The sequence below is a fragment of the Monodon monoceros genome, unplaced genomic scaffold (genome assembly GCF_005190385.1).
Source record: "Monodon monoceros isolate NGI ecotype Baffin Bay Population unplaced genomic scaffold, NGI_Narwhal_1 Super_Scaffold_5, whole genome shotgun sequence".
NCBI lineage: Eukaryota > Metazoa > Chordata > Mammalia > Artiodactyla > Monodontidae > Monodon > Monodon monoceros.
In genome coordinates, this window is record NW_021703782.1 from 42,052,776 (window position 1) to 42,124,864 (window position 72,089).

A 72,089-nucleotide genomic window follows, 5' to 3' on the forward strand; every position below is an offset into this window, starting at 1 on the left:
AACAGTGAGATTATCACATCACACCTGCCAGAGTGGATATCATCAAAAAAGTCTATTAATAACAAATATTGGCGAGGATGTGGAGAAAAGGACACCTGTGTATACTGTTGGTGGCAATGTAAATTGGTACAGCTACTATGGAAAACAGTATGGAGGTTCCTCAAAAAATTTAAAAAAGAACTATATGAGCCGGCATTTCCACTCCTGGGTATATAACCGGAAAAAAAAATAAAAACACTAATTCAAAAAGATACACGCACCTCAGTGTTCATAGCAGCACTATTTATAATGACCAAGGTATAGAAGCAACCCAAGTGTCCATTAACAGATGAATGGATAAAGGAGATATGGTATATACACACAATGGATTATCACTCAGCCATAAAGAAAAGTGAAATTCTGTCATTTGCAGCAATGTGTCTAGATCTAGAGAATATTATGCTTCATGAAATAAGTCGGATAGAAAAACACCAAATACTGTGTGATATCACTTGTATGTGTAATCTAAAAAATAAAACGAATGTATATGCAAAAGAGAAACAGACTTACAGATATAGAAAACAAACTAGTGGTTACCAGTGGGGAGAGGAAAGGGAGGAGGGGCAAGATAGAAATATGGAATTAAGTGATATAAACTACTGTGTGTAAAATAGATAAGCAACAAGGATATACTGTACAGCACAGGGAATTATAGCCATTATTTTGTAATAATTTTAATGGAGTGTAATATATAAAAATACTGGATCACTATGCTGTACATCTGAAACATATTATAAATCAACTATACTTCCATTTAAAAATTAACCATCAAAAAACTGAGGTTTTGGGAACCTTTTTATATAATATCTCTAAAAATTAACAATGTAAAACAAACAAGTAACAACATTCCAAGTAAAGCATCTCAGAAATCAGCTGTAGGGAAGTATGCAGACCCTGCTGATATGGGACAGTATAGGTTTGCATTACTGATTACAGCAATGAGCAAATACAGTTCTTTGAAAAACAGGTATTATTTAAGTTACAAAGAATTAGACAATATGGCAAAGCTAATTTAATATGTGCTTGTTTAAGAGACATTTTCCTTCCCTTCCCTAGCTGTCTTCTGTATATCACACCCATATGACAAATAGCCCTTGCCCTTCAGGTCCAAGAGGCTGGATTTTAGTCCTAAAAGTGTGGTACTGTGCAAGGCACTTAAACTCTCTGATCCTTCACTCCTCCTCATCAAAATAGGGTTAGTAACTTCTCATAAGGTTTGTGGATTAAACAATGTAAGGTATGCAAAGTTCCTGCCGTATAGCCGGGCATGTACGCTCAGTGCACAGTAAGTATCTTTCCTCCACCCTTCATTTTAAGAAAATAGAAAATATGCATATCTTGTTACATTATGACTTTAAATGTGCCCTCTTGGTCAATCCTCACAGCACTCCCTTCAATAGATAGATCTCAAACAAATTTCAGTATACCAACTCCAAAATGTTTTTCAGTAGTTCTCAAAACTGAGAAATAAACAGCCACCATTTAAAAGAGGGGTGGTGGGAAATAACATGGATTAACTAAAGCACAAGTGCTCACCTGAGCACTTAAGTTACAAAAACACAGTACCAAAAATAAAATGCTGCCTCTTCTGGCCGTCACTCACAACAATGCAATTGCAAAGACAATTGCAAATTTGGTCACATGTCAAGTGGAAAGTTAAAAAACTGGCCATCCAAGTAGGCCAGGTTAAGTTAGTCTTAATTTTTAAAGTCATTTTGAAAATTAAAACATAAAACTTTCCAGTCCTCAAAGCTCTTATGGATTCCCTGAAAAGATGTCATCATAGATACCAAAGTGTGAAAACAAAGTTTCATAGGAACAGCATTTTGTATTTTTCTAAAAAGCATATTCAAGTCTTCAGGGGCTAGAGCTGAAACTGAACTGTATCACATTTTACAATTAGCATCTTTATCCCTATTTAAAATGCATTTTAATGCAAGTAAAAATCACTGCTTTGAAGAAAGCAGGGTAAAGGGAATGATGAAAACACAGTTCACTTTATACTTTATTCCTATTTCTGAATTTATGTTTTGCTGTCTTTTTGCAATCATTGCTTGGGAATTTGGGTAATCCAGGGTCATAATCAAACCTATGCAACTAAGCCAGGGATATGACAGAACGTATCCCCATGTATAAGGAAAGAGGGAATGGTAGGAACTGCGGTGAACTAAAGAGGGGGCAACCTCCATCCAGTTCCCAGTTAGGATAACCACAGAAAACACATGAACCAGTGTTCCAAATCTTCTATTTTTTATTTTATGCGAAAACTAGAATTTCACATAAAACTTGATTTTCCAAAGATGCAGCAATTTCAATTAAAAAAACAAAGCACTATGCAAACTAAAGAAAACATATCTATCTGTGAGCCAAATTCACCTTCAGACCCAACTGTGACTACCAATATTTACGGACAATTGAGTTTGGGATGGAGAAGCATAATTGAAGTTGAAGGAGATTACGAACAGTTTAACTCACCCCTTTCTTTCCTACACCCCACCTCTCCTGAAAATATTTAGTTAAGTGTATTCTTTACAGAACTTTCTTCTATATTGGCAGGGGTTTGATTTATTATAATAATAAGATACACAATTCATGAAGATTATTTTAGTTGGTTGGCAGGTAGTACCCTTACCAATTTCCTTATTTCTGAATCGAGGAAACTAAAAATGTCAGAAGCTAAGCAGCTTTGTAAATGTTTTTTTTAAAAAAGATAATAGTTCGTTGGAAATAAGTCCCCCAAACTAGAGTTTTAGGCTTTTTTGATGGCATCACTGTGACAACTGATTTAACCAAACACCACTCCCATGGGCCCTCCACTGAGGGGTAACTGTGACTTGACTTTATAAGTTGCCAATTGTTACACAAATTATCCTCCACCCCCAACACATTGCCATCATGGACATGAACTTTATTGCTGACAAATTTGGAATTTATACCTTAAGTGCATTTATCTTAGCTTAAGTCTATATATTTATAGCCAGTTATCTGACTAGACATCTCTACTTAGATGTCCAAAGAATTTGCAAACTCATTAATCTAATACTGTTTTGTGGTTTCCATCCCCTTGATATCCTCCAAATCCACAATCATCTGATTTTTGCATTGTCATTGTTTTAGTCCAGGCTTTTTTCATTTTCACCTGCCCTATTGGGAGGACCTCTTGCTACATTTCAATCAGTTCCTACCCCCTCTTAAGTTTTATCTAAGAAGTCAGCTGAATTTTGTCAGTCCCCTATTTAAAATCCCACAATTACCAACTGACCTCAGATAATAAAATCCAAACCTGTGACCCCAGCCTACAGGATCATTCATGGTCTGGCCTCAGCTCACTGCTCCAGCCTCAATCACTCCCCAGTCTTCCCCATTAACCCTCTCTGCCTTGATCACTCTGAACACAAGTGTAGTTGGCCCGGGCATACCAGATTTCTGTGGGTCAGACTTACAGCGATGAGTCAACCTCATCTGAACTACACTGAGAGTGGAGTGAGGGTGATTTTTCAAACAAAAATAGGGGATGCTATTACCAGAAAAAGACAGTGATTTCTCTCCTACTTGAAATGTATTTGGACATACAGACTCCATCACTTAACAATACCGTGATGGTGAGGCTTATCTACGGAATTTATATACTAGGTATGTCTGTAGATCCAGGTGTAAAGTTTTAACATCGATGGTATCTGCTTTAGAAACTTTGCTCCCCAGATATGTCAGTTCTCTCTTGTCTCTTTGCCATTTGTAATGCGGCTCTCTCTTCCTATAATATACTTCTTTCTCTTTGATGGTCCCCCTTGTCTTCAAGATTTGGCTCAAGTGTCACCTTCTCAAAGGAAGCTTCCCTTCCTCTGATCTTAGATGTTCCTCATGTGAGCGTCCCTAGCGCTTTGTGCTTAACGATCAGGGCATTTACATGACGACAAGAACTAACCCTTATCATGGAATTCTGGCACAGGGCTTAAGGATTCAATAAACATTCAAAGAATGAAGGAACAATAAATGGTCAATTTATATTTAATAAAAGCTAGCTACCAATCCAGTTTATCCCATGTAATGCTATATCATTCACCTTCTAACAAAGAATGACTACTCCCTGCCCCACCTCCACACACACACACACACACACACACACACGTGTACACACACATGCTCCCTGGCATACCCCATCTCCTCACCTTATCAGGGTTAAGTAGAACCAAACTGCTGGGTGGGCCACAGAACCTACCTATCTCCACATGGGTTGGAAAATTGAAGTGTTTGCGATCCACAGTCCTAGCACAACAACATGAATGCACATGATCTCAACAATGATATCTGGTGGTTTATTTTGACCGAGGCTTATTTACTCTAAATTGGATAAGGGTTAACTTAATTACAGACATCTTACAGTTAAGTGGCTCAATGATCACTGCCTGGAATGATCCTTATGTCTTGGTGTCTATCAACACATACAAACCACCCGTCAGGTCACTAATTGGCACACTCCATAGAAGTCTCTAGAGAGAAGCTAAGAAACTAAGTACTCTCTAGCTTCAGTGTACTCTTGAAGCATGCTTCCCTGGAGATCAGTGCTGTCAAAGGGCACTTTGATCAGGGGAGACCATCAAGGCTCCTCCTCACTTTCTGTATGTCAGGATTTTAACAGATACACAATATTGTACTAAATCCAATGTCATCACTTTGATACTTATGAGGAAGCAAAATAAAATGGGCAATTAAAAATCTATGAAGGTCAATTGATTTTCTCTACTAGCAATTATGCCTTATAATTGTTTGCTGAAAGAGGGATTGGCATTTTACAAAGCTAATGATTGGCTGGGATTCTTTGCTTACTGAATCTCTGTGGGTTCAGAGTTTGGGTCTGGATAAAAACCAAGAGGTGAGCAGCATTTGAGAAGCCTCTCCAAAGCCTTTCATCTAGAAGCTGGTTGGTTAGCTCACGAGGTTTCTGACATTTCCCCCCTTCCAACCAGGCTGGAACCCCACTGCAATCAAAATTCACAATGTTCCAGAACCTAGACTTTGGTCCTCATTAAAAACCCAACAGACAAAAAAGTCCAGGAGGCCTGCTAGCCAAACCTTTTCACACGGCAGGGAAGGTGCGCATTCGGTTTTATTTTTAAGTTAGCAGACTAGGTCGGAACTCGTTTTGAAGTCTGATGAAAGACTAAGAGCCCACGTTTCATCTTCTGATTAATCCAAAATTAAACAATTCAGAGATTTTGATCGCTTAGGCTTTTTTTTAAAAAACAAATATGACAGATAATAAATAGCCTTCTCTAGTACACATAGAAGGACACAGTGTGTTTGCCGGCAGGCTCTTGATGGACCATTCTTCAGCTTATTCTAAGATCAGATAGTAAATCGCAATTTCCTTTTTAAACACTGTTACAGTTTTCACCTCTTATAGAAACCACAGTGTGTGTATTCTACTACTTAGACATTACTTACCTGCTGCTTATGTTCCCAGTAATAACCTATCTTGACGTTTTAAAAACATTTTTGAAGAAGCGGGCACCTGATTTACGTAAGCCTTGTAGTACATGAAACGGGAAAGGAATTAGGCATCTTTGGCAAGGTTCATTAGCTGCATTTGAGTTAAACATACATCTTTGGAGAATAATAAGGTATTCTGGATTTTCCAAGTTTTTTCCCCCTAAATCAAGACTTGAAAATTAAAAGATTTTTAAAATAATAAATGATCAATCCCAAAGGAAATAAATGGGAACCTCAACACACCAAGCAAGATCATGGCTGTTTCAGGGAGAGAGAGGACTAGCCCTCTACATAAAGTGCCTGTCACCACCTGACTTTAATAGCCCCCGCTTCTGTGACCACCGTAGTCCTCTTCACCTCTGGTCCCACTGACCATCCACCTCCAAGCACAGTAAGGAACTCCATCACTCAGGTCCGCACAGGAGTTTGTCTACATCCTCTTTCTAACTCATCACAATGCACTGTGATTATTTGCTTCCTTGAACGTCTTCCCCACAGTCTGTCATCTCCCCAAGGACTAGGACTTAATTGTCTTCATTCCCAGCATATAGCAGAGCACCCAGCACATTTATTTGCATATGCATTTGTTTATTTACACCTTGACTGTCTGCAAAAGAATATTTTGAGGTGCTTCATAGAACAGAGGTATTTATAATTCGAAGGAATAAAAGATAAATCCATAAATAAAAGAGCAGAGTAAAAATAAAAGGCGGTTAGTCAGTGCCTGGCACAGCTACAAGAGTCTTATCAGTCAGGGTCTCAGCAGAAATCTGATGGCACATTCAAATGGAATCCATTAAGGACAGTTTGGTGAAGGGAATGTTTGCAAAGGTGTTGAAAAGGTTTAAGAAATGGAAAAAGTGGGTAGTGGAGTGCCTCTGGGAAGACAATAGAATCAACTCCACCAGTTTTTACTACTCTAGACCTGAAGCGTAAGGACAGGAGTGGTTGGTTTACTAGAACCCAGAGAAAGAACTCTAAGGAAAGGCCACCTGATAGGAGCTGTGGACTTACCAAGGGAAGTAGCTAACCTGCAGTGTCCAAACCTTCAGAGTTCATGGAATAAGTACCTAGTCTCTCTCTCTTCCCAGCTTTAGGTCTCTTTCTTGGTACCTCGCATGGGCCAAATCTAATGGAAGCCCAAGGACAGAGAGTCTCCTGAATACAGTCCATACAGGTCAGGTCCTAGAGTCCAAAGCCGTGTGCAGGAAAGAGGGGTAAGGAGAAGACATCTAACACATAGTACGGGCTTGCTAATTCGGTTACAGACATACTAACAACCAGCCAGGATAAAATGAGAAACATAATTAGTTCCAAAAATCAGAACATTTACCACTAATAATATGTCAGTTGTTTATGAAAAAACCTGAGATAAAAAGCTCCATGGGAACCCCTAAGAGTGACTTTCACAGAGTTCCTTCTTGTAGCCTATGCCTGGAGGCACACCGTGGGCCCAGTATACAGAGCAGTTAAGAAGTAATTTCACAAGGTCACCATAATGGGTTATAAACCTACCCGTTTCATAGCTTGATGATCTAGGGGTAAATGTTAAATAACTTGGAGGAAACATCAAACTGATTATCTTTAATGTAATTCTCCAAGAATGCTGGTCACTTTGTTTTTAACAAAGATTTTGATAAAAATTGAACACACAATTAACATGCCCTGGCAAAACCAAGGGTTACATATGAAGGATAAATGTGCAGGCTTCAGTAATCAAATGAATGGAAGATAAGGCCAGTTCCTTTTGTGAAATGTAAGATGCCTAACCCAGATGTGCATCTGAATAGATGTCCAACACACACACACAGTCAAGCTGGCACAAGACTCTTTGAAAAGACTCCATAAACATTTGTTTTACAGAGCAGATATAGAAACATGCAGAGAATGGGGCATACTTCCAGTTTGTGCTTTCTTCATCTTTGCTACCAAGTAGACCCCATTTTCTTCTCCTCAGTATATATTCTGACAGAAACTAGTTATTTCATTCCTTGTTACAGTACAAAGAAATAATGTCCTTCCTGATATTCTAATCATCGTCAAAATCACTGAGTTTTAAATTGCTTTTACTAACTGCTAGACAGTCTACTAAGTACTTTACATGCATTAACTCTCACATAACTATTGCCATGTGCATTTTACAGGTGAGGAAACTGAGGCACAAAGAGCTTCAGTGCCTTCCATGCATGGTCTTTGTCTATCTCTTCAGCTTTATCTAGCATTTCTCTTTTCCTCAATGTCTCCACTTGGAAGACATGGACCTTTTACAGTTCATCACACCTGCTGGTTTCATACCTAGGATACTGGCACAAGCTATTTGTTCTACCTAGAACATGTTTTTCTCTCCCCCTCTTCTACTTAACCACTCAACCTTTAGATTTTATCTGAGCATCACTTCTTTAGAGATGTTTACTTCAATTCCCAGATGAGACAAAATGCCCCTATTTTAGAATCCTATGAAACTACATACCTATACTTTATAGCATTTGTCTGATTGCATTTTTCTATTTTCAGCATAATTGTTGGCTCAATATCTCCCTATTAGACTGAGAGCTACACGAGGGTGAGCAATGTCTTTTCTGTTTACTAGTGTATCAGTGGCACCTAGTACAGCACCTGGAACAATGTAGGTGTTTCTGGAGCCAGCAGTGTGCTAGGTGTTGTAGATAGAACATTAAAAAAGATGGACTTCATCTCTTTGCTCATGTAGTGTTTAGCGTAAGAGGAAAGGTAATCAATAAGTAAGTGCAATGCCATGTGTGGCAGGGGTTAAAACAGGAGAGGTTCCAGGGAGAACCAAGATGAGGAGGGTTAAGGAACGTTTCCCAGATACAAAAGCCCTAAATAATAGTGATCACTATGTAGGTGCTTTAGGTATAGTGATTCCCACTGATGTTAAGAGGGAGGTAAATAAGGAAACTGAGGAGCAAGGAAGGTGTATGACTTGCCAAGTTTGCTCAGCTAATTAGAAGGGGAGCTGAATTCAAATCTAGACAGTCTGGGTCGCACTTCGGCGTTCTTAACTCCACCCTGCACCAAGCCTTTGAGTTGCCTAGGCAAAGGAGAGGCCAGAGACAGGCGGGGCTCCAAACAAAGGGTAGAGCAAAAGCAATGGCTCTGAGCAAAAAAGGACTTTAAGCTTTTAAGGAACTGATCAGGTTGCATTTTTAGAAAGAAGAAGCAAGACCCCCCCCAAAACACTAGCTATAATGTGGAGACTAGAATGGAGCAAGGCAAGCCAAAAATAGGTTACCTTTTTCTCATATCCACTTAAAATCCTTTGGGACCTGTGTTCCTTGGAAGACTGTAAGTGAATACTGCTCTACATAAACCAGAGATGGGATTAAGCCTTGATTTCTATATGGGTCATCACTCCTTTTCAAGACCACAAACAGAAGACTACATTGAATTAAATATTTTACCAGATACATGCTTTGGTCACAAAAATGGCCCAAAAAGGGAATCTGACTTGGTTCAGAACAAACCCATTTCCAGAAGTTCACACAATCTCAGTGTTTTAGAAGTTGAAAGAAATTTGATCTTATCAAGTCTATGTGTAACAACAAGGAAAAAATAAAAGGACAGTTACTACTAACTACTTCCCCTAAAAAAAATTCAAAGAGGATATAGTTAAAAAAACAGTGAGCTGCTTTTTCATCCTCATATCTTTGAAGGACTGTGCAGGGGTGGAGGGTGGCAGTGCTAGATCAGGCATTTTTGCACACACTACCCACAGGGAAATCTAAATCTATAACCATCATCATAAAATAAAATGAGAAGCAAATCAGAAAGGAATGAATGAAGGGCAAGTGATAGCCAAGGGGTTTACAATAATCAATTATTAAAATGCCTTAAAAGAGCAAAGAAAATGCTTATCAGATCAGCAAAGCACCTTTTAATAAATAATATGATTTGGGTTTAATTAATGGCCTAATTACAGTTTTACCCAATAGGCTTAAATGCTCCAAAGGAACAGTTTGAGTCTCTTTGGTAGATCATCTGTGTTTTAAAAAATGTTCTAATTACGTATTTGCTTGAGTAAATAATGTGAATTTTACAAAACTGCCTAATGATATATTTATGTGACTGTATTTACCCAAATGGCCTCTCATTCTGTACTAATGGAGTTGGGATAACCATTCCTAGGAGACATGGGAAAGTAGGATGGCTCCAGCTTTCACCCAAACACCCCTGTTATTCTCACACTGTTCTCATTTTCTCTTGGCCCAGAACACATCACAGAAAGCATGTGACCCACTTGTTCATCATCAATTTAAATAGGAAAAAAAAATTCTTCCTCAGCCTTTTGTGTAAACACATTTTGCAGCAAGGGTACAGACTTGAAAAATGAGTATTAATGCTGTATAATGCTCCATTAAAAGTGGATAATGAGACTGTGACTAAGACAGGACATTCAAGGTTTAAGTAGCTGCATAATTTACTCTGTTCGTTATATAGTATCTTACAATGCATTACAAAAAAATCAGACTATGTGTTGGAATCAGATTGCTGTGACTTAAGGCCACGTATGGTCTGTACTAGGTAACAGAAGTCATAGAAAAACTGTTTGAATATCCCAGCTTTGTGGGGGCATGTATCCATTCAAGACTTTTAAGTTGTTTTCATGTTTTAGAGACATAAATCTAGAAAAAGTGGATGGCTATCTATTCATAAAATTGCATGAAGGAACTAAGTTTCATTTCATAGTTCTCATAAATCTAACTCTTAGCAGACATTCACTGCTTAAAATTAGATGATCCTATTTTGATTCACAAAATAGCATGTCTCTGGGAAGGAAACACAGTATTTACATTTCCAATCATGCTACAGACAAGGTGAGAGAGTTTCCAAAACACGTATAAAAAAGGATAAAGTAAATGGTTGAGAGAACAAGGGAATAAGGAAAACTAGATGAGAGAGAGAATAAAATGGAGCAAGAAGATTAGCATCCTATCCCATGCATTCAGTGCCTGTAGACATTGAGCTTCCAAGAGGCCAAAGCAAAGCAGGAAACAAGATGGTTTCACAAATCAATAGAGTCAATCAGCAAGATCTAAAATTGGTTCACGAGATGAAACTGACGAGGTGTACACAGTACTTTCAGCAACATCCCAATAGAAGATACAAGAGTGAGTTTCATACGATTGTCAACTACCATTGTAGGACTGAGTTCCATACTTTTAAAAAGGTAATATATAATAAATGTAACACTGGCTGTGCCGACACAGCAGTGTCCCTCTTGGGTGATTCAGAAGACATTCCAATAACAGTGAGGTCTCAAGGCCCTCCTTATAGGCACTAATTGTGTTTTACTATAATTGGGCAAAATTGCTACTTAATTGAGGGTTCAAGCTGATAGAGTGCCAGATTAACTAATTTTCACCTTAACAAATGTGTAATTATTTATTAAAATTTTGAATTCCTCTGCTGATGTCCTTTATGTTACTTCTTACCCTGGGCACTATCTCACAGAGCTCAGATAATCCCATTGCTCAGATCAGAAGACCTGTGATTCTGATTTGCGGAGTAAAGATGTCTATGGCGTGGACCCCCAAGCTCTATAATCCCAGCGGTTTTTTATTCTAGTTCAACAGCATCTGAGGCTGCTTGTCTGCAGGAGGACAGTGGCAGCACCATCTGTTTACTCTGGCCTCATTTGCCAGCATCAAGGAGGAAATTGAAGGCACTAAGCTGACTTTTTCAGAAACTTTGCAGTAATTGAAAAGAGAGGGTGATAAACGTGAGGGGGGCTGTTTGGCAGCTTAATTATAGTGGTCGCTCCATGGGCTGCAAAATAAAGCTAAGGCGCATTTTTTTTTTTTCTTCTTTTTGCGGTACGCGGGCCTCTCACTGTTGTGGCCTCTCCCGTTGCGGAGCACGGGCTCTGGACGCGCAGGCTCAGCGGCCATGGCTCATGGGCCCAGCCGCTCTGCGGCACGTGGGATCCTCCCGGACCGGGGCATGAACCCGTGTCCCCTGCATCGGCAGGCGGACTCTCAACCACTGCGCCACCAGGGAAGCCCTAAGGTGCATTTTTGAAATAGTACCAAGCTAAGCGCAAACCATAACTCCAAGAGCCTTGAAGAGGAGCCCATCCACTCAAGTAGTCATTTATAATTAGGATGTGAAACTCAGCCCTGTAGTCATTGATTACTGAAATTGCCTTAAGGAGATCTCCAAAACAACTTCCTCTCTTGATTCACCTCCTCCTCCCCTTTCTAAAAGTAGCAAATGGAATCCATGAGATTAGCCTCTTATGAGCAAATAGGCAGAGATGAAATGCAGCCAGGAGCTAATGCTTGGCAGGACCCAGAAGGGAGGTGCCAGGAGGACATGGGTGGATCATCGGAGAATTGACGGGAAAGATTCTCTGCTCCCAGAAGAGAGCAGGCTTCAATGGTTTCTCTCAAGTTTTCTTGCACATTAGCAGAACATATGCTCTGCTCATGTGGGCAGCTCCTGGGGGGAGCACATCAGCATCTAAGTGGAGAGTTTCGAAGATTCTGTTTAGAAAATGAGACGTAGTATGACTGCAGAAGCTACACATGTCCTCAGCTTCTACAGAATATATTTCTTTGTTTTTTTTTCATTCTATGGCCACCAGAAGAAAAAAATACAACTTTACTCTGAAACACAAAGGAGAAAAGAATCTATTTTTTTTAAGAGGATGGTGGGTAGCTGGAGGGAGGGAAAAAAGGAGAGAAGAGAATGTTCTTTTCCAGACCTGAAATCAATACGTTTTATCAAACCCAAATCAAATTGTATATGCCAGAGTCATTAGACCCAGAGTCTACTTGTTAGGAATAAATATTTTGCCATAGGATTAAATCCCATTATGTCACAGAGGCTGAGTTTCTTCAGCCAACCAGAAAAACTGTGACAGGTAAAACTTGATAGCATCTATACAGTGGGAGTTGCAGGAATCACAGAATCCCCAAATTTAAATGAGAAACCATGCAGTTTTCTGTGTCCCAGATCAGAACTATGCCTTTTTGGGCAGTCCTGGATTGTCAAACTCACATTTGGGATAAGTCATATTTGCCTCTGATGCCCACCCTGGCCCCTGCCCCTTCTTCTGCATGTCTCCCCACTGTGTCCGTGGTACTGTCACCACTCTGCTCATAGCTCACTCATTCTGAAACCCATCCTCTCAAACTGCTCTTCCTGGCATTATCCCATTCCCCCTCTTTCCTAGCTCCTTTTTCACCATCAAACCTTGCTATTTCATTTGCTATGTTCTCAGGAACTTGGTGACACATGAGTTTTATTAAATACGGAGATAAATCATGAATGTGTTACACCCTCCAGAAAGCAGATTTATAGTCAACAGCAGCCTTAATGACATAACTCACAGAAGAGCATATTGGAAGCATGGCAGTATGGAAAGAAAACTATCTGTAATGTCTTTCCGCCTACTCCAGCAAACAGCACTTTAGTAGTTAGGATGGCTTTGGCTGCAAGTAATAAAATCTGACTTGAGTGGTCAAAATGATAGGGATATTTTATTACCCCATATGAGGATCCTCAAGTACTGAGTAGGTGCTCGGCTACCCATCTCTTTGCGCTACCCAACTCAGCCTCTCCCCCAGCTCGTCTCAGCTAAATTTTCTTAGGTCGGCAAGATGCCCACCATAGAGGCATCCCACAATGACACAATCAAGTCCAGAAAAAAAAGCAGGTATCTCATCCTCCATATCTGTATTTATCAGAGAGAAAACATTTTACCGTTGCTCACCAGCAATATTCTCACATGTCATATGCTCCTTCCTAACTCAGTAATTGTCAAGGGCAACATGTAAATCATACCTGGCATAGACAACTCACACTACCATTTAGTCACTTGGGAGAGGGCAGGCCTCCCAAACAAAATCAAGATTCTTTACATACTGAACCCAATAAACTTAAATGTCAATTTGGTCTTGCATCCTTAATGTATTTTGCTTTAAATTCAGTAACCATATCCTTCCTTCTGCAGAAGGTTTCACCACACTCTGAGCTGTAGAAATTTCAGTGTAAGAAAAAGGAAGGGAAGGAAAAGAGGAAGCAGAAGACAAACAGTTTTGTAGAGTCTAAATTTTGCAGAGTCTAGAAGATTTTATTACGTGATTGCCAGTTTCCCATAACCATTGGCCTTCCCAATAACTCAAAACTCAGAAGCAAGTATGTATCTTAGACTACAAAAATCACATCAGGAGCAAGTGAGTACAGGTGTGGTCCACTATGTTGATGAGTCAGGAATTGGGAATGATATTTTACAGTGCTGACAAGTCAAAGCACCAATCACAATGAAGATGATGTTTTTCTGGAAGTTGAAAAAGCTATAAAAATATATCTTAAGACTTTCTTTCATTGATCTAGAGTGAAAAAAAACCCAGCCGTGTCCACTCCTCCAAATGTCAAATTGACTTTTAAGTGGATTCCAATGATTAAAAAGTGAACTGAAACCAGAAGGTTTTTTCCCTGAAAAGTAAGTTCTACGAGCACAACTGGCTAGACGCAGGCTCTCTGGCCTGCATCTCTTCATCTGCTCATGAACCTCACAGCACTCTGACCTCCATCACATGACATTCCACAAACAGGTTTATACTATGAAATATCAATATATTGCCTCAACTTATCTCAAAATAGGGACAAGACCTTCCTCATCTTTATAGCACTCCCTAGTGCTTGGAATAGTGCTAATTAATAGCCATCAATCTAAATCTATTCAAAAACAATTGCTTGGTTTGAAAAACTATAAAACAACTGACTTGTTTATAGTGTGCTCTATTTAACAATATAGGGAAGGGATGTGTTGAGAGAGTTTCTTTGAAACATGTTAAAACAGAAAGTTTAATCCTTAATGTTTAAACCTTTACTAATTGAAAAACCGAGACTGCCAGAATAAAGGTTGTGAAATAGTCATGTATTCATTGTACTGAAAAAATCAAGACACATTAGTGTATTAGCAATTCTGGATGAAAGGTTCACTTCTAGAAATCATGTTTCTTCTACAGATACATCTCAACAGACTAATATAAGTCGGGTGGGGTCTTCCCCAAGAACCAACGCTGGAGCTCTGGCTTGAAAGCTCTTCACAACAGACAAGAGACAAAAGAGTAAAGCAGACCTCCTGTGCTATTCTCATAGCATTGCTGTTTGTCCGGGTAATACCACATGATATAAAGTAACACCTGTGGCCAGGAGAACAACATTTTACTCAGTGGATTTCTGAACAATTACATCCTACTGGCTGGGTAAGTATTCATCCTTTCCTACTCATTTTGACCAGCAATTTTGTCGCCTAGAAAATTCAGGTGTAAGACTGACTTTTAAGGATATTGCTATGAGTAATCACCACCAAAACAGCTAAAACTTGACTTTAGCTTTTCTTGAGGAACTGCTTTACTTAACTGTTTGCCCTTCCTGTAAGCCATGTAAGCTTGTAAGCCTGTAAGCTTCCACCTGAATTAAATAATCTGTGAGGCAAAAATACCTTCCTTTGCTTCAGGCTGCCACAGCACCTGAAATTCTAACCATTAGTATCATTCAAAGTATTCAATTAAACAACCATTGAGAACTCACTACATGAGGGAAATACATTGATTAGTTGTGAGAAAGTTAAAAAAAAAAGTAGACACAAACTCTGTTTTATAGAGTATATAACCCACAGAGGCAAAGGATGAATAAGCAAATAATTATAATTCAGTATATATATATATATATATATATACACACACTGAATTATATATATATATTTATATATAATTATATATATATGTATATACATGTGTATATACATATATATATATATATATATATATATGCAAAAAATATGCTAGAGAGGATCAAAGCTAGAAGAGATATAATCCAGCTGGGAAAATCCGTTAGAAAAGCAATTGGGAAAATCTTTGTATACAAGAAAACATGTGCAAAGAATCTTAAAAGATAGATTTTTAACAGAACTAATAGTGATAGCATACAAGTAAAACAGGCATGTGAGCAAAGCAGAGCGACCTCTCCTTGGTTTATATGTTTCTTTCAAAATGGGCAATCCAAAATTGATAAAACCTAACCCAAGGACACTGCAGTGAACAGCCGACAGACAACGAGATTCAGAGGAAAGAAGATAATTGACAGGGAGGTTTCAATGGTCAAGGGAAGCCTTTGAAAGGTCCAGAACATGAGGTACAACGGGGAGATCCTGAAGTTTCTGGGGGCGGCAGGAGATCACTGGTCAATGACATGGCGATCCCAAAATGCGTTTTGCCTTCTTTACCATTTATTCTTGGGCAGTCTCTAACCTCAATGTGCATTAATCTGCTTTGACAAAGCAAAAAGAAAATAAATCCAATGATGCACTTTGCTTGAGAATGTGGAATCTATATTGAGGCCAACCTTAGGGAAACGGGAAATCAGAGTGAAGGTTACAGCTCTGACAGCGACCTGGGCTGGCTGTGCTTTCATTCCTTTCTAGGTCACACTGACATGAGGCCCAGTGACAGCTTTGAAATCTGCCAAAGAAGTCAGCACATGCCAGGATGGAATGGGATTCCACACCCCTTTGCTTTCAGTAGCAAAGAACTCTCATCAGAAATAGTCTAGTGCTTTAAACAAAGTGCCACTTAGCTTAATCATTCTTATAATTCTAAAAGGCCTTTTGATAGCCACAAATGGGTAAGGAAACAATAAAATGACAACAGATAAATGTACTAAGGATATAAATACTAAATTAAAAGGAAAATTACAAGTAGACAAGTTCTACTAATAATCAATAAAAAGCAAATTAGAACAACTGCATACCATTTTTCACTTATTAAATTAGCCATTTAAAAGTTATAATATTCTATCTGATAAAGAAAGCTCTTTGCCATAGAGAAGGAACATGAGATACTGACATAAGGCTTTGATTCAGTAATTCAGTCTTTGGAAATTTATTCCAAGAAAGTATATTCTATCTATATTCTATTTGTAGATCATATTCACATTATTTTTAATAATGCAGAACCATAAACAACTTTAATATAAACCAAGGAGAATGATCAAATCTTTTTAAAAGAGTGACATGAAAACTATGTGGAACATGGAAAATGCTTATGAAATATATCAAGATACAAAATCACAAGAGTATAGCATGCATACTGATAGTATCTAAAAGGAAATATAAAACAATGCTTGTTTTACTTGACTATAGGATTTACAGATAACTTTCTTTTGTCTTTTCCTACATTTTCTCTAGTACTGACATGTTGCTCTAGTAATTTTTAAAAGCTGTATATTTTTAAAACTCTTATTCATGAATTTCTAACCGCCATTGGATTAAGAAAATTATTTCATCACAGTATTTATAGTACCTGAAAGCATTCACTATATATTTGGTTGCATTCAATATATATTTGGTCCCATTCAGTTTTGCCAAATAAAGAAGAAGCTATTGCCTAAGAAATAGCCCTCGGGAGTGAGTCTTGTTTCTCAGCGCTAACTGGCAAGGATCCAGTAGGTACCCACCATGTCTATCCCTCTCTTCGAAACACACTTTCCAGTCCCAGACACTTTCCCTGCTTATTTTATTAACCTCACTGTGTTTCAACAAATAAAGTTTGTAAACCTTAGGCTTTGTAGAGCACGTATTCTTAACTAAATCAGGCACAGGTTTCTGTGTTGTTTCAACTCTGCAATGCTATAAACGTAATTGAGTCAATTCATTTCTGATCCATCACTTACAAAAAATATAAAAGATTATTTCATGTTAAGTGACACATGTAATGAGATAAAAAACTTGATTATAGTAATTCCTGACATCAGAATTCTTTGTTTTGTAAAAGGACTTCATTGTGATAGAAAATGAGACCTTGAATGTTAGAGATAGTTAAAGCACTCTCCAAAAGAAAATTAGAGGAGTTCGCAGTTTTGTTTTGAGCTTGCCAGTTACAAGGAAAGAGAAGGGAAAGGGAAAGGACAGGAGGAGAAAGGCGAAGCAGCAAGGTGGCAAAGAGCTCCAGTATTAAAGGAGGGGAGTGCTAGTGCGGTGAGGGCGGGAGGAAATCCCTGGTGATGGTGTGGCAACAAGGCATAGTTGTAAGACTTTAGCTGTGTGAGATATGACCACTCCCTGTCACCGATGGACATTCAGAAGTTGTGCCCTCTGCCCCTCTGCAGCAGCCTTCTGTTTGTGACTGCTGTGAGTGGCTCTCATTTAGTTGGACATAAAAGGTTTAGCAAAGAAAACATACATCATTCAGCAGTGGCAGAAAATTGAGGATAAGGTGACCATGAAAGCATAAGCTCCCAGGAAACCTGAAGAAATTCTGGGAAGGGCTTCAGACTTCCACAATTCTTGGAACAAGGTTTTAATTAATTTAGAATTCCACAAACTCCCAGCTGACTTCCCCAGTAGACAAGTTAATGGCAGAGAAAAACCTAGCATCCAGGGCTTTAGACCCTAGGTCAGTTTTTGTGACACAATTTCATGTTGTCTCTTAATTCCATTTTCTATCCATATCTGTTCTAAGAGGCCATAAAAACATAACTGTCATGGAACAAAAGACATGGATAGTACAGAGAAAAGAGAAGGAAATGCTCTTTTAACTGAAATATACTTTTTAGGTACTGAAGGATCCCTTCAAGCACCTGCTATAGAATGAAATGTTAAATAGAAATGGAAATGGCAAAGATAAAAGATAAATTAGCCTTTTCTATTGCTTCCTATTGCTTTTGTTCTTCCTCCTTTTCAGTATTTTTTCACTGCTGCTTGGAAGATGCTGAGTTTCCCAAGCCCCGAATCCATTATTAGAAGATAGGAATCTTATATAATCCACTACTTTCTGATCCCTAAGCAAAAAACCAGGACATACAAATAAGCATTCGGGAGAGTAAGAAGCTGGTACAGCAATTTGCACCATTCTTGTGTACATTTTCACCGGGGGTTCCACTCCAGCCCTGAGATTTTAAGATTCCCCAGGCTCTGCAATGGTCTGAACTGGGAAGGAGGAATTTGGGAGAAGAGAGGTCATCATCTCACCTATCTCTAACTCAGAGTTTTGTGTTGAGGAAAAGCTTTGACAAAAGACTAGATCTCCAGGAATGAACAAAATGAAAGGAGATTTTTATATGTGGTCCTTCTTCTGACATAACAGCCAGCTAAATCAGTGAACCCATATTGAGAAATGAAAAATAACACAGCATGCCAAAGGCAGTTACTCCTGATGGAGGGTATGACAGACAAATCTTCACTTTATTACTTTCCTGTTTTTTTTTTCTCCCACAGTGTCATCAATCTCTTCTTCCCCTGTAAGCCAGCTCATCTTCAAGAGCAGCACCAAGCATGACAACAGCTTTTTCTTCCCCTAGGGTTTGACACTGTTTGTTGCTGGGAAGAGTCTGTACCTTATTTTACCTGTCACAGAGGAGATTACCTTCAGCAGTCTCTTATGCCTTTTGGTAAAGTGTGGTCCTTGGACCAGCATCGTGGCCACCACCTGGGAACTTGTTAGAAATGTGGAAACTTGAGCCTCACGTTGAATCAGAAACATTTTAATAAGAACCCCAAATGATTTTGATGCATATTAAATTTTTAGATGTGCTTTAGGAAAAATTGGAAGGTTGTCACCTAATTCCTAAATTACCTGTGAATGAATAGTACTTTGAGTGGCATCATGAAGAAAGCATGGGCTTTGCAGTAGATGTTCCTAGGGTTGAAACCTGTGCTCACCACTTAGCAACTGTGTGTCATTGGGCAAATTACCTAACATCTCTGGTTCTCAGTTTCCTCATATGTTAAACAGTAAAAATAAATAAGTCCTACAAAGTTGTATTAAATGAAACAATGTATCTAAAATATATAATCTAAGACTGGCCATAGTAGATAGATATTTTAAATCATCAAAACAAAGTATGAGCTTCAACCAATATCTGAAGCTGACGAATGTTGTCTCATGAGCAGTTCTTAAGAGCTCACTTTCCTTTCGATAAAAGGACTGACTACTCAAAAATATTCCTCCTAGCAGACTTCCATTGATCTTGAGATTCATACCTTAGTGTTATGTATTCTTACTGTGTTTTGTTTGTTCTGTTTTGCTCTGCTTGCTTTGCTTTCTGTTTTAGTAAGGGGTTCTCCAGAACAAAATTATGGTAGCACTAGAACAGGGATGTCCCAAACTAATAAACCATTCAGTGGTGATATGTACTCAAGACCCTATAAAAGGGAAAAGTATGAGCTTAGTAGCCCTGAAACAGGGAAGAGATTAGCTCTTAATTCAGAAAACACGGACTAAGCACTGATTTGGCGGTTAGTATTATAAAAAATGGAAATAAAACAGTCTTTGCCCTCAAAAAACTTAGGCTGTAAGAAGGTAATTTAATAAATGCTATGGAAAAAGGAAACACATGGAATTTGGGGAGCTCATAGAAGGGGGCATGTAGACTACATTTTTAGGGTTAGGGATGGAGTATTCCGGGAAGACCTCGCAGGTGAAGTGTCATTTAATGTGCAAAGTTATAAACAAATTGTTTACAAGTCTATCAGCTCACTCAGGAATAAGAAAAGGCTGGCTGGCTTTAAATCCTAACTCGGATGTTGAACAAATTATTAACCTTACTACGTTTCTCTTCATATATCAGCATAATAGAAAAAACATTAGTGCATACATCATAGATTAGTTGTAAGAATGAAATAAAAATATATCTATACCTGGTGCTTAAGAAATACTTGCTGTTTTAGTTTTCTTTTTGCATAAATTGTTTCAGAATAGCTATCCTATCTCTTACCAGAATTTCTATGTGAAGCAAGTGGGTCAAGATTATGGTAGATTACTGTTAGAGTCCCTAAAGGGATAATATCTCATGTTAGTATATATGTATATATTTGTATATACACACATTAATATATACATACATACACACACATACATACATTTACATGTATATGGAAAATATTTAAATTACATTAAGAAGAGGAAGAAATGAGGAGGTAGGTAGTGAGAAAAAGCCTCTGAGCAAAGGAGACCTCAAAAATGTCTCAAGGTCAACTCATCCGATATCAAACTGTAAGTCCCCCCTGAAACTTGCTCTTCCATCATTTTCCACCTCAGTTTGTGACAACATTCTCCAGCCACTGTCAGGTCAGACACAGGAGTTGTCCTTGAGATCTCCTTCTCCCTTGTGCCCTTATCCCACCACTGAGTCCTGATGCCTTGATCTCCTAAAATATCTCAAAAACAACCACCCCCTCTTAAATTCCTCCTTCACAGTGAATGTGGACCTCAGGGTTGGACACAGCGTTGGTATCCAGTACACTTATCAAACCTGCTTTAGAAAATCAGAGAAAAAGCCCTGTGTCTCTTTTTCAGAAGGTATATATTTATGTAAACAACATGAATTGTGACAGAAAATAATGTCTGATGTATTTTAAAAACTTGTGGGGACTTCCCTGGCGGTCCAGTCATTGGAACTTGGCCTTCCAATGCAGGGGGTGTGGGTTTGATCCCTGGTTGGGGATCTGGGATCCCACATGCCTGCGGCTAAAAGGCCAGAACATGGAACAGAGGCAATGTTGTAGCAAATTCAATGAAGACTTTAAAAATGGTCCATCAAAATAAAAAATCTTAAAAAAATAAAGATGTGTGAAAAAGAGATTAGAAGGGAAGGGAGTCGAGGGACAGCATTTAGGTTAAGGCTTGTAGTGGGCTGAATGATGGGCCCGAAGATCATGTCCTAATCCCTGGAACCTATAAATGTTACCTTATTTGGAAAAAGAGGCTTTGAAGATGTGGATTAATGGTTTTGAGATGAGATTTTCCTGAAAGATCTGGATAGGCTCTAAATGCCATCACAAGTATCTACATAAGAAACAGGTAGGAGGAGATTCCACACATACACACATAGGCGAATGTCCCGTGAAGACAGGGGCAGAGATTGGAGTGATGTGGTCATAAACCACAGAACACTGAGGACTGCCGGCAGCCACCAGAGGCTGGAAGAGGCAAGTTACAGATTCCCTGCCAGAGCCTCCAGAGTGAGCTCAACCCTGATGACACCTTGACTTTGGAATTCTGGCCTCCAAAAGTTTGAGGGGCTAAATTTTATTTTTTGCTACCATTTTGTGGTAATTTCTTACAGAAGCCACAGGAAATTGATACAGGCACCACCTCATTTTATTGCTCTTTACTTTTTGTGCATGGCACTTTTTTTTTTTTTTTTTTTTACAAATTTCGTGGCAACCATGCCTTGAGCAAGTCTATCAGCCCCATTTTTCCAACAGCATTTGCCCACTTTGTGTCTGTCACATTGTTAGTTCTCGCAGTATTTCAAACTTCTCCATTATTATTTTGTTTTGGTCATCTGTGATCTTTGATTTATAACTATTATAATTGTTTCGGGGCATCACAAACCATGCCCACATAAGACAATAAACTTAGCTGATAAATGTTGTTTATGTTCTGACTGCTCCACCAACAGGCCATTCCCTGTTTCTCTCCCTCTCCTTGGGCCTCCCTATTCCCGGAGACACAACAATATTAAAATTAGGCCAATTAGTAACCCAGCACAGCATCTAAGTGTTTAAGAGAAAGGAAGAGTCACACATCTCTCACCTTAATTCAAAAGCTAGAAATGATGAAGCTTAGTGAGGAAGGCACATCAGAAGTTGAAATAGGCTGACAGCTAGGCCTCTTGTGCCCAACAGTAGGCAAGTTGTGAAAGCAAAGATCTTTAAGGAAATTAAATGTGCTACTCTATTGAACACATGAGCTATAAGAAAGTAAAACAGCCTTATTGCTGATATGGAGAAAGTTTTAGTGGTCTGGACAGAAGAACAAACCAGCCACAACATTCCCTTAAGCCAAAGAATAATCCAGCGCAAGACCCTAACTCTCTTCAATTCTATGAAGGCTGAGAGAGGTGAGGAAGCTGAAGAAGAAACATTTGAAGCCAGCAGAGGTTGGTTTATTAGGTTTAAGGAAAGAAGCCATCTCCAGAACAGGAAAGTGCAAGGAAGCAGCAAGTGCTGATGTAGAACCTGCAGCAAATGAACTGGAAGGTCTAGCTAAGATCATTAATGAAGGTGGCTACACTAAACACCAGGTTTTCAGTGTAGACAAAGCAGCCTTATAATGGAAGAAGATGCCATCTAGGACTTTCATAGCTAGAGAAGAGAAGTCAGTGCCTGGCTTCAAAGCTTCAAGGACAGGCTGACTCTCCTGTTAGGGGCTAATGCAACTGGTGACTTGAAGTTGAAGTCAGAGCTCACTTAGTATTCTCAGAATCCTAGGGCCTTTAAGAATTAAGCTAAATCTACTCTGCCTGTGCTCTACAAATGGAACAACAAAACCTGAATAATCACAATCCGTTTACAAAATGATTCACTGGTTATTTTAAGCCCACTGTCGACTGCTTAGAAAAAAAGATTCCATTCAAAGTATTTCTGCTCATTGACAAGTCCCTGGTCATCTAAGAGCTCTGATGGAGATGTACAATGTGATTAATGTTGTTTTCATGCCTGCTAACACAACATCCATTCTGTAGCCCATGCATCAAGGAGTAATTTCAACTCTCAAGTCTTATTTCTAAAATACATTTCTTAAGGCTATAGCTGCCATGGATAGTGATTCCTCTGGTGGATCTGGGCAAAGTCAACTGAAAAACTCCTGCAAAGGACTCACCATTCTAGATGCCATTAAGAACAATTGCGATTCATGGGAAGAGGTCTAAATATCAACATTGAAAGGCGTTTGGAAGAAGTTAATTCCAACCCTCATGGATGGCTTTGAGGGGTTCAAGACTTCATTGCAGTAAGTAACTACAGATGTGGTGGAAGTAGCAAGAGAATTAGAAGTAGAGCCTGAAGATGTGACTGAATTGCTGCCATCTCACAATAAAACTGTGATGGATCTGTTGCTTCTTAAGATGAACAAAGAAAGTGGTTTCTTGAGGTGGAATCTACTCCTAGAGAAGATGCTGTGAAGACATGGCAATGACAACAAAAGATTTAGAATATTACAGAAACTTAGTTGATAAAGCAGAGGCAGGGTTTGAGAGGACTGATTCCAATTTTGTAAAGTTCTACTGTGGGTAAAATGCTATCAAACAGCATTGCATGCTACAGAGAAATCATTTGTGAAAGGAAGAGTTTATCGAGGCAGGAAACTTCATTGTTGCCTTATTGTAAGAAATTGTCACAGTCACCCAACCTTCAGCCACCATCAATCAGCAGCCGTCAGCATGGAGGCAAGACCTTCTGCCAGCAAAAAGTTTATGACTCATTGAAGGCTTAGATGATGGCTAGCATTGTTTAGTAACAAAGTATTCTAATTAAGGTATGTACATTTTTTTTTAGACATAATGCTACTTCACATGTAATAGACTATAGTGTGAGCATAACTTTTATGTGTACTGGCAAACCAAAAAATTCACGTGACCTGCTTCATTGCAGATGTCTGGAACCGAACCTGCAATGCCTCTGAGGATGTATGCCTTTATAGTCCTGCAGAAGTAAAACTGGGGCCATCTGTGCACATTCAAAGAAACTGGGGGTGAGATGTGACTTCATTACAATATATAAAGTCCCTGGAAATTTGTATTTGGTCCCATGCAGTTCTGCCAAATAAAGGAGAAACGGTTGCATTAAAAAAAAGTAGCACTTAGGAATTTAGTCCCTTTTCCAGAGCTAGTTGAGAATCTCCAGTATTTATTCACCATGCTTCTTTAAATCTCAGCAACACACAACACACTTTCAAACCCCAGTCGCTTTCCTGTCTTAATTTTATCATAACCTGACTGCCCCACAAGCATGACTTGCGAATCTTTGGCTTTGCAGAGCACCTATTACAAACTGAGGAAAGTACATGAAGACAGAAAGGAATTCCTGTGTTAACTCTGCCACTGAACAATTCCATGAACTTAGGTAAGACTCCTAGTTTCTGGGTTAAGAAGGGAAGGGAAGGAGATTATTTCACTTAGGTGACACATGTAATGAGATTATAAAAAAAATTATGGTAATACCTGGCATCAGAATCCTTCTTTGTGAGGAAACTACCTTTGCTTGAGATAAAAAGTGAGACCCTAAAAGTATCAGACAGTTAATGTGCTCAACACAAGACCATGAGAAAAGTTTGGGTTTATTTTTGATCTGGTGAGTGAGAAGTAAGGAAAAGAAAGAGAGAAGAGTGGGAAAGGGGAGTAGGGGCTGGAGATGTGAGTGGTTGAAGGGAAAGCATCTTCTGGCCAATGACATGAGTCCCTTCCTTCCCGAGAGCAACGACATCCAGCCTCAAACTGCCCTAGTCCAGGTCATCTGCTCATGAAAACACAGCACCCCCAGGCTTACTCTTCTGACCCTCTCCCATGATACTAAAAATATGAAGTTAGGATCATTTCAAGGTTCACCTATGCAGCGGCCATTGGGATTTAGGGGCCAAACTTAAAAGGTAAGATAAAGCCAGGGCAGCTGGGCTCTGAGGCCATACTCCTCCTTTCACACTAGTGATGCCTGAAGTTCCTTCAGAAGGAGGAGCACATATTTTATATTAAACAATTCAAGTAGTGAAGGCTAGCAATGCAAGTGAATTTCAAACCATAATCCTCCAATAAATAAGTGCTGTTGTTTGATATGGAAGGAGACGCAAGGGGACATAACACACTCGGAAGAGAGGAAGGGGCTCGGCAGAGGAAGGTATCGCATGTCAAGAGAGGAGTTTCTGGGTGTGGAAGGCAGACCCCAGTGGCTTCACAGTGTTCCTCAACATGCCCCTACCAACAATTAGGCAAGGCGGAAAGCAGCCGCCAGACGCGAATTCGGAAAATACTTGCAGAATCTGACCACTTCTTACCACCTCTGCTACCACTGGCCCCCTGGAAGCCACCATCTCCTCTAGCCTGGACTCAGCTGTAGCCTCACACAGGCCTGAGGGCTTCTAGGCTTCCAGCCCTAGAACCCGTCCTCAACACTGCCACCAGAGGGATGTCCGCCTCTGTCACGTAATGTTATTCCTCTATTCAGATTCTTCCCAAGGCGGCTCGTCTCACAGCAAGCAAAGGTCAAGTCCTTATAGTGGCTTCTGAGGCCCTACCCACCCCACCCCCATTCTGACTCCATCTTCTCCTGCTTTTCCCCTCTATTCTCTCAGTAGCAGCTACAATGGCCTCCTTACTGTTTTTCAAACCTCCTGCCTTGGCCCTAGCCCCAGCTATCTTCTCCTCCCAGAACACTCTCCACCCCACCATGCCCCCTGGAGAGGTCCACTCTTTTACCTCCTTCAAGTTCCATGATAGACTCTCATCTAGCCCCCGAGGCTGCCCCTCAGCACCTAAATTAATGCTCTGCTGCCCTCTAACCCATCCCCCGCACTTCCAGTTCCCATCACCTGCTCTTCATTTCACGCGAGTGTCACTGCCCAGACTGTTCCATGATTTATTACCTTCGTTGACTGTCTCTCTCCACCCCAACCCCTGGGAATATGAAGCTCTATGAGGTCAGGGATCTTTGTTTTATTCACTGATGCATACAATGCCTGGTATTTCGTAGGTGCTCAAAAAGTATCTAATATTGAAGAGTGAATGAAGGTAAATCGGGAAACTTTTCCATAGTCAGCAAAGTTAACACAGAAGATAAGGCAATGTTTGAAGGCATCACCATGCATCCTTATGCTCTGAAACTAGCTTCAAGTAGAATTACTACTACTCATTCATGTATTTAATAAATATTTGATGAGGGCCTGCTTTATGCCAGGTGCTGTTCTCAGTTCTGAGGATACAACAGTTGGCAAAAAACAGCCTCAGGGAGGTTCAATTCTAGTGGGTAAGGCAGACAATTAAGATAAACAGGCAAAATACTTAGACTGTTAGATGGTGGTAAGTGCTAAGGAGATCAAGCAGGCGAGGAGGCTAAAATGATTCATATACTTTCTGAGAACCAAAGGAGATAGGAGACAATAATAGAAGTGTTTAGAGAAGTATTAGGCAATGTTGAAAATCCTACACCATTTAAAAAGTTGCATTTTTCCTATGGTCTGGTTTTACTCGAAGCAAGTTTTAGATGTGTCACACACGTACCTCTCACAAAGTCACCGTCTAAGTGGATCGGCTTCATGTTCACTGGGGACTCTCACTTCCACCCCACAGAGAGTGCCGTCCTTCCTATGGGCAGATGGTATGTACTCACCACGCAGGTTCAGTAAGCAGGACTGCGCGGCATTCGGCATTCAAGGATCCCCACCGTCTCCAGTAATCCCTCGATGGTGGCGAATACGAGAGGCACAGCCTAGTGGCCCCATGAGCCACCTTCCACCACTCCAGCCACTCCTGTGGCATCTCACGCTCACAGAGTGAAGTTCCACATCCATTTACCCCTGCAAGGGCATCATTTTGTTCCAGGACTCGTGCCTACTGATTGCAGTTTCCTTAGCCTCCCTTGAAAGAAATGATAAATGCTATAAGCAGAAAATCAATTGTGGGACCTCTGGCCTTATCATGTATCCCTTCCAGCCCACTCAATCCTCTTCCCAAGCTACTTGCTGACTAAGTCCTCATCCCCTCACTTTCAGAATTCACCAAGATTCCTGTTCAAAGACTCTCTTGGGTCAATGAAAGTGAACAGAAGTGACATGTATTAGTTCCCAGAGGAAATGTCTAAGAGCTGTGTTCACCTGTTCTCTTCCCCTACTGCAGTAAACGCTGGACATCGTGTCTTATGATGGAGGCACTGTAAGATTATGAAGCCTCCCCTCAGTCTAAGCCTCTAAGTAACTACAATAGCTTATCTGTGGACAGGAATCTATGAGCAAAAATGACCTTGTGTTTTAAGCCACCAAGATTTTAGGGTTGTTTGTTACCCAAGTGTGACAGTTTATCCTGAAAAAAGCCACCAGCAATCCTTTTGTGAGCACCTGGAAGTCTTTCCTTCCCGCTTAGGAAGGCTAGCACTAAGGAATTTGGTGTGTCTAAGGAGAGATTCTGACATTTTTAAAAGGTGAGGGAATTTATACTGATATATGAAAGAGTCGAAGTGCCTTGTATCTATTCTGGGGCTCTGATTACTAGAGAAGGTTACTGTGAGGGGCAATATAGAAATATGCCTCTGAAATCTCCTCTGATACATCCCAAGAGAATTTATTTCAAGTTTCTCTAGAAAGTGGGAGGCTAAGCTCAAAGTTTAATTTTAAAAATCCAGAAACCCTCTGAGTAATGGAGAAAATGAAAACAGAAGAATTTTTACTGGAGCACTCTTTGTTGCTTCAGCAGTTCTTAAAATGACCATGGAAGCAAGAACAATGACTGGGGGAACAGGAGGTCCCAAAGCAACAGGAAGAGTGATGGTGCCCACATGCGTGGCAGCGACATCTTATGAAGTGAGCTGCAGAAAGGCTGTCAGCTGTTAACACCTTCTATGGCTGGAGCAGAGATTAACCCCAGAGCCTATAGCAGACTTATAGTTGCTCCAACAAGAGCCAATGAGCTATGTCAGGATCCTGCTTAAGGGGAAGGAGGTGGGAGGGCCTTGCCAGAAATTTCACCATCAAGGTTCAGACTCAAAATAGGCTTTTATTGTCACAGTGACTGCTACCTAGATTCTTGACAGTCTTCCCCTAGACTGGACTGGGAAATTAAGAATTCATGTAAAAGAGGATAAATGTTTATAGAATCATCTGGAAGGATCTGGAATCTGTTGCAATAATCAGGCACAAAAGTTTAAATGAAACAAGGCATTCCCCACATCTTAATGAACCTAGGGATACACTGGGTCTTTAACTCATAGCCTTTAATAACAACTACTTGGAAGCCAAACTCAACTCCCCCCAAATAGGAGATGTCAACAGCAGTAAAATGGCATAAAACTGGAAGCCATGGGATGCCACACCAAAACACACATTATAGTTTCAAGGACATCTTTATTTTCACAGTATTTTCTTTGAAGTTTATATAATAGTACATGGAAATTATCATCCAAATACCAAGCATACACTACAGACAGCTCTAGACATCTCAACCCCCTCAGCCTGTAAGTTGCTTCGGGGTAGAAATGGGTGCAATGTCGAGAACAGTCATTCCAGGAATTGTCTGTGAGCTATGGCTCCCATCACAGCTCACAGGCAGCAGCCTGAATCTGCTTCAATTTAATCAGAAAAGATAGATGGAAGGGAGCCCACTTAGTTCATGGCTGCCAGCCCTCGCATCTCCCTCCCACAGACACGCACACAGGAAACCTGGCAGCTCCCTTCTCCCTTCGTGTCTCTCTCACTAGGCTAAGGAGGAGACAGATGCAGGAGGGAGGGGAAGCAAAGGCTGCCAGAGCGCTTGCCACATTCAAACTTGCCAGTACAGCCCACCCCCAGTGCCCAGTGTTCCTCCGGAGCTCTGGCTGGGCTCAAGACTGAGAAATGGGTCTGAGCACCCGAGCAAGGTGTCCCAAAGGACAGGCAGGCCCCAACAACAAGGGCTTTCTTTGAAGCAACAAATATAGGAGATGATTTTACCCTAATTAAATCCTCTTATCTCTGAAAGAGAGAATTGGGAGTTAGGCAACATTTTGCACTCAACACAGAAAATCTGCCCAAAAGAGTTCAGAGATAATCAATGAAGAGTTAGGCGAAGAGCGAGTGAGAGAAGCAAATGGGGAAAATAAATTTTAAACACTGATGAACTTTTCCAGTGTCCCCACTGGGAAGAATCCCATTGGGCGACTGTGACACATGCCCAGGCAGGCAATTTTAATTGGCAAGACAACAGACAAACCTGGGATCATGGTCTACTCCCCTTACTAATAAATGTCCCAAATGCTCCCAGCACAAACTGTCAAAACAAATCTAGCTTTACTGGGACTTCTGTTGATAGGTGTTAACACCACTCAACCACACAAATTATGAGGCTGCTATATCAACGTAACCTCCTCTCTCCCAACAATCAAAAATGGCAGGAAAAATCTAGAGCAGAATCCTCAACCTCAAGCACACACTCTAAACAGAGTGAAGAATACAGCCCCTCAAGTTAAGTGACATGAGGCAAGCTAGATGAGCAGTTCAAAGTTCTCACCTAGAGCTAGAGAACTGCCTTCTTTATTTATTTGTATGTTTCTTACATGGATGGACTATGCTTGATGTAATGGCTAATAAGCTGTATGTGCTTTGTGCACTTACAGTTTACAAAATGGCAGAAGAGACAATAGTTATACGACAAGGTGATATGTCCTCTGATAATCGGTTCCTAGGGAAGCCTAAAACCATAAAGCCATAGCGGAATTATTCAATAGAGACAAGAGTAGAAACAACCCAAACATCAATTGACAAATCAATAAACAAAGGATTCTATCCTTTGTTGATCCATTCTATCCTTTGTGGTCTATCCATGCAAAGGAATATTAGGCAGCCATAAAAAGGAGTGGAGCACTGATACATACTACAACATTGATGAACACTGAAAACATTATGCTAAAGAAGCCACATATTGTATTATTCAATTTATATATGATGTCCATAATAGGAAAATCCAGGGAGACCTAAAGAAAATTAGTGGCTACCAGGCGCTGGAGGATGGGCGGGACTGCTAATGGGTATAAGGTTTCTCTTTGGGATAAAAATGTTCTCAAATTAGATGATGAAGTGCTGCACAACCTTGAAAATATACTGAAAACCACTGACCTGTATATTTTAAAACGGTGAATTTTATGGTATGTAAATTCTATCTCCATTTAAAGAAATAGTTAAAGGAGAAAAATCTTAAAGCCTGTAGCCTTCTGTGAAGAAAGACCAGCCTGATCTGTACAGAATCAATGTTCCTTGTGAGGGTGTGTGTGAAGAGTAGGAGGAAAAGCTTTGGCTTCAAGATAAGGACCGTTATTTTGCTTCTCATGGCCACAGCTACCTAACCTGAAAATCAGGGATCCTAGAATGGTGTTCTCAAGTTTAGAAACAACATGTACAAATCATCTGTGGTAAAATTGATTTTCAACCAACAGCTGACTGAGAATATTACAAAATTTACGTAGAGAGATTCACAACTAAGATGAGATTTCTCTGCTCCTCGAGGCTACCAAAATAGTGTCCAGTCTAATTTATGAGTATCTGTGTGTCTTGGAAACTCCCTAACATTATACCATTGAGATTATCCTCCTATATTTTGGAGATTCTATGCTTTGGCAAATTAATTAACTGAAAAGCAAAACTACAAGAACACTCTAAAGATGCTTCATATTGGAAAGACACTGATCAACTTCAATCAAGACCCCAGATGTATTTCAACTGATTAATAGATAATAGATTTTGCTTAAAAATATAGAACATGTAATTAGGAAAAAGATGTGTATACTTTACCAGTTATAGTTTCCTAATTTTTATGTTATACATAAAAACCCAAGCTGAGATGGTAACTTTGAGACCTCTTTGTAGCAAATATACTCATCACAGGACAGAGTACAATTCTAGGTGCACAGTGGGAGCATGGTAAATACTTATCACCATGAAAATGCATTACATAACAGACTAGCTTCTGGCCAAGAAACTGAAATGCATGTTACATGGATTGTTCTTTCCTACTAAGGAAGAGTCATCCAAAGCCCTCTATCTTCTGGCTCTTGCCTCTCTCTTTGACATCATCTCTTCCACTTCACTACAAACTAGTCTACAACCACACTAAACACTCTTCCCACCACACAATCTGTAATCAAAGTAATATTTGGAGTGCTTTAAATATGCCAAGTCGTTTCCTGCTTCTATGCCTCTAATGATGCTTTTTCCTTGCCTGCATCTCCCCGCACCCCCATTTCTCTACCAGGTTAAATCTTACATGTCACCTAAGATTCAGCTCCAGTGTAATCTACTCCAGGAAGCCTCCTGATCTCACCAGCCCTGCCCCTCAGTGAGGCTGAGGGGCCCCTCATACATCCTTATCTAGTAACCCATCAGACTGTGTTACAGTTGTCAGCTTACTTATATGTCTCCCATCTTAGACTGTTCGTTCCTAGACTGTGGAGCCATGGCTTTCATACTCTTAATACAGTATCAGGCATTGAATAAATGTTAACTGAGCTCATGAATAAATGAATGGATGAATAAATAAATCCATAGTTTAGTCCTAATTGTATTCAGCACTTCATTGCAACAATTTTTATTACCAACTTCTGAAATTTCCTCAATTTTAAAAGTCAAATAATTACATTTGATGAGAAACACCATTAGCTTCATTTAAATAAAACTCAGCACTATTATATGTAATTTATAACAAAGTTAATCCAACTTATACATAATAATATGAATAATTGTGATAGTGTAATAAGTTCACTGGGCATGAAGTCAGACAGTTAGCACAAACAAATATAAGTAATGTTGCTTTTATTTAAGCCAAGTAAATAATTCTTCCAATGCACTGAGGGAAAAGAGAAAAGAAACTGGGCAAAGGAGGAGGCTACTCTGCCTGATTCCTTAATCAGGAGCTGAAGTTGTTTCTGAAACAGGAGCATCCAATATCCTGCACTTTCAGGAGCTAAGGGCCACAAAAATGTCATTCTTAGCCATTTGCTGGTTCACCCATTAACCCTAACACTTGCCCAAAGGAAGAATGAGAAGACATTGGTAATTGCTTTAAATGTCTCTCCCCAAACAATCAATCTCCCCAGTGGGCTTTCTTTTTGAAGCTCAAAGCCCGAGAGTGCCTGGGTAGCATTCAGTGGTTCAAGAGGGGACAGTGGAGTCATTCCAGCATCAGGAATTGGCTGCTTTGATCTATGCAGAAGGAAATTAACCTCTCAACTAGAGAATTAGAATTCTCTAGAAAGCAGTTAAGCCATGGAAATCCTGTACTGAAAGAAGGCCTTAAACATCTGACTGCCCACGTAAGAAACCCAGGAATAATGAGAGAAAACAAAGGACCATTTTGCTCTGTCCTGACTGTCCCACCTTCCCTCCCAGATAAAGACTGCAATCGTATATTGGTTTTAATTCCATGTGTCATTCGTTTACTACAATCTCAAAAGTTAGTTATTACTATGGAGAATCTGCAGTGCAGTATGTGCTCAAGTACCAGCTGCCTCCCAAGGAAGCAGTAAAAAGTCTTACTGGATCCCAGAGATTCATTTGTATCAAAAGAGGTTAAGAGAATGGAAGTTGGGGGGATATGTATAGTCAAAGCACAAGAATGGCTCACTCAGTTCTTGAAGGGCAAAAGAGAGAACCTTAAAAGTTGAGAGAGAAGGAGAGAAAGGAGGGAGAAAGCAAGAAAAAAAACTGAACATTTCCCCTCTGCATTAGGTTTCACAAACAAAGGTGTCAACCCACAACTGTGTAGTTAGAACTCATCACTGGGAAAAAAAACTAGTGTCACCTTCAGAAATACGTTGGTCGTTAGAAAGGAACCAAACCAATACATTTACTCTCTGTCCAGTAATACTTATATTTGAAATTAGGTATAGATCACTATCATTTTTCATACTTCAAGTTGATTTCAACTTCAACAAGATTTCTTGTTGAAATATGAGTTTAATAATTATGATTTGATGTGAATGAAATTCTTTTCAACACATTCACTGTAATTTTTTTGCATTCTTTTTATTAACATGAGACAGTCATTCTATTTAGCTTGTTTAAATTATTTTTAAATTGGCTTTATTGCAGACTTAGTATTTGGGGTATAATGTGGACTCCCACACATCTTAATTCATTCAGGATCCAATTAAATTATTTTGATATTCTAAAATTCTTAGCTCCCACTCACTCATTTCTTCTCATCCCAACAGCTAATCTCTTATTTATAACTACTTTGTCAGAGAGGAAGTCAGGTCAATTAAATAAGGCACTGGAAATGTAGTCAAATGAATCTGTTCTGTTCCCAACTGACATTCCACTTTCTGTGAACTTGGACTCTTCACCAATCCATCTGTGTGTTCGTGTCCTCATTTGATTAAAAAAAAGACTGTTTTCAGTGGTCTTATTATTCCCTTGAATCACTTGATACAAGTCTTATTAGACTGGAAACTCCTTGAGGGCCACAGTCATTCTTCAACACTGCATGCTTTATCCTCTCCATGTATACCACCTGATCCAATACTCTGTAGAGGGCAGAATAGAGTTGACTAATTTGTTTGGTTTCCTTGGTTTGCTTTTTAAGACAAGTAAGTGTAGAGCTCTCTAGAGAGAGCTACTGATACAAGTTAGTCTTGCACAGTGCTTCTGACATAAATTGTGCTCAGTTAGGCACAGATAACCATGACTGTTGTTTTACAAACAGCAACAACATGAGAAGTCGACTGAACTATAGTGAAGACTGACACACTGGTTAAGAGATGCTCCTGAAATATATGCTAGATTCTACATTCTCCTGTTGCAGCTTCACTCTTCACATTTGTATATTAAAGATTCCAAGAAAACTTACATTTAAAAAGTCATGTTAAACTTTGTTTTACCACTAATTTTCTAAATTTATTGGACCACAAAAGCTTTTTTTTTTTTTTTTTTTTTTTTTTTTACAAGGAATAAAAGGAACATCCTAAGGAACAAACTTTGGAAAACCTTATCATAATGCAGATAGTTGAAGACTGACTATACCATTGACAATTTGTGCCTTTTCTGATAGCCTGGGAAGAGTACTGCACATATGAAATGGGTTTTTTTCCCCTAAAAGAGTGAAATTTTATTTTATTTTGCAAAAGTAATAAAACTTTAAAAAATTGCAAATAAGGAAAAAAATTAAAAATCACACTTAAAAAAATCATACTTAGCATTTTGATCTATATCCTGTGAGTATATCTACATGTGTATGTGTGTATAAATTCCTTAATCTGACAAAGGATAGAGAATTTCCAACAGAAATCTACAGCAAATATCATATATAAGGGTAAATCAATGAAGCATTCTCTTTTAAAAACAGGCATAAAATACATTCCCTGCTATTATAGATACTATTGGAAACTGAACTGTTAGAAAAAGATACATAACAAAGTTTGGAAGAGGAAGAGACAAAACTATCATTGCTGATAGATGATGATTGTCTATTTATAAATATCAATAAACCAACTGGTGAATTATTTTAAAAATTAGATAATTAAGCAAAGAGGCAATATTAAGATCAATATATAAAAATCCAAGACCCTGATGATAATTGGAAAGTGTAGTAGAAAAAGGAACAGTAGAAACAAGAATTATGAAATATTTAGGAAAAATTAAGTAATATTCAAATAATCATGTAGAAAATGAAACTTTATGAAATAATATAAAATAAAACTTGATTACTAGAATATTTCATGTTTCTGGGTAGGAAGATTCAATACTGTAGAGCTGTCAAGTTTTCACAGATTAACCTTTAAATTCATGTAAATTATAGTCAATATTTCAATATGATTTTTCAGGTATAGTTGCATACATATTCTAAATTTAATATGAAAGATTAAATTTTTAAGAGTAGTCAAGAAATTTTTAATAAAGAATCAAAAGTGTAATATTTTCTTGCCAAACATCAAGACATAATATGTAACTACTGTAATTAGAATATTGCTATTTGGGTTTTAAGTTAAAAATAACTAAGTAAAGAGAACAAAACCCAACCTATGAATATGTGGGAAAATATATTAAATATATATTCAAAAACCTTTAGTATTATACAATTTAACATTTCAAACCAGTGGAGAATAAATATTCAATAAAATTATGGAAATAATTGGCTATCTATATAAGGGTAAAGTCAAGATTTTCAACTTACAGAATTCATAAAAGATAGTTTCAAATAGATTACAAACATAAATGTGGAGAACACTACAAAATAAATAGTAAAGAATATCTTAACCCCTTCAGATGTGATAAGCCTTCTTAAACACAAAGAAAATCATGAAGGTAAAAGCTAACAAAATTGACAATTTCAAAACTAAAATCTTCAAGAATGATGACATTACATATATAATAAAAATAAGTAAAAATAATTTACCAGAAGAAATCTCTGCATCTGTATAACAGGAAAAGGAAAAGTACTAATACTAATATATAAATAAACTCTAATAAAAATAAAACAAACTAATAGACTTACAGAGCAAAGAAAAAAACAGGTAATTCACAGAAGATGACATGCAAATAGCCAATACAGATTAAAAAAAATAGATGCAACACAAAAATTAACTTGTTAGGACAAAATTCAGCACCCATTTATGATAAAAAAAAAAAAACTCTCCAGAAAGTGGGCATAGAGGGAACCTACCTCAACATAATAAAGGCCATATATGACAAACCCACCACAAATATTCTCAATGGTGAAAAATGGAAAGCATTTCCTCCAGGATCAGGAACAAGACAAGGATGTCCACTCTCACCACTATTATTCAACAGAGTTTTGGAAGTCCTAGCCATGGCAATCAGAGAAGAAAAAGAAATAAAAGGAATCCAAATTGGAAAAGAAGTAAAACTGTCACTGTTTGCAGATGACATGATACTATACACAGAAAATCCTAAAGATGCCACCAGAAAACTACTAGAGCTCATCAATGAATTTGGGAAAGTTGCAGGATACAAAATTAATACTCAGAAATCTGTTGCACTCCTATACACTAACAATGAAAAATCAGAAAGAGAAAAATCCCATTTACCATTGCAACAACAACAAAAAATACCTAGGAATACACCTAACTCAGGAGGCAAAAGACCTGTACTCAGAAAACTATAAGACACTGATGAAATCAAAGATGAAACAAACAGATGGAGAGATATACAATATTCTTGGATCAGAAGAATCAATATTGCGAAAATGACTATACAACCCAAGGCAATCTACAGATTCAATGTAATACCTATCAAATACCAATGGCATTTTTCACGGAATTAGAACAAAAAATTTTACAATTTGTATGGAAACACAAAAGACCCCAAATAGCCAAAGCAATCTAGAGGAAGAAAAACAGAGCTGGAGGAATCAGGCTCCCTGACTTCAGACTATACTAGAAAGCTACAATAATTAAAGCAGTATAGTACTGGCACAAGAACAGAAATATAGATCAATGGTACAGGATAGTTAGGCCAAGAGTTAAACGCATGCATCTATGGTCACCTAATCTATGACAAAGGAGGCAAGAATATACAAGGGAGAAAAGACAGTCTCTTCAATAAGTGGTGCTTGAAAACTGGACAGCTACATGTAAACAAATGAAATTAGAACACTGCCTGACACCATACACAAAAATAAACTCCAAATGGATTAAAGACCTAAATTTAAGTCCAGACACTGTAAAACTCTCAGAGGAAAACATAGGCAGAACACTCTTTGACATAAATTGCAGCAAGCTCTTTTTTGATCCACCTCCTAGAATAATGAAAATAAAACAAAAATAAACAAATGGGACCTAATTAAATTTAAAAGCTTTTGCACAGCAAAGGAAACCATAAACAAAACAAAAAGACAACCTCAGAATGGGAAAAAATATTTGCTAACAAAGCACCCAACAGGGGATTAATCTCCAAAATATACAAACAGCTCATGCAGCTCAACATCAAAAACAAACAAACAAAAACCCAATAAAAATATGGGCAGAAGATCTAAATAGACATTTTCCCGAAGAAGACATACAGATGGCCAAAGAGCACATGAAAAGATGCTCAATATTGCTAATTATGAGAGAAATGCTAATCAAAACTACAGTGAGATATCACCTCACACCAGTCAGAATGGCCATCATCAAAAAATCTACACACGATAAATGCTGGAGAGGGTGTGGAGAAAAGGGAACTCTCCTGCACTGTCGGTGGGAATGTAAATTGGTACAGCCACTATGGAGAACAGTAATGGAGGTTCCTTAAAAAAATAAAAATAGAACTACCATATGACCCAGCAATCCCGCTCCTGGGCATATACCCAGAGAAAACCATAATTCAAAAAGATATGTGCACCCCAATGTTCATTGCAGCACTATTTACAATAGCCAAGACATGAAAGCAATCTAAATGTCCATCAACAGAGGAATGGATAAAGAAGATGTGGTACATATATACAATGGAAAATTACTCAGTCATTAAAAAAAAGAACAAAATAATGCCATTTGCAGCAACATGGTTGGACCTAGAGATTGTCATAGTGAGTGAAGTAAGTCAGACATAGAAAGACAAATATCATATGAGATTGCTTATATGTGGAATCTTAAAAATAAAAGTGTACAAATGAACTTATTTACCAAACAGAAGTAGAGTCATGGATGTAGAAAACAAACATGGCTACCAGGGGATAAGGTTGGGGGTGGGGGAGGAGGAATAAATTGGAAGATTGGGACTGACGTATACACACTACTATATATAAAATAGATAACTAATAAGAACCTGCTGTATAGCACAGGGAACTCTACTCAATACTCTGTAATGGCCTATATGGGAAATAAATCTAAAAATAAAAGAGTGGGGGGCTTCCCTGGTGGCGCAGCGGTTGAGAGTCTGCCTGCCGATGCAGGGGACACGGGTTCGTGCCCCACTCCGAAAGATCCCACATGCCGCGGAGTGGCCAGGCCTGTGAGCCATGGCCGCTGAGCCTGCACGTCCAGAGCCTATGATCCGCAACGGGAGAGGCCACAACAGTGAGAGGCCCGCATACCGCAAAAAAAAAACAAAACAAAAAAGCAAAAACAACAACAAAAACAACAAAAAAACAAAATAAATGAGTGGGTATATGTATATATATAACTGATTCACTTTGCTGTACACCTGAAATTAACACAACATTGTAAATCAACTGTACTCTAACCAAAAAACTTTAAAGTTTAAAAAAAATTAAGAAAATAGGAATTTGGCTTTGGATTCAAAATTTTCCAGTCCAAACTCTGCCAGGTGAAAAACAATAGCTAACTCAGTTTATACTCCCCAGTATATATGTTCAACTTTCACTGCAACTCAATTGTTCACCAGGAAAGGCCCAGCTGATGACTTGGGGTGTCTCTGTATTATAGTGAAGTTGCAGCTTTATAAAGTGAGAACTGTCATTTTAGATTCTTACCAGGGAAAGTAAAAATAAAATAATCTTTTTCAATTAAAAAAATTAGGGCTTCCCTGGTGGCACAGTGGTTGGGGGTCTGCCTGCCGATGCAGGGGATACGGGTTCGTGCCCCAGTCCGGGAAGATCCCACATGTCGCGGAGTGGCTAGGCCCGTGAGCCATGGCCGCTGAGCCTGCGTGTCCGGAGCCTGTGCTCCACAATGGGAGAGGCCACAACAGTGAGAGGCCCAAATAACACACACACACACACACACACACACAAAATTAACTTGTTAGATAAAACACAGTAATATGGATTCCAGTCAATGTTGAAAAGGAATACTATGTGTTTCTAATATAATTCCTGTGAAATGTTGCACAGGAATACTATGAAGAACTGTATACCAAAAAATTAAGTAACTTAGATGAAATGGAAAAATTTCTAGAAAGAAACAAACTGCAGAAACTGAGTAAGCTTTTGCACAGCAAAGGAAAACCATAAACAAAATGAAAAGACAACCTATGGACTGAGAGAAAATATTTGCCAATGACAATGGCTTAATTTCCAAAGTATACAAACAGCTCATACAGCTCAGTATCAAAAAAACAAAGAGCCCGATTGAAAAATGGGCAGAAGAGCTAAACAGACATTTCTGCAAAGAAGACATACAGGTGGCCTATAGGTAGGTACATGAAAGAGATGCTCAACATCACTAATTATTAGAGAAATGCAAATCAAAACTACAATGAGGTATCACCCCACACCAGTAAGAAAGGCCATCATCGAAAAGCCTACAAACAATAAATGCTGGAGAGGGTGTGGAGAAAAGGGAACTCCCCTACACTGTTGGTGGGGATGTAAATTGGTACAGCCACTATGGAGAACAGTATAGAGGTTCCTTAGAAAACTAAAACTAGAGTTGCCATATGCCAGCAGTCCCATTCTTGGGCATATATCTGGAAAAGACAAAAACTCTAATATGAAAAGATACATGCACCCCAATGTGCACAGCGGCGCTATTTACAACAGCCAAGAAATGGAAGCAACCTAAGTGCTCATCAACAGATGAATGGATAAAGAAGATGTGGTACATATATACAATGGATTATTACTCACCATAAAAAAGAATGAAATAATGCCATTTGCAGCAACATGGATGGACCTAGAGATTATCATACTAAGTGAAGTAAATCAGAGAAAGACAAATATCATATGGTATCACTTATATGTGGAATCTAAAATATGACACAAATGAACTTATTTACAAAACAGAAATAGATTCACTGATGTAGAAAACAAACTTATGGTTACCAAAGGGGAAAGGCAGGGAGAGGAATGAATTAGGAGTTTGATATTAACAGATACGCACTACTATATATAAAATAAACAGGGACCTACTGTGTAGCACAGGGACTATATTCAATATCTTGTAATAACCTACAATGGAAAAGAATCTGAAAAAGAATATATATATAACTGAATCACTTTGCTATACCCCTGAAACTAATACAACATTGTAAAACAACTATATTTCAATTTAAAAAAAAAGAGCCATTGTTCTGATGATATCATGATCCTCTGGACTAAATTATGTCCAAAGCTAGTGTACTTCTGGGCTTTTCTGTTAGGTGAGGTAATGCATTTTCTTGATTAAAAAAAAAAAAGAAATTAAAAAATTTGAGTATGCTTCTAACAAGTAAAGCCCAGGCCCAGATGGCTTCACTGGTGAATTCTATCAAATGTTGGAAGAATTAATGCCAATTCTTCACAAACATTTTCAAAATATAGAAAATGAGAGAATACATCTCCACCCATTCTATGAGGTCAGTATTACCCCATTTCAAATCAGACAAAGACATCACAAGATAAGAGATATTGGTCTATAGTTTAATTAGGAATTAGTTGCAAAAATCCTCAACAAAACACTAGCAAACTAAATCTAGCACTATATATATAAAGGATTATAAACCATGATCAAGTGGCACTAATCTCTAGAATGCAAGATAGCTTTAATGTCCAAAAAATCAATGTAATATAACATATCAAGATAATAAAGGACAGTGCCCATATAATCATCTCAATATATGACAAAAACTCAGAGTATAAGTAGAAGGGAATTTCCTCAATGTGATAAAGGGTATCTACAAAAAAAATCCAGAAACAACATACTTAATAATTAATGACTGCATGCTTTTCCCTTAAGAAAAGACAAGGATGTTTGGTCTCACCACTTTCCTTCAAATATTTTAGTTAAGAATATTAGGCAAGGAAATGAAAAGGAAAAAAAAAACCATTCAGATTGGAAAGGAAGTAGCAAAGTTATCATTTGCAGATAATATGATTTGGTATATAGAAATTCTAAGTCTCTATGTCACTAAAAATCTTTCAGAACTAATGCATTCAGCAAATTTTTTAAAAAGTCAATATACAAAAATCAGTTATATTTCTAGATATTTGCAATAAAAATCTGAAAATGAAATTGGGAAGACTATTCCATTTACAATAGGATCAAAAATAATAAAGTACTCAGGAATAAATTTAACAAAACAAGTGCAAAACTTATATTCTGAAAACTAAAAAAAAGTTGTTGAAAGAAATTAAACAACTCTGAAATTAAAGAGTTTAATTACAGAAATTAAATTATCTCTGTATAGAGATTAAAGACATCCCAGTTTCATGGAGCAGAAGACTTAATATTTTTAAGATGACTCATTCCTCAGATAATTTGATCTGTAGAGTTAACACAATCCCTATCCCAATCCCAGCTGACTCCTTTGCAGAAATTTGTAAATTGAACCTAAAATTCACATAGATGAATCATCCAAAACAATCTTGAAGAAAAAAAACAAAGCTGGGAATAAGAAAGGGAAGATGGCAGCACAGGAAGATCCTGAACTTGCCTCCTCCCACGGACACACCAAATCTACAGCTACGCATGGATCATTTCCCTCTGAAAAAGATCTGAAAACTAAATGAACTGCTCTCCACAAAGGATAAAAGGACCACATTGAAATGGGTAGGAGAGACATAGACTTGGGTGTCAATTTTTATGACTTTGGATTAGGTAATTGTTTCTTAGACATGCTACTAAATGCACATAGGTAAACTGCACTTAATCAAAATTAAAAACTTCGTGGGACAGAGAACACTATGAAGAAAGTGAAAAGACAACCTACTACCCACAGAATGGAAAAATATTTGCAAATCACGTATATGATAAGGGACTTGTAGCTGGAACATATAAAGAACTCTTAAAACTCAATAGTAAGGAGACAAAGTTTAAAATGAGCAAAGGTCAGAATAGGCATTTCTCAAAAAGATATACACATGACCAATAAGCAACTGAAAATATGGTTAACTTCATTAGTCACCATATTAATACAAATAAAAACCACAATGAGATACTACTTCTCATCCACTAGGATGACTATAATCAAAATGACAGATAATAACTGGTGTTTGTGAGGATCCAAAAAATTGTGGCCCTCATTGAAAAACAGTCTGGCAGTTCCTAAAAAGTTTAAATGCAGTTATTGTATGACCTAGGGGTTCCACTCTTAGGTACAAAGCCAAGAGAAATGGAGACATGTTCACATAAAAACTTGTACGTGAATGTTCATAATAACCAAAAGATGGAAACATCCCAAATGTCCACTAACAGATGAATGGATAAACAGAATGTGGTATATCCATGCAATGAAGTGTCATTCATCCATAAAACAGAATGAACTATTGATTTATGTCACAACATGGAAGAATCTGGAAAACATGCAAGTGAAAGAAGCCAGACATGAAAAGTCACATATCGTATGATTCCATTTACATGAAGTGTCCAGAACAGGCAAATCTACAGAAACGGAAAGTGAATTAATGATTGCCTAAGGTTTTCAGAGCTGGAAATAGGGAGTACTGGGATTTCTCCTTGAGATAAAATAGTCTAAAGATGATTGCAGTGATGGTTTCACAACTCTGAATATACCAAAACCCATTGGATTGTACACTTTAAAGGAGAAAATTGCATGGTATATAAATTGTAGCTCAATAAAGCTGTTTAAAAAAAGGATAAGACTGCACAATAAACCACATCTCCCACTACATGTATTTTCTTAGGTGCAACTAGTTATAAAGCAATTTTCTACTATACTTCCTTTATGATTTGTTGAACATATGTATTTTTTTGTTTATATAATCTGAGTTCTTTATACATTTGATTACAAAAAAATTAGAATAAATAACAAAATCTATTACTGGAAGATAATATTACTCTTCTGTTCCATAGAGATTATTCTGGGAAAAAATTGGTCAAGAACAATAGAAATAGGCTGAAATTAGGATATGTTACTGCTTCCAAGGACAAAGAAGTCACCATCTGTAACACACAACTCTATTTAGCAATAAAGAACTTGTTCCTAAGAGGAAAATACCTCTTGAGCTAAACCAAATAGGCCCCTCCACTAGGAGAGGGGATTTGGCCTCCCACTTGACTCGCGAGAAGTGGATTTCACAAGTCTACATGCAACCCAGAATTGAGCCACATTATCTACTCACAATAAAATTGTGGGCCTTAAGTACCGCATTTTATTCCTTCATCTTGCCTGCCAGAGCTTCTATTGATGAACCATATAATAGAGGAAACTGTGGATGACCTATGGTTGCTTCCTTGTCAAAAGAAAAGAAAAGAAAGAATAAAAGAAAGGGTCTCCAATTATATACATTAGCCTTAATTTTGGCCTTTGGATGATCAGATAATGTTTCTGCCCATGAAATGAATTCTTGTGGCAAGCCCATGCTTTTCAATGTCAAAAATAAAAGCTTCCAATTAACTGTCAAAAGCTTTTCCAGAATCTGGAGACAGGAGTAAATTGGAGTCTTTTATATTGGTAGCTTTTGACATTATATTAAACAATCTTCTAGGGTTGTCATAGTCCATTCTCCTTTGTATATATCCCCATTGGTTTGTGTTTATCAATTGTTTTATTAAGCAATCTATCTTTTAGCTCAATTTCTACATTTCTTATGTTGGAGTGAAATCAAGGGACACTTCTGCTACTGTGTAATAATCTTCACATCCTGTTTTCAGGAGAATAGGGCCTTGGATATCTCTTAGAGTGTATGAAGATTTTTGCCTCTTCTTCCCTTACAAAGTCACTCCTGCATGGGGTTATGTACAGCTGTCTCAGCAGTGGTAACCGTAGGGGTGCTGTGTAGACAACTAATCGGATATTGTAGGTTGCTGTAATCTGTTGCACAAGGAAAGGTAAATATCAGAGCTACTGATCTCTGCTTATGTACTTCTCTTTGAGTAAGATTTTCTCTTTAAAATAGAAAATGCTGCATGGAAACATTTTCCATTTCTCAGTATCTTCTCTACTCTCAACGATTTTCTTTGTTTTACATTTTGAAAAGGTAATCAAGTCACATAAATGAGCTAAGGATTTTTTATTTGCTCTTAACTCTAAAACTTTAAGTTGGAAGCAGAGAAGCTTCTTTTTTATTCCTTCATATGTTAATATCTGGGGCTATTTTCTCATTTGATTTCTGTTTTTTGTTCCTCTTTCATAAGAATGTCTGCATTTACCAAATTTAACTTGTGTTCCTTTTGGATTCATAAAAGCATATTTTTCTTTAATCAAACTCTGTTCCTTCTGGGAAGCTAAATATCATTCTAGGCTGAGCATATTCTGAATTAAAAAAGTGAAATCATTTGTATTTATTTTTCAAAATACCTAGCCCAGTTTAGAAATTCTTTACTTTATTGGATTTGTTCATTTGAATTTTTTTTATTATTAGGGTAATTCAAATATGCAGATGGCCAACCGTATAGACTGAGACAAGCTGGAGCAATTGTACCTGGATGACAGAGGGGTGATTCATTTGGAGCAGGTGAGTAAAGAAAAGCCATGTGATGGCATAAATTTCTTGATGCCGTTCCTACCAGTCTCCAAGCACTTTTTGGCTGAGACAGATTTATAATGTTTTTTTTAACCTGTCCTCAACCTTGTACGGCCAAAACAAACCCTTTAGGTGTATTTTTATTATTTATTTATTTTAACATCTTTATTGGAGTATAATTGCTTTACAATGGTGTGTTAGTTTCTGCTGTAAAGCAAAGTGAATCAGCTATACGTATACATATATCCCCATATCTCCTCCCTCTTGTGTCTCCCTCCCACCCTCCCTATCCCATCCCTCTAGGTGGTCACAAAGCATCGAGCTGATCACCCTGTGCTATGTGGTTGCTTCCCACTAGCTACCTATTTTACATTTGGTAGTGTATATATGTCAGTGCTACTCTCTCACTTCGTCCCAGCTTACCCTTCCCCCTCCTTGTGTCCTCAAGTCCATTCTCTACGCCTGCATCTTTATTCCTGTCTTGCATGTAGGTTCTTCAGAAATTTTTTTTTTTAGATTCCATATATACATGTTAGCATACAGTATTTGTTTTTCTCTTTCTGACTTACTTCACTCTGTATGACAGACTCTAGGGCCATCCACCTCACTACAAATAATTCAATTTCATTTCATTTTATGGCTGAGTAATATTCCATTGTATATATGTGCCACATCTTCTTTATCCATTCATCTGTCGATGGACACTTAGGTTGCTTCCATGACCTGGCTATTGTAAATAGAGCTGAGATGAACATTGTGGTACATGACTCTTTTTGAATTATGGTTTTCTCAGGGTATATGCCCAGTAGTGGGATTGCTGGGTCATATGGTAGTTCTATTTTTAGTTTTTTAAAGAACCTCCATACTGTTCTCCATAGTGGCTGTATCAATTTACTTTTCCACCAACAGTGCAAGAGGGTTCCCTTTTCTCCCTTTAGGTGTATTAACCAGTTATTTACACCAAGTTACCAAGTCCTGTGGTGACCAGGGTAGACAAGGTCATGTGCAAACTGAGGTGCTTGTCTGTAGCAAAAGTAGTTATAGGTCCAAAGGCAGGGAAAAGTCCTAAGTACATATCAGAATAATGTATCTGAAACCTGAGAAGAATGGAAATTGTTCAGGAACTGAATGCAAAACAGGTTAGAATTAGCAAATTAGACAAGAGGACATGAAAAAGTTGAGGTGACACCTGTATTTGCACGGGGCTCTGGTTGCCACCTTCTCAGCGGAAATGTGAGGGTTTAAAGGGACTCGGCAGGATCAGCCTCCACCATCACCCAGACTTCTCCTCAGTCCTGACAATCAGGGGAACCCTCTCAGGGGCAGCTTGGCTCCAAAGGGTGATGCAATGCTAGGTATTGTGGCTTACCCTCTGCCCCATCTTGCTTAAACAAAAAAAGAAAGCAAGCATTTTCATGCACTTTCAGAGCCAATGTTCAAAGGTACTAACCCCTAACTCCAACTTCCACTCCTTAGTCATTTGCATGTTGATGTCCGTGAGATACTGCTCCTAAATTCTGCATTTTAAATTCTTTGAGTTTAATTTTGTTCCCTTGCCCTGGAATTTTTCTTTACACTGACATTCTAATAGAGACTATGTCGCTGATGTTCTATTCAGTCTTCTATAACCCTCTCTCCACCCTTTCCTAGCCATCTGAGATTCAACCTCCTTTCTCCTCTAAAAGTAAAATGAAAGTGTTAATTATGGGGATGGGAAAAGTTGAAATGACTTAATATCTCTAATTATAGCTCCCCCTCAGGCCCCTTGGATGGAAATATGCAACATTTTTCTCTAGCATTTTAGGTTTTGTTTCAGAAGGCCAGTTCATTTCCTACCAGCCTGTATTCCTACGTTATTCTTAACCCTAAAGTGCATGAAATCAGATGGGAACAAGAATCCCATCTTTCTACTTTTTATATAAGGCAGCCCTTTGGGAAAACCTTCATACTTACTAATCTTAGTTACGCCAGAATGCTCTAGATGCCTTTACATTGGATGCGGTTGTTGAAAAAGAAGATGATTTAACAGCTAACATTTATTGGATACTTACTAAATGAGTCAAACACTAAGTTCTGTTTTCCATGGATTATCTCATTTAAGCCCAACACCAACTATTATCCTAATTTTATACATGAGGAAACTAGGGTTCACAGAAATTAACCTGCCCAAGAGAATGAGGTAGCCAAAATTCAGGGACAAAAAACTGTGTAATGTATAATTAAGGGAATTAAAAAGGAATATTAAAAGTAATGTCCTTTCATAGGCATTGTTTCTACTACTCAGTAATAATGGTTAAGTTGCATAATGTGCTCAAGGTTCTCATGTTAGTAAACTGGTAGCCTGGAAGCCTCTCTGTATAGACATAGGGTATGCCCCTTGATTTAAGGATGTCACTATACTGGGTCATGGCATTGGCAGGCTTCCTTTTGGATGCAGTAAATGAATGAGATCTAGAGGGCTTCTGGCAGCAGGAAGAAATTCAGAGAATAGAAATTCTTTTCTGCAAGACCCATTTCCATCCCTGAATGCTCCATGTCCTGGATGTGGATCATACACTCTAAGGAATTGTAGCTGCAGTCAGGAGCACTGACCTAGTTCAATGCTTTAAGATTGGAGGTCTTGCTGAAAGAGTGCATGTGACTGAGCTGCCATTACTTATCAATCAAGAGGCGAGTTCATGTATGGCCTTCAGCACAGGGTACAGCAGAGGAAGCCCATAATATTTGTTCTTAATACCACTATCATTAAGATCACCATGGAACAGTGGTTAAGAGTATAGACTCTGGAGCCAGACTGCCTGGGGTTTTAATCTAGTATGTACTACTTATTATAAAGTGTATTCTTGGGAAAATTATTTTACATTTCTCTGCCTCTATTTATCTGAAATATAGAGGTAATGACAGCACCAATTTTGTCAGATTGCTCTGAGAAGTAAACTAATACTTATGCTTGGCACATGTAGGCACTCCATAAATATTAGCTAGTATCATTATGACAATCATCACTATCATCTCTGTCTCAGGATCTAGAGGTGACAGGAAGTCACTGGGTGGGGATACACTGAGTTCCAGCAGCAAGGATGGATATCTATGTAAGCAAACCCAGCCAAAGCCCATGCTTAGACTATGACACGAGGGGCTCAACACCTCATCTCCTTTTCCTTTGTTCCCATCCTACAGCAGACCCTCATTACTCCTGACGTGTGCTATTGCAAAATCCCCCAGACTGGTCTCCCTGAGTCCAAACTCTTCCTTCTCAAATCAGTCACTGATATTACTTAGAATAAAGCAGAAAGCTTGATCTGCTCTCTTATATCCTTCCTAAAGCCTGACACCTGTTGTACTAGATCACACACTATGGAGATACTGAGTGAATGTTTCTTGAGATCACTGTGTGATTCCACTTCACAGGATGGGAAATAGTGCCAGTAATTTAAAAAAAGGGGGGCGGATACTAGCAGTATTAATAGTGGTGGCATATTAGTAGCGGTAGAGTCCACTGACACTTTGCTTTACTGGTTCCAAAGTACTTTCACGTGCTCTAGAGGGTAGGCAACGCACATGACAGCCCCACTTTAAAGGGAAAGAAACTAAAGATTGATTACAGAGGTAACATGACTTGGCCAAGGTGAGATGTCATTACATAGTGAATACTGGGTCCCAAAGCCCCTGGGCTAGTTTTACATTGTCTCTTTTCAGTAACTAGAAAGTAGGGCCGTCTTACGTTTCCTAATGAATTATGCCCAGTGTGATTAGAACGTTAATGTTATCAGAGATTGACTGAGTACTTTCTAAGTGTCAAGAACTGTGTTGAGCATTCTACATGGATTATATAATTCAATTCTCTCAACATCCAGATTTGCTTCTTTTTCAAATGAAGAAACGTGAGATTTGCAGATATTAAGTCACCGGCCCGGGTAACTGGGCCATAGCAAGTCAACAGAGAAAGCTGCCAGCACCTGTGCTCTCAATTACAGCTCCTCCTGCCTCCTCATTCCACGGTTTCTTTGTATTTCTGACTGAGCCTCAAGCTGGTAACCTGAGGTCGCCCTAGAGGATGATTTGAGCTTTTCCCCACATCAGGTGTATCTGACACAAGAATTATGTAATAACTTAGAAATGCATCTAAATTATGCTTTGTAGTTTTAAAATCGGCTTAACCAAATTCATCTTTTCCATACTCAGATATTCATTTCTGTTTTTTCAGCTGAGAATTCCCTAACTAAAAATACTAACTTCACTCCAAAAGGCATTTTGTAAGGAGTGATTTTGTTTTGTAAAGCTTTTTGTAAAGCCTTTGATTCCTAATTCTTATTTGGCATTTGATATCAGAGCTACCATCTAGGGGTGACTGATATGTAAGCCAGTGATTTTGTCACAACAGCTACCTACTGCAACTGAACAAGGAACAGGGCACCACAGGACAGAGAGAGAAATGACTTACTCTTCCTACAGAGGATGGGTGAGGGGGGCCATAAGGAAGTGAGGCTTCACCAAAGAGAACACATTTTAGCAGGACCATGGTATATGAACCATTCCTCAGGAGGAAAAGAAGGAAAAGCCATTCTAGGCCCAGGATAGAACATGTGTAAATGCTAAGACTGTAAAAAGGGTGTTGAATTGAGAGGCCTGCAAGTATATAGGTGGATTGTAGGTGCTTTTGTGTAATGGCAGGTGAATCTGGAAGTAGAAATAAGAGTCAGATTTGAAGGAACTTTTGTGCCATGTTGAGGAGCTTGAAACTCACCCTGTAAGTGAGGGGGAGCTACTGAAGGGTATTAAGCAGGAAAGTGACAATTCAGTTTGATTGTTGAATGATCATTCTATGCAATAAATACAAACATTGGACTTGGGATGGCCTATAACTTAGGGCAAACAGGTCTACGAGGAGGTTTTTGCACACAGGTCCCCATTAAAGCAACTGTCACATAGATGTTTTGAGCTCTCATAAGTAAAATTATCATCCACTGTTTCCCTTTCTGCTTTGACTACCAAGAAGTTCAAAGCCACATTTAATCCTCATTCACAGTAACTGTATTAGCTCTTTGAATCAGGCTATTTTGGTATACCTCCATTTCATGGTGTATTAATTTTCTATTGCTGCTATAACAGCTTACAACCTATTTAGAAGCTTAAAACAACATAAATTTATCTCACAGTTTCCATGTATCAGAAGTCTGTCACAGTCTCCATGTATCAGAAGTATGACACAGTCTCAATGGGCTAAAATCAAGGTATTGCAGGGTTATGTTCCTCATTAGAGACTCTGGGGAATAAGCTACTTCCAAACTCTCAGAATTCAGTTCCATGCAATAGTAGAACTGAGGTCCCAGGTTTTTTTTTTTTTTTTGCTGTCAGCCAGGGGCTGTTCTCAACTTCTAGAACTTACCTGCATTCCTTGACTTGCGGTCGCCTTCCTCCATCTTCAAAGCCATCAACAGCTTCTCTGACCTCCCCTTCTGCCGCTTCTCTCTAACTGATCCTTCTACCCTCCTCCTCTGGTTTTAAGGGCTCACATGATCACATTGGGCCCACCTGGACAACCCAGGATCATCTCCCTATTTAAAGGTCACCTGATTAGAAACCTTAACTCCAGCCTCAGCATACTTAGTTAGTGTTTAATTAAATACCAGGTGATGGGAATCTTGGAGGGCACATCATTAGAATTTGGCCCACCAAACATGGTTTTAACTTTCAATTTCCATTTTAACAGTTTTAGTGACAGGCACCATGAATCCTTTTTAGAAAGGAATATATTTTTATTCTCCTTTATTATGTTTACTGTTTTGGACATAAAAGTAAATATTGTTACTGTATAAAATTTGGAAAATGAAAATGGGAAAAAACAATTATAACCAGTTGTAATCACTCACATAGAGCTATGATTAGTATTTATATTTTTCTTTCAGTCATTTTCTCTGCATATATTCATAGAAGTTGAAGTTCAAACTGTATATGCATTATTATAATCTACTTCTTAAATTAATGTCAGGTTGAGAGCAATTTCTGGTATTTATTATTTATATAATTGCCACACAATATTACAGTGCATGAATGTACTGTACTTTACCCTATTTAAAACTGCGTGGGATGCTGCAAATTTTTCATTATAAATAACGTTGAATTACACATTTTTACATCATTGGCATTTTGGATTTCTTTCTGGATATATACCTAGGTGTTGAGTTGGGGTATTATGTCAGTTTTTTAAAAAAATATTTCTTATATTCTAAAATGTATTTGCAAACTAGTAAGTTTTAAAATATGAAGTCAGAAGAAGCATCTGGTTATGACTACAAGTGTCTTTCATTTAGAACTCTGTTGCAAATATGCAAAAATATTTCTGCAGAGTTGTATTTTCCCAGAGTATGGTTCCCAATTCTGAATACATTGTAGCCTACTATAATAAACCTCAATATACAAAAATCAGTAAAGGGTGTGGTAGTCATTAGTGCTGCTCATCAAATATTTCCTGCTCTCTTTACAGGCATATCGTAAGAATGTACTTCTCTGCTTCCTTGGAGTTTGATGCAGCTGTGCTATTTGCTTTGGCCAAGGAAATGTAACTGAATGTGTGTGTGCCGCCAGTCAGTGAAAGCACAGGGGCCAGTACGTGATTAGTCATGCATTCTCTCCCTCTGCCTTCGAGACTGGCAATGTTTCAGAGTGTGGTTACTCTACCAGCTTAGATTCTGGAGTTAAAATGAAGCAGAGCAGATCCCCCAGGATAGACAGAGTGTGAATGAGAAATGAACCTTTCTTTTTTAAGTCACTTAAGATTTTAGGATTATTTGTTACACAGTATAATCTCTCCCATTTTGTGTAGATTGGATACAGATCCTAACCAATGGAAATTAGTACAGAGAAGTCGGCTCCTACCATAACAAAAATGTAGCATTGATAAAAAAACTGTGGTGAGAATACTGTCCATGGCACTGGAAGAATGGTGACCCATGTTATGGAGGAGCAGAATATTTGGTAAAATGTCATGTACTATAACTCTGAAGGCATACTATACATCTAATAATCGTGGAGAACTAGGGGAGCAAGTTGGAAAACAGTGTTAGTAACATGTTTTGGCTGCTATTGGCTCTATATGACAAAGTATTATAGTGTAGAGAAGCTGAAGAAAGAACTAATTGGTTTACAAGTCATAATAAAAAGGAAATAGAAAATTCTCAAATTCAGGGGCTTGTAGTGTTATAAGAAATGATACTTTTCACACTTAAACAGTAAAATATGTAATTGGGAAATGGTTTTTGAGCAACAAAGTCTGATTAAAACTCAGCCTTGCAGCTAACACTAAATTAAGGTTATGGCAACAGTGTTAAAAGCTAGTGTTGAAAGCTCTGAACAGATTCAAGATGTGTATTGGTTTCCTGTTGCTTCTGTAACAAATTACTACAAACTTGTTGGCTTTAAATAATGTATATTTACTCTTATAGTTCTGATAGTCTTAAATGGGTCTTTCTGGGCTAAAATCCAGGTGTTTCTGGAGGCTCTAGGGGGTAATACATTTTCTTGCCTTCTCCAGCTTCTAAAGGCTGCCCACACTTCTTGGCTTGTGGCTTCCTTCCATTCCCAAAGCCAGGAATGGCCCAATCTTTCTAATATTGCATCACTCTAACTCTGACACTGACTACTTCTGCTTCTAACTTCTGCTTTTAAGGACTCTTGTGATTACCTTGGGCCCACCTGGATAATTTAGGATTCCCTCCCTGTTTTAAGGTCAGCTGATTCGCAAACTTAATCCATCTGTAACGTTAATTCCCCTTTACAACATAATATAGCATATTTGCAAGTCTAGGGATTAGGATGTGGACATCTTTCGGGGAACATTATAATACACACGGTAAGACCTAGAAAATGCTTTAAAATCACAAAATTGTTTAGGGAAAACAGATGAAAAGTGTGGTTCTGGACATCTGATAGACACAAGATACCCATATTAAAATCAAGAGAGTAAGAGCAAGAGAGAAATAGAGGGAGGCATGGGAGTGAGGAAGCAAAGACACTCAACAAATACGAGTAATTATCTAGAAAGGAACTGTCATGCATTTTTGGTACATGAAGCTGACTGAAATCAAAGAGATAGAAATCCAGTGAAGTTTCTGAGTGAATTATACTGCCAAAAGAATCAGCCTGAACTAAAAGAAAATGTGATAGTTCATGGCTTACAATAATACTGAGGCGTCAATCATTATTGGATCAGATGTAAGGTAAGAAGTGTGCCTAACCCCCAAGGGAGGTGTATTCCCTGACACCCACTTCAAATGTGGCCAAGAAAGATCACAGAAAGGGAGACTCTCCCAGAGGTGAAAGACCATGTAAGTAATGAGCCAAGGAGCCCTTCTTGCTCCAGGAGATGAGGCCTTGATAACATTCACCAGGTGAGGATTCTGACTTGCAATAAACCAGTGATGTGTATGCCTCCCAATTGTACACTTTCCAAATAAGAGTGTTTATTGAAATTATCTAGGTGCCATTTTACCACCGTCTATTGGGTGTCGGGAGGTTGGTGAGTAAGGAGGTTGATGACTTGACTTTTTAACTTACATGTCTCTGGATCATCAGGAGCCATATCTGGACCCGGTGCCAATGTCTTGCTTCATTCTTGATATAAGATTACCAGAGATTCTAGACTTGATGCTTGATGTTATGACTGGATGGAATTTGGGTTGTCTCTCTTAGGGACCAGAGGGAAAGAGTGTATTTTACCTGTGGAAGAAGGAGAGAGGAGCAAAATTTTGATAACCAAAAGGGCAGACTGTGATAGTCATTAGTGCTGCCCATTCTCCTCTCCTTCTACCCATACAGAAGACTATCTTAGCCCTTTTTTGTTGGGTAGGACAATGAGAGTAGGTCTGGACATTGGTCCAACATTTCCAAGTCAGAACACTTAAATGCTGGTGTGAGATGCTCCTGAGTTCTCTTCCCCACTGCTGGAGTGATCCTAGAAGCATGTGTGAAGATGGAGCTTCCATCAGCTTTCCAGAGCTTCCTGACCAACCCACTTTGGAAAAACAGTATGAGGAATAAATACGCTTGTTATGACTGGGGAGTTATTTGTTACTGTAGCATAAACCTGCCTGTGCTGACTGATACAGAACACAAGGATTTTTCTTTTTTTTTTTTACTGTGTAAAGGTTTATCCTGAGCTTTCTTCAAATACCCCCTAAGATATTTTAATAAGAATACATGTACAGGCCTTCTATTTACACCTGATTTCAGGAATACACCTATTGGAGAAAGTAATCTACATCTTTGTTGCCTTCTTCATTTATGTAAATTTCAATAAATTTAAATAAATATTTAACAGTGAGATAGAGATAAAGAATTTGTAAGAAAATCAGATTCATTATATCTGGGGTAACCCTGCCCTTCATTGTATCAGTTAGGCAAGGATTTAATGAACATTGATTATTGGCTCAATTTCATTGTGAAAAGGGGGTTTAAGGCTTGCCTCTGTCAGTTAAGCACTTCTGAAGGCTGGGGTAGGAGAGATGGAAAACCAACCCCATCAAGCAGTTCCAGGGTTGGGTCACAAGGGTCAGCACTTAATTATGTTACATACAGAGAGAAAATCACAAATTACCCCAAATCACAGAAACTTAAGTCTATTAACAGACCCAACATGGTGAGGTTAAAGTCAAAAATAGGGAGAGAAGTTATAAAACTTAAGTAATTGGACAATTGCAGCTAAAAAATATGGAGCAGGTGTAGCAAAAAGATGAGAAGGTACAAGATTCTTGTCATGAACAGAGCTGGGGCAAGTGGCTTCTCTGTTATTAGGTGCTAAGCACCTGGTCCAGAAGTGGGCTGGTTCAGGTAATATACAGTTTCAGACACACAGTATCCAAGCTTGGGATGTCATTAAAATAACTATGCTACTCTCTAGTAAAACAGATAAATTTCTACAGTGATTGTTTCACATTGTCAACTAATATCCTGAAGACTTCTACGATTTCACTAGAAAAGACTGGTATTAATCTAAAATGAAAAATTAACCACAGAGAAACTGAAAGAAGTAGAGGATTGTCAAAAAGAGGAAGGGAAAAGGAGGAGGAAGAAGAAGAAGAGCAGGAGAAGAAAGGAGGAGAGATGGAAAAGGAAAAGAAATGAGTTGTTAAAAAATACTAAATGAAAAGAAAAAGCTTCATTAGTTCTGGAGCATCTAAGGACCACGACAGGCTACTGCGAGAGTCCAGAGAAAGGACCCAAATAGGACTGAGGCAACCAGAAACATAAGAGAGCTTGGGTTTGCTGGTAATGCAGGCAGTGAGATCTGGCCTGGAATGGAATAACCGTATATACTTGCATCAGTGTATCCAGAGCAGAGAAAGCTCAGTAAGAAATATCTCCCAGCTGAGCCAGTACCCACCTTGTCTTTTGGCTCCTATTTTTTCACAGCCAAGAAAATCTCTGGGTGCTGCCGAGCAGTCAAGCACCCCTTCCCATAGATGGGAGGAGGTTTATTACATTTGACACAAAAAGTAAACAAAGTGTTCTGAAGAAAACCTAAGAAAGTATGCTTAGTCCTTTCCAAAGGTGCCAAATCAATCTCCCCTTGAGAAAGCAAGGTAAAATTTAAAAAATAAAAAACAATTCATCTTATGCTTACTTTGGGTAGGAATTTAAAAGAGTGCCTTGCTTTCCAACCAACATTTTGCCTCATCACTAAAGAGTACAGCAGTCTTAGGACTACACCTGAGGATTTATTTTAAAGCTGGCATAAAGCATTTCATTCCAAACCAATCCCATTTGAAATAAAATTCATTTGAGTTCAAAAACTGAAGAGATGCAAACACAAAGTTGGCATTCCTTTAACATTTTCAAAGATAATAAAAGTAACATAGCGACTGCTTTAACTTAAGTAAGACTGTCAAAATGTTGGTGATACTGCTTTCAGCTGTTTTCCAGGAGCATATCTCTTCTGAAATATTTTTCTCAGTTAATTTTTTCTGTTTAATAAAATATTTTAGCATTAAAAGCTCTCCAGTCATGAAGATGTGTTCTTAGGACCATAAAGCTAATATTAAACCTCTCCTGATGACTTAAATCTTCAAAACAGCAGCCACGTTTTGTCGTAATTGCATTCTCACTTGCCCTATGTTCATTTTTACTTGATTCGGTTTGTGCAGTGAAAGAAGAACTGAAGTCAAAAGATGTGCCAAGTATGCTCTCTGGGAACTAGATTTATCACTATGAGCCTCAGTGTGACAGAGAAGAACAAACCTGACTCCATATTGGATCTGTTCTTTTAGCTCTAACCCTTGTGCCCTGTTACCTGTGCTTAGTCATGCTGGCTCTGCACCTTTGTAAAACAATGTTGCCTATAGCCTGAAATATACATGATAGCCCATTCTCAAAGCTCTGACCTTTAAGTGTATAACACTTTTCTATCCATACAGAGATAAAAGTTGCAGAACAAAAAACAACAATTGTCTTGTTGGAGGTTTATAGGAACGTTTTAACCAGACCTACTTACACAGCTGCAAGAACAAAGGATTCATGCACCAAGAAGTTTGCAAAGACCAGCCACTTCCCCTTCCCTTTTAGTATAAAAGAAGCCTAAATTTTAACTTGGGTAAGATGGTTCTTTGGGACACTAGTCCACCAACTCGATCTGCTATTTCTTGCCCCATCACCTAAATTTGCTATTTCTTGCCCCAACAACTCATCTCTTGATTTATTGGCCTGTCATGTGGAGAGCAGTACGATCTTGGACTTGGTAACATCAGTTCTTCATCAGCAAAATAGGTATAATAATACCAGTTCTAGCCCCTTCACTCAGTTGTTTAGGAAACACGATGAATCTAGCAAATTCAAATGCTTCAAAAAGAGAAAAGTACAATGGAAATTTAAGGCATGTATTATAATTGGTGTTATTATGATTTCTCTTTTAAGGTATAATTTGTGTAACTGAAACTCCAATGCAAGGGCTCATAAAAGATCTATTGCATGTTCAGGCAAGTTTGTGTGTATCCGGGAAGCCTATGAGGAAGGCATCGCTGGGAGCTCAAGGCTGTCCAGAGAACTAAGACCTTTAAGACACTAAGAAACTCAATTATTCATAACCACTGAGGCAAGAGAGGGTGGCTGGTGATGAAAAAGCTAGTTTGGTGGCTTTCACCAAGGAGAAAGTAGGAAAAATTGCTCTAATCATCTATCAATGCTTCTCAGACTTCAATGTGCTTCATATCACCTGAGAATCACATTAAAATACATATTCTGATTTGGCAGGACTGAGGCAGAGCCCGAGAATCTGCATTTCTAGCAAGCTCTCAGATGATGCCTATACCACTGCTCCACGAACTACCTTTTGAGTGGTTGAAGATCTATTCTAGACTATTCCTAAAGGAAAATTTCACCAGGATCCTAGGGAATCTAGAAGATTAAAATTTTCACTAGTCATTTTAAGGAACTGAGAGCACAATTTATGGATACACTTCTGCAACATGTTAGAGTGGGTGGGGCATTCTCCACCATAGCACAGGAACAGGGGTTTCAGGAGGAGAAGAAATGGTTGACTTGCTAATTCCAGAAAGAGTTGACATTGCTTGACTCCTGATACCAAGCCAGGTGATGACAAGTGGGAATTGCTTATATTGTCAGGGCAAACTATTACTACTCTGTAACATTGAAGCAGCAGACTGTCATGGCCAGTCAGGAGCAAGTGAGACTTTCCAGTGATACCCTGAGGATGGTCATGAAGAGGCATCGGCTGAGGTTCCAATGATACTGGTGAAGGGCAATGAGTAAGAACGTTTCTTGGTATTATTGTGAGCCTGGTGGTCTCAGGCTGATGTCATTTGGGGAAATGTGGGTTATGTGATCATCTACATTTTATTGTTGTTACAATCATCCTTAGAATCAACATCCTTATTATAAGAGAATGATATCCCTGAGATGGTCATTGGAAATAAAGCATTCCCCAAGCCAGTCCACTTCTGTGGGCAGGTGCACTTTCTCCTGTTTCTTTAGTGTGGATGAAGCCAGAGAATTAAGTGGGGCACAATTTTTAAATATAAAAATCTTGCCTAAGTAGGAAAAACAATGTCCAGCAAATAGAATATTCAAACAGATGAGTGTGATATAGAATTTCAGCATTCTCATGGCAAGAAACAGTTGAGAGAGGGTGAAGGAGAGAGGAGAGAGAAGAGAGAGAGGGAAATAGTGTGAGGGAGGGAGGGAGGGGGAGAGAGAGAGAGAGGGACAGAGAGAGAGACACAGAGACACAGAGACAGAGGGAAAGAGGTGAAGAATTCAGATGATGAAAAAATCTAAAACAGTAAGCCATGAGAAGTTATCAACCTAGGTGCTTTCCTGTCACATACTTCACCTTCCCAAATAGAATATTCTGTCCCAAAGAAAATGCTCTCTTTTCTGTTTCTTTGTAACCATACATTATATCCAAGTGGCTTTCTACCGTGGTGTCTCAATACACCAAATTGCTAGATCAGTGAAAAAAAAAAGTGGAGTTATATCTTTTTCACAGGAAATTATGCATAAATCTATCTATCTATCTAATCAGTTTGATAGTAAATTTTGCTAATGAATGTGTCCTACACTGAGCATTATTTATTCCTTTAACCAATATTTATTGACTTCTATGTATCCAGCACTGTGCTAGGCATGGGAGTTGCAGGAGTGGACAGTAAAGACATTTGCCTGACATCATGAAGATTACAATACAGCAGATATGGGGGGAAAAAGAAAATAAATAATAACATTATATATGCTATTATGGAAAAAAAAAGGACCTGAGATAGTAGCAGAATGGTGGCTTTTAGGCATGGTGGTCAGAAAAGTTCTCTCTGAGGAGGTAATGGTGACAGAGGACAGGCTAGAGAAGGAGAGCAAGGAAACTTTTCTAAGAAAACAGAAGATATTTGTAGAAGCTTGAGGCAGGAGATTGGTATGTTCAAAGAAACCCGAAGCAAAGCCAATGTGGTTAGAGATACCCGGTAATATAAGCCAAGGGTATCACAATAAAGGATATGAGGGTTTATTCATTTGCTCTTTAATGCACTGAATACTTATTTACCACCTAGTCCATCAAATACTCTGTTAGAACAAGACAAACAAGCCCCTATGCAGCTCATGTGCAAGTGGGGGAGATAACCACTCATGATGTGTCATTATAAGTTGATATGGAAGAAGTACTAGAAGCCATTGGAATGTACAGGGAGTGGGGGAAGTGTTTTCCAAGATACTTCTTTTAACATAATTATCCTCATAATATACAATTATCTTGTGGAAAAACCAGTTATTTTAACTTAAAACAATATATACATTGAAACATTAGATATTTCAAATCATTCAAAAGGTTGAAATTATGCTCCTTACTTCCAATATTTCTACTCCAACTGGGAATATGTGTGAAAAGTTTAAAGGAAAGTTAAGATATACTGACCAATTCTTAAATTTTGCTCAGCATGAGACCTAGAAATGTCAGCCATTATTTTTAATTCCTCTGTCATTTCACGACTGACCCATTCATTGCACAGTTTACATTTTATGTGCAAATTATCCCATGTGCAACAACAGATTATAAGCCTATCGAGGGCAAGGATTCAGGATTCTCACCTTCCAAATGACTCAAGACAATGTTTTGAATAAATTAAGGTCCAGATAATTTGATTCATTCAGATTTATAAAATATTTCAAAATATCTCCAAGGTCCTGATAGATCATAACGTGTGATTAACTTGAAAGAACTTTCACTACTTTCTTTTCAAGTTAGGGATTCAGACCCCGGCTATGTTTCAGAGAGAAAGTGACTGCCTAACCACCCACCCTCTGCCTGAGCCTATGGAGGAATGAAAGCCAAACAGTGAAGCTTTCTCCACCAGAAAATCTAATACTAAATCACGCTTCTTTCCATCACCAATGACTTCAGTCATTTTATTCATGCTAATACAATTAAGTAGAGGCTCTTCAACACCACTTGGCACATAAATTATATGATTCCTGTTACAAATCAAATCCATATATGGAGAATGTTTTTGGGCAAACCTATTTTGAGGACACATTTTGATTGTTAATAATTTTATCAAACAATTTTACCCTTGTATCTGAAGATTTTTTAAGGAATCTAAGTCCAAGGATGATTTTTGTTTTCCTCTAAACTTTGGTCAGAGTAATTCATACATACATGAAGGCAGGAATATTCCTGTATTATTACAAGCAGCATGAACACTCAGTTTGGACTTTGACTGGTCTGAATAAGATAAATAACATCCTTCATCTTTCGAACTTATATTTTTACTAAATATTGTAACTTTTTGCTCAAGCAATTGCATCTTAAAATTTCCATGTAGCCACAGGCAAACTCCTCAGCAAGGTTAAAACGTCTTACATTTTACAAGAAATTTATTTTTTAAAAGTAAGAAATGTGCATGCAAACTGGGGACACTATATATTGACTCTGCTTTTTAGGACATCAAGCAAAGTGAACAACTTTTGGCAAGTATTCTGGCATTTTGATACTACTCATTTGAATTTTGCCATGTTTAACATAGGTCCTAAGATTCCCACAATTCCATAATTGCTGCAGAAACCAAGGCTATGGGAAATCAAAGGGCTGTATGATGGTTGTCCTCTCCCTGCCACCTCCCCAGCCATTTGAGTTTGCAAAGGCTATTCTTATGCTCAGGGTTAGCAAGTTTAATTTGTCAACTGAGGCAGTCTCAGGTCAGTAGTCATGCTCCAATTGGAGAAGCAATCACTCTGAAACCGTCCTAGCTGAGCAGATAGCTCATGTTCCAAAAAGAACTTCAATATTAACACCTTAGCTCCAGCCCTGGAGTCATTGGCAAAAACTTCCTTGGTCCCCCTTCATTCACTCAATAATTATTTACTGAGCATCTATGATGTGCCAAAGAGTGTATATAGAACACACAGATGAAAGCTGATGACCCCTTCTCCCAAGAGGCATGTACTCCAATGGAAAACGATGGTTTATTAATTAATTATTTCATCAATTCAACAAATATTGATTAAGCACTTATTATTTACCAGGCTTGATTCTAGACCCTGAAAATACAGCAGTGAATAAGATTGTCAAAGCCTCTGTCTCAGGAAGTTTACTTGTTAATCAAGGTGAACATAGATGGTAAACAAATAAATGAAGTACAAACTCAGATATAGAAAAGTGCCATGAGGAAAATAAGAAAGAATGATGTGATGGTGAATGTGGATGTTGTTGCCACTTTAGATTTTAAAAGGGAAGACATCTCTGAATCAGTGATAACTGAGCTGATACCTACTGAAAATGAAGTCAATCTAAAATCCTAGGGTAGCGAGTTCTTGAAAGCAGGTGGACAAAAGAGGGTAGAATGAAAGAGGAGATGATATCAATGGGGAGAAACAACATATACAATGAAATGAATATGTAAAACAACAAGACATGCTCTGGGAACTACCAGTGGGTATTGCAAGCCAACAATTAAATGTTGAGCTTTGAGTACCAGGCAAAGAGTTTAGATGGTAGGTGACAGGGAGCCCCTGACTCAAGGGATTTTATCATGGTCCTCTTTCATGCCTTGTCAGCCTGTTCCCTAGTTTTCTGAGATGACTATAGGTAGATTGACCATATACACATTTCAATTCCTCATGCTAATCCCCCATACACTTTATTCCCTACTATCATATCACAGACATATTTTCAAATTAGCACTTTTGCACTAAATTGTAGCTATCTGCTTCTGTATTTATTTTCTTCATTTATTTCCTTGAGGTTAGGGACAATGACAATTTAATTCTGTGTCCCCAATATCTGGCACAGCATTAAGCACATAATATAAGCTCAGCAAATATTTAATGGGAGGGGGATAGAAGAATGGGTGGGTGGCTCAAAGTTCATAAAATCTTTCAATTAGTCTCCAGGGATGAAATCAAGATTTTAGCACTATAGCATGGGCAAATAGCATTAAGATGGCTCTGATATTATACTGAGAGTTTCCAATGTTTTTTAAGTCCACAGGCTTAGGATTAATTGCTCAGCCCCACCCAGCATTGTGATATTGCCCACACTCAAAGCTTCCTCACTAGTTTTTTTAAAAACATCTTTATTGGAGTATAATTGCTTTACAATGGTGTGTTAGTTTCTGCTTTATAACAAAGTGAATCAGCTATACATATACATACATCCCCATATCTCCTCCCTCTTGCATCTCCCTCCCTCCTCACTAGCTTTTGACCAATCTCACTGTTGGTTTTCTCTTGCCTGACCATCAGCTCCCTCTAGAGGAAAGTCTGGAGTCAATACTTAGCCCTACTCATCTTCCTCATGCCTGTTCTCATCTATTTACAGAGACTGAGCAGAGCATCTCTAGCAACCATTCAATGGACTGGTTAGATTCCATGTACCATTCTTCAGGAGAGATAAATTCTCAATCTGTAACACATCAGTGTGTTACACACAGACTACTAGTCATTCCTCAGAGTGCCCCCTTCCGTAGAGTACCCAGATATGAGAGAGATGGGGAGAGGGGGAGGGAGAGGACAGAGACAAACAAGGATGGAGGAAGGGAGGGAAGGATGGAGGAAGGGAGGGAAGGATGGATATATGGATAGAGGGAAGAACAAAGAGATCATGTTTTCTTATTCAGAAGACATATTTTTGTTCATATGGTCACATGTTCATATTTAGAAATCACTGCATATGACACAGTGTTATATAACCCGTATGCAGCAAGGTTCCCAGATCACAGGCCTCAGGAATAAACCCACAGCAAACTGTGGATATGCTATGTTGGCTACATCTGGACAGACCAGCAGGGCAGCAAAGATGGCACAATGAACTTCAGAGAAGAGGCAATACTTGAAGAAGTAGAAAACAGTTCCTGAAGTTCAGACTCCAAATTAGTATTGAGTAATGGCTATTTTTTATCTCTGGATGGAGCTGGATAGAGGAGTTCTAGATAGGAAAGAAATATACTCTCAGAGAGAGATAATTGGGTACCAATCTATTTGTGGAATATTAGTTGGAGGTTGAAAGGAAGGAAAGATTTGGTGTGCGACCCTGAGCAGTATTTAACAAAACTGTCTTTCTGTGTAGCCTCCAGGGACTTGTGATGGGTTCCCAGGGAAATAAAAGAGTGAATGAGATGGAAAAACTGCACAATATGGGCAACTTAGAAATATGAGAGGTCACGCCATTCTGCTTTTAGTTTAATAGCCTAGTTTAAAGTAAAAGAAAAGAAAAATGTCTGCTTATCAGGTAAAAAATGATATGACGATAAGAGAGGCAGGTTAAGAGGTGTTCAAAAAAAGTTAATTTCCTTCCTCCCTCCGTCCTTGTCTCATTGCCATCTGGAGGCTAGAGTAACCATACACACACACACACACACACACACACACACACACACACCCCTTCAGAAATAAGACCCTGAGGTGAACAACGACTGCATCTTTGGCCTCATAGAAGCAAACTTGACCAGTGGTAACCTCTCCTCAATTGCTTCTCTTAAATAAAGTTTATATTGACCAACAGAATATATGAATGAAAGAATGAATATAACAACGATTTAGTAAATTTCTATTTAAATCTGTACTTGATATTCTAAGACATCTTACTTATTTAATCCTTATCACACTTATAAAAAAGGAATTCTTATCTTCGTTTAGAGATGTGGAAACTGAAGCTTATAAAAGTAAGTGGCTTGCCTAAGATCCCAACAGAGGAACTACAGAGTTGAGATTTAAACCCAGACGATTTGATCTTAAGTCCACCTCCTTTTCCTTTATAACAAAGCTTCAATGTACAGCTGTTTTCACTCAGCCACAGCATTAAGTCTAGTCATTAAACACAAAGTTAGCTGCAAGAGTTATCAGGCATTGTTGGATAGCTAATCTAAGATCCATTCCCAAACATGTCTCAGAATATCTGAAGCCAGGAATGGCCATATGCCTGAATTCTACCCAGTGATTTGTAAGTGGAAGTTTGCTGGGGTAATCTGGAAAACTTTGTTTTATGATAAAAGAAGCTTACTTCTCCAGCAGTACATCTGCCCCTCTACATCCTGCATGAATATAGGCATGAGGCCTGGAGCAACAATAACCATCCAATGACTATCAGGAAAAGGTAAAGAAAAATGCAGAGACGCTGCCTCTGACACTGAGCTGCTCAAACAACAAAGAGTAGTCACCTACATCCTGAGTCCCTGCTATGTGAGAAAAGCAAACTATTTGTTTAAGGAACTGTTAATTGTTATCCTTGTAATTACAGGTTAAAAAAACAATGGATACAGAAGAATGTCTAAAACAATGTCTCTAAAGTATCCAGATTAGTGAGATGACAGAGAAAAACAACTTTAATCTTATTATAATAAACATCTATCCTTGCATAAAAAGCATATTTCCAAAGTCATAATTTCCTGCTCTTAAAAAGATCAAATATCATCCATGTTTAGTTGATCCTAAACTCTAATATGAGTGACAAAGAAAATTTTTATGAAAATTGATTTATTAAGATAAAGACATTTACCCTGATTTTTCTAAACAGCATCTAGCACATGGGTGATGCTCAATAAAGACTGAGAGCTAAAAGCTACATATCTTATTAGCAACATTTCTCAGTACTATGATTTGGAAAAAGTTTTTTCTTTCACAAATCAATATGATGAAGAATCAGGCAGCAGGTGGAGGATGTAAAAATGAATCATTTTTCAATAACTTCTTTTAGTGTGGAAGGTTTCACATGTCTAGACATATTTTGCTATTGAATACCACACTGATATTTAAGGGGTTGTTTTTCCCTATTGCACACAAAATTACCCTAATTACAGCAAAGCATTTTGCTCACATGCTGTCAATCCCAGGCAAAGAGTGAAGTCCATCTGTGTCCTTCTCTGTAGCTCCAGCCAGTACATCCAGCATGCCACCTCAGTCATTAGGTATGGGATAAGCAATACGATGTCTTCTCTCTGGTTTGAAGATAAACATCAAATTTCTTTTATTTTTCGAATTGAGTGGAAACATTACAAATTTCCCACATGGCATTTTATTAAAAGTTTCACCTATTGCTTAGTAATAAAAATGTAAAAAATAACAAGTAACAAAATTTTGACTTAAAAATTAATATTTAGTGAGACAAGAATTTGAAAGCATGTTCATGGTTTCTTTATCATTCTCAGGTAATTGGGTGTCAGTGACTTGCAGACTTACATCCATGTCATGTTTGAGAAATTTTCAGAAAATATAAACCCAGTAGGATGAGAAAGCCCAGATACATAATCATATTGGAGATGCACCTGGAGCTGAGGAGACAAGTGAAGAAAGAACAAAGGACTAGAAGACCTACTTGGCTTGGATGACAAGAGTCACCTGGGTAGGACAATCGTAATTGCTCAGATCAAATGATTCTGAAAATGATTTCAAGTATGTTTGATACAGCTCATGAGATGTTCCCCAATACATAAGCTCACCATTCTGATATATGTGAAAAGATAATCTTCATTAGCAAAAAGGAAGAAGTCAGATTTCAAAGTTTCCAACAGGTCACAACATTGCTATTGAACACCCACTGTCATCACCTCACTTTTCTACATCACACTTCATTAACCCTTGATCCATGTTTGCAATTACTTCAAATAAGGATAGAATTCTATTCTGGGTTGTTTGTAGGTGAATAGGTTGCTTGTCTTTTCTCTCATGCCTAGTGGGATTAGGCAATTTGATATTTTGACTTGTCCAAGCAGTATTTGATGCTAGTCTGCTCTTTCCCTAACCAAATCACTGCTACCTCTCATTTGAGGCAATGTATTCCAACGACTCATTGCCAAAATGGTAGTAATTTCACTGGTGCAGCCCATTGACATGCAGGCTGGGCTGTGCTGGCTTTCCTGCAGAAAAGATTTTCTGGAATAATAGAAAGTGTTTGGGACTTGGTATTATCATATGCCTTGGGTTTAAACCCTAACTCTGCAACTTACCAGGTGTATGAATACAGGGGAAGTACTTCATCTCTTTGAACCTCCCTCTCCCATTTATAACTGGGATCTTGATCCCTAACTCACAGGACTATTAAAAGGTTGAATGAGACGGTTTGTTACAGAGACTTATAGTAGTTTCAAAATAAACTTTTACTGAATTTGAGCTGTTTCGCTTTCCAGTAACACTGAAACAAACATCAGGAACCCAGTAACTTCCTAGCATCCAGAGACGTAAATGTACCATGCATGAGAATACAGATTCTTTTATGTGTATATATGCACTGTTACAAAAAACAAATGCCACATATCCACCTAATAGGACTGGAATGACTGACAGATAGCATCGGCCTTCTCCCAGGAAATCACAGATTTTCAAAACAAGCACTTTTAAAATTACATAAGTATACAGCATGAATCAGAAAAGCATGAGGCTGTGTTTGCTTGTTTTATCAATGGTTCATTTTCCATAGCTTCCATCTTCCTTTTATTGCTCGGCCAGCTATTTCCCTCCATAGAAAATGAAGGCTACTGGGATGTTTGTTATAACTGTGTGCTTAAGGTTCTTTGGCAGATCACATGCTTTACTTAATTAAATAATGTTCCAATTAATTGATTTGTTTGTAGACATTCTTAATTTAGTAAACGCTGAGCAGAATGCTAAAAATACCATTATATTTCTGAGAGAGGCACCACTAAAGTCTGATAATTGATAGCTTTGCTGTTTTCTCTGATGGCCTGAAAAGCTTTTAAAGCTAAATTCTGTAATCATGTTCATCTTTGGAAATTAGTTTTGTGAAACCACACATTTAGTTCTTGCTGAGAAATCTCATTTTAGTCATTTTAACATAATTTATAATGCATAAACTAAATTAGCTTTTGTAGCTAAGCCAGCACATTTTTCTTTAATTTTTATCTCATCCTAATATATTTTTGACCTTGAAAACTGTAATGTCTGTTGGATATTGAAGCCTCTGAACAAAGAAAATCATTTCCATTCCATCACTATGGTTACACTTTCTTCGCTCTCCAGCACTGAACAGTGCTGAAAGTGTTGAATCTGGATTCCTCAGGAGGGCAAGGGGAACTTCATGTAATATCATTTAGTTCTGATTAAATAAACACATATACATAATGGAACCCAGGAAAGTAGCAAATTATTTCACTCTGTTTACATTGCATATGATATGACTTATGGTAAGGGGCAATATATCACCCAATGTTATTTTCTTCAGGTTCTGTTGTGTGTGGTTTTTCCCCAGGCAGTCACACATACATATTCGTCATAGAAAACACAGCCAAAATGCCAGGCAGCTCCTAACACCTCCAGTACTCCTGAAGTCAAAGCGTTTTCAACCCTTTCTAAAAACAGAGAACTTCAAGTGTGAATCATACAGTTCCCTGTCCACGAGAGATGTGTTTCACATGGCTTGTGACCTCTCCCACCATCCTAAAATGGCTCTGGCTGCCCTACAAAAGCAAGATAAGGAATTGGTCATTCAAATAAACGCTATACCTGCTGCCTCTGATAGAAAAAATATACTCTTTTTACAATATACTCTTCTGAATTTGTTTTATTACATAGCTGGTTCGCCATGTCAACTACAAAAGGTTTTCTGTATTTTCTTCTCCTTAGTAGTTCATGTGTCAAAGGTATCTTGAAGAAAACTGTTGGCAATAGTCAAGGTCTTCAAGTGGCCATAACATTTAAAAGAGTATATCCAATCAGTAGCATGGCAAATTATATCCGTATAAATGCAAATGGAATGTCTCATTTCTAAAATTCATATGCACACAGATTTCTAGCTACCTTGATTGGGTTGTGCAAAAGCAATGAAGAACTATTAATTTCAGCAACAAATGATAAAAAAAAAAAGTGAGGTGAGGAGAGGAGACACTTGACAATATGCAAAGGCTCAGTGTAGGAGAGAAATCTGCATCTTCAATAGCCTTCAGGTACAGGGACCACCATAATCATCTCTGTGGCCTGCCATAGGGCTTGCCCATAGTGAATAGGCATTAAATGTTTGTGGTATGGAAGGATGGGTGGATGATACAAAGGGCTGTTTTATAAGACTTAAAGAATCTTTGATGGTGGGATACAACACACTGACACGTGGATAGAATAGGTGAAAGGCAGAACCCTATATAACTTACGGTTCCAAATGAGAGAAGGCTGTCAGACAAGGTCATAGAGGGGGTTTCACCCAGGACAGGATAACAGCAAGCTGAAGCTAGCGGGGGCAGCTTGTGTATGGCAAATGCCATGTGGTTAGCTAGCTTTCCTGGACTCCCTGTGGATTGGCTAATTTAAATGATTCTGTGGACTCCAGGGCATAGGGGTTAATGATCTGATACCTGGCCTCTGGGTAATTAGGGCTGGTGCATAGTGGCCTAGTGGCCCCCAGTGTAAGAGCCCGATAAGGAAAGCTGATTAATCAGCTGCTCAAGGAGGGGGACTGACTCACCAGTAGCCGGGATCTCAAAACTGGATCAAGATAGGATTTTTCTTTTTAAACTCTGTTATGTTCACTTGCCCTTAGAAGGAGAGAACTCATTCAAAATCCAGGAAAGAATTCTGTGATGTTTAAAAGCAACTAAAAGAAATCCATATTGGAAAAGAAGAAGTAAAATTGTCCCTGTTTGCAGAGGACATGATACTATACACAGAAAATCCTAAAGATGCTACCAGAAAACTACTAGAACTCATCAATGAATTCAGCAAAGTTGCAGGATATAAAGTTAATACATAGAAATCTCTACAACTGTGCCTTTATTTCTGTTTTGTAAATAAGTTCATTTGTAACATTTTTTAAAGATTCCACATATAAGTGATACCATATGATATTTGTCTTTATGTGTCTGATTTACTTCACTCAGTATGACAGTCTCTAGGTCCATCCATGTTGCTTCAAATAGCATTATTTCATTCTTTTTCATGGCTAAGTAATATTATATCATATATACATACCACATCTTCTTTAACCATTTGTCTGTCAATGGACATTTATGTTGCTTCCATGTCTTGGCTATTGTAAACAGTGCTGCAATGAACATTGGGGTACATGTATCTTTTCAAATTATGGTTTTCTATGGGTATATGCCCAGGAGTTGGATTGCTGGATCATGTGGTAGCTCTATTTTTAGTTTTTTAAGGAATCTCCGTACTGTTCTCCACAGAACTAGAATCACAGATGTAGAAAAAAGTCTTATGGTTAACAGGGAGGAAAGGGGGAGGAGGGATAAGTTGGAAGATTGGGACTGACATATACACACTACTATATATAAAATAGATAACTAATAAGGACCTGCTATATAGCACAGGGAACTCTACTCAATACTTTAATGACCTATATGGGAAAAGAATCTAAAAAATAGTGGATATATGTATATGTATAACTAATTCACTTTGATGTACAGCAGAAACTAACACAACATTGTAAATCAACTATACTCCAATAAAAATTTAAAAAAAGAAATCTCTTGTATTTCTATACACTAACAGTGAAATATCAGAAAGAGAAATTAAGGAAACAATCCCATTTACCATCACATCAAAAAGAATAAAATACCTAGGAATAAACTTACTTAAGGAGACAAAAGACCTATACTCTGAAAATTGTAAGATGTTGATGAAAGAAATAAAAGATTACACAAACAGATGGAAAGATATACCATGTTCTTGGATTGGAAGAATCAATATTGTCAAAATGACTCTACTATCCAAGGAGATCTACAGATTCAATGCAATCCCTATAAAATTACCAATGGCATTTTCCACAGAAGTAGAACAAAAATTTAAAAATTTGTATTGCAATGCAAAAGATCACAAATAGCCAAAGCAATCCTGAGAAAGAAAAACACAGCTGGAGGAATCAGGCTCCCTGACTTCATACTATACAACAAAGCTACAGTAATCAAAACTGTAAGGTACTGGCACAAAAGCAGAAATATAGATCAATGGAACAGGATAGAAAGTCCACATATAAACCCACACACCTACAGTCAATTAATCTACAATAAAGGAGGCAAGAATATAAAGCGGAGAAAATAAGTGGTGCTGGGAAAACTGGACAGCTACATGCAAAAGAATGAAGTTAGAACATTCTCTAACACCATATGCAAAAATAAACTCAAAATGGATTAAAGATCTAAATATAAGACTGGGTACTATAAAACTCTTAGTGGAAAATGTAGGCAGAACACTTTTTGACATAAATTGCAGCAATATCTTTTTGGATCCACCTACTAGAGTAACAAAAATTTAAAAAAAAATAAACAAATGGGAACTAATTAAACTTAAAAGCTTTTGTACAGCAAAGGAAACCATAAACAAAAAAAAAGACAACCTTCACAATGGGAGGAAATATTTGCAAATGAAGTGACTGACAAGGGATTAATCTCCAAAACATACAAATAGCTCATGCAGCTCAATATTAAAAAAACAAACAACCCAATCAAAAAGTGGGCAGAAGACCTAAATAGACATTTCTCCAAAGAAGACATACAGATGGCCAAGAGGCACATGAAAAGCTGCTCAACATCACTAATTATTAGAGAAATGCAAATCAAAACTACAATGGGTATCACCTCACACTAGTCAGAATGGACATCATAAAAAAGTCTACAAACAATAAATGCTGGAGAGGGTGTGGAGAAAAGGGAACCCTCCTACACCGTTGGTGGGAATGTAAATTGGTATAACCACTATGGAGAACAGTATGAAGGTTCCTTAAAATACTAAAAATAGAGCTACCACATGATCCAGCAATCCCACTCCTGGGCATGTACCGAGAGAAAACCATAATTCAAAAAGATACATGCACTCCAATGTTCAATGCAGCACTGTTTACAATAGCCAAGACATGGAAGCAACCTAAATGTACATCAACAGAGGAATGGATAAAGATGTGGTACATATATACAATGGAACATTACTCAGCCATATAAACGAATGAAATAATGCCATTTGCAGCAACATGGACCTAGAGATTGTCACACTGACTGAAGTAAGTCAGACAGAGAAAGACAAATATCATATGATATCACTTATATGTGGAATCTAAAGAAAAAGGGTACAAATGAACTTATTTACAAAGCAGAAACAGACTCACAGACTTTGGAAGCAAACTTATGGTTACCAAAGGGGAAAGGTGGCAAGCAGGGATATATTAGGCATTTGGGATTAACATATACTCACTACAACATGTAAAATAGGTAATCAACAAGGATTGTTCCCTACGGTAAAGCACAGGGAACTCTACTCAGTATTCTCTAATAACCTATATGGGAAAAGAATATGAAATAGAATAGATATATGTATATGTAAAACTGAATCACTTTGCTGTACAGCTGAAACTAACACAACATTATAAATCAACTTTACTCCTATATAAAACAAAAATTAAATTAAAAAAATAAAAATAAAATCCACTAAAATGAATGAAGTGTGACAGGGCATGTTTACCAAAAGGTAACCTGATCCTTACTCATGCTAACTATAAACATAATTCCAAAATAATTTATTTGAAGTCTTTTGGCAGGATGATCAAGTTTTCATAACTTAGTTTTGGTGAGCAAAAGACCCAAAAAGGCAGCTCACAAATGCTTTCCATATTTTTAATAGCCTCAAATGTTTTCCCATAATCTTTTGGGTCAATTCTGCACATGGACTGGAACATGTATATATTTAAAGCAAATGTAGCTGGAAATGTCCAAGTTCCGGAGAGACTGCCATCATATAGCATGATGCACCAGAGGCAGAATTCAAAAGCCTGCTGTGGCAGGCAGAATAATAGTCACCCAGAGATGTCCCTGCTCAAATCCCCATGGCAAAGGGGAAATCAAGGTTGCAGCTAGAATTAAGGTTGACAATCAACTTAATTTAAAAATAGAGATGTTTATCCAGGTGGGCCCAGTGTAGTCACAAGGGTTCTTAAAAAGAAGAGGGAAGGAGAAGGGGAGGTCAAAGTGATGAGATGTGAGGGCTCAACCTCCATTGTTGGCTTTGAAGAAGGAGGGAGGGGGCCATGGCTTAAGGAGCATGTGCAGATTCTAGAGGCTGAAAAGGCAAGGGAATGGGTTTTCCCCTTGAGCTTCCAGAATGAAGCACTGCCCTGTAGACATCTTGATTTTAACCCAGTGAGACTCATGTTGGACTTTTGACCTACAGAACTATAAGATAATAAATTTGTGGTTTTAGAAGCCACTGCATTTGTGATAATTTGTTACAGCAGCAAATAGGAAACTAATGACCATCCAAACTCCCAAAGCATAAAACCACCACTTCCTTTTTTCCAGATTTTCTTCACACCAAATTTTGTTTACCAAAGAAGCAAAACCTCAATGATTCGTCCAGGGACAGCTGATTTTTGCTTCTGTTGAAATATTTGCATGTTTCATATATCCAGCTGTCCCTCAGTATCCATGGGAAATGGGTTCCAAGACCACCTGAAAATACCAAAATTCACGGATGCTCAAGTCCCTTATATAAAATGGCATAGTATTTGCATATAACCTATTCACATCCTCCTATACTTTAAATCATCTCTAGATTACTTATAATACCTAATACAATGTAAATACTATATAAATAGTTGCCAGTATGTGGAAAATTCAAGTTTTGCTTTTTGGAACTTTCTGGATTTGGTTTTTTTTTTCGAGTATTTTTGATCCAAGTTTGGTTGAATCCCAGGTGTGAAATCTGTAGATATGGACACGTAGGGCCAAATGTAATTCATGACAACCTTGTTCTGAAAGCATTTCTGTTCATGTACCATCCTTTATTCTCAAATATTAACTCTCTTTCAATATTTATATTTAAAAATAAAACCTAATCTATTT